The sequence below is a fragment of the Musa acuminata genome, chromosome BXJ2-10 (assembly GCF_036884655.1).
Source record: "Musa acuminata AAA Group cultivar baxijiao chromosome BXJ2-10, Cavendish_Baxijiao_AAA, whole genome shotgun sequence".
NCBI lineage: Eukaryota > Viridiplantae > Streptophyta > Magnoliopsida > Zingiberales > Musaceae > Musa > Musa acuminata.
The window spans coordinates 20,338,706-20,405,447 of record NC_088347.1 but is presented as its reverse complement, the minus strand read 5'-3'; the positions used below and the strand labels follow the sequence as shown (position 1 = coordinate 20,405,447).

General features: G+C 40.5%; 4 protein-coding genes across 9 annotated transcripts; 3 read left to right on the top strand and 1 right to left on the bottom strand.

Moving 5' to 3' along the window:
* Nucleotides 1-36,549: 36,549 nt before the first annotated feature.
* LOC135625867 (uncharacterized) lies at nucleotides 36,550-47,015 on the top strand. The gene is made up of 3 exons (XM_065130981.1): nucleotides 36,550-36,716; nucleotides 45,686-45,790; nucleotides 46,771-47,015. Exons 1-3 carry the CDS (start codon nucleotides 36,648-36,650, stop codon nucleotides 46,810-46,812), a joined length of 216 nt encoding a protein of 71 aa, XP_064987053.1. The 5' UTR covers nucleotides 36,550-36,647; the 3' UTR covers nucleotides 46,813-47,015.
* Nucleotides 47,016-47,945: 930 nt separating this feature from the next.
* On the top strand, nucleotides 47,946-50,823 carry LOC103999963 (uncharacterized). Of its 2 annotated transcripts, XM_009421871.3 has the most exons (3): nucleotides 47,946-48,102; nucleotides 48,702-49,654; nucleotides 50,612-50,823. In XM_009421871.3, the coding sequence occupies exons 2-3, from the start codon at nucleotides 48,704-48,706 to the stop codon at nucleotides 50,615-50,617; spliced, it is 957 nt and encodes a 318-aa protein (XP_009420146.2). In that variant the 5' UTR covers nucleotides 47,946-48,102; nucleotides 48,702-48,703; the 3' UTR covers nucleotides 50,618-50,823. The 2 variants fall into 2 exon arrangements, with proteins under 2 accessions (XP_009420146.2, XP_064984085.1); XM_065128013.1 differs by lacking the exon at nucleotides 47,946-48,102 and having other exon boundaries at nucleotides 48,681-49,654.
* A 1,885-nt stretch (nucleotides 50,824-52,708) lies between these two features.
* On the top strand, nucleotides 52,709-60,883 carry LOC135625648 (guanosine nucleotide diphosphate dissociation inhibitor 2-like). 3 transcript variants are annotated; one of them, XM_065130721.1, is made up of 13 exons: nucleotides 52,709-52,873; nucleotides 54,666-54,728; nucleotides 55,115-55,198; nucleotides 55,740-55,847; nucleotides 55,956-56,128; nucleotides 57,211-57,322; nucleotides 58,593-58,673; nucleotides 58,743-58,805; nucleotides 58,935-59,036; nucleotides 59,625-59,749; nucleotides 59,858-60,068; nucleotides 60,136-60,210; nucleotides 60,655-60,883. In XM_065130721.1, the coding sequence occupies exons 1-13, from the start codon at nucleotides 52,787-52,789 to the stop codon at nucleotides 60,703-60,705; spliced, it is 1,335 nt and encodes a 444-aa protein (XP_064986793.1). In that variant the 5' UTR covers nucleotides 52,709-52,786; the 3' UTR covers nucleotides 60,706-60,883. The 3 variants fall into 3 exon arrangements, with proteins under 3 accessions (XP_064986793.1, XP_064986794.1, XP_064986792.1); XM_065130722.1 differs by lacking the exon at nucleotides 60,136-60,210; XM_065130720.1 differs by having other exon boundaries at nucleotides 60,136-60,883.
* Nucleotides 60,884-62,467: 1,584 nt separating this feature from the next.
* LOC103999965 (NAC domain-containing protein 35-like) lies at nucleotides 62,468-65,331 on the bottom strand. 3 transcript variants are annotated; one of them, XM_009421874.3, is made up of 4 exons: nucleotides 65,043-65,331; nucleotides 64,759-64,947; nucleotides 64,409-64,677; nucleotides 62,468-63,916 (listed from the first exon to the last, which is right to left on the bottom strand). In XM_009421874.3, exons 2-4 carry the CDS (start codon nucleotides 64,940-64,942, stop codon nucleotides 63,368-63,370), a joined length of 1,002 nt encoding a protein of 333 aa, XP_009420149.1. In that variant the 5' UTR covers nucleotides 64,943-64,947; nucleotides 65,043-65,331; the 3' UTR covers nucleotides 62,468-63,367. The 3 variants fall into 3 exon arrangements, with proteins under 3 accessions (XP_009420149.1, XP_009420150.1, XP_009420148.1); XM_009421875.3 differs by having other exon boundaries at nucleotides 64,759-64,944; nucleotides 65,043-65,318; XM_009421873.3 differs by lacking the exon at nucleotides 65,043-65,331 and having other exon boundaries at nucleotides 64,759-65,004.
* Between the last annotated feature and the right edge of the window lie 1,411 nt (nucleotides 65,332-66,742).

Below are 66,742 nucleotides of genomic sequence, written 5' to 3'. Positions count from 1 at the left end.
GCCCCTCCCCATCCTCAGAGACGGGAGAATCCCAGCCTCGACACCAGATCGCTACTAGCACCTGTTCAATGACTCGGGGTTGTCACTCTCTGGGCTTACCATGGGACCCTCGGTCGTTTCGCCAAAAGCGTTCCTCGGCCTGACCAAGCAAGTACAGGCGATGGCGGGAATGATGCCCGAGTAGACAATGGACCCAAGAGGCATGCCCGAGCAGAGCATACATGCACCCTACCGGATCACTCCACCCTACTTCGAGCCTGATACCATATCGTCCAACTCGGCGGATGACTCATTCAGGATCTAGTTGTCCCGGGTCAACCAATGCCTGGACGAGTTCCAACATGAGTTCTAGAAGTCGCGGGGCGAGATGGGCGAAGGCAGCTCGGGCGGATCCCCTTTTACTCAGGAAATATAGGACAAGCCTGTACCCCTCAACTTCAGGCTACTGGCATTGGAGACATATGACAGTGGCTCCGATCCCGCATAGCACATCGCTGCGTTTCGAGCTCAGATGGCCCTATATGGCACCTCCGATACATTGATGTGTCGGGTATTCCCGACCACCTTTAGGGGACCGGCACGAGCGTGGTTCAACCAGCTACGCTCGTCCTCAATCTCGTCTTTCGACCAGCTCGCCAGGGAGTTCGAGTAGAATTTCCTTGCCAGCATGTGACCCAGACCTTCCGTGGCCACCTTGCTCGCGTTATCCCAACGCGAAGATGAGTCGCTCTCTAAGTTCGTGGCATGTTTCGCCACTGAAATCCGAGGATTCCCGGATGCTCATCCTTCTTTAATCATGTAGGCGTTTTTGATAGGTTTGAAGCCTTCAAGGTTCTTCTAGTCGTTGATCGAGAAGCCACCATCAACCATCCCTGAGATGCTCCAGGACCCCAATCAGTACATCGCTGCCGAAGCTTTGGTGGCGGGAAAGCGCACGAACGGGAAGAGGCCGAGGGCAGAACAATCCCGAGGAACGACCTCAGCAGCCCCGGTGCAACCCCACCGGAGGCCCGACCAACAAGAGCTGCTACTCTTGAGGCCCCCATCTCTCCCTCTGAACACATCTCGTATCGAGATCTTCCTCCTAATCAGGGAGAAGGGTCTTTTGCAATAGCCCAACCCCATGAAAGCTACTCACAAAGACTGGTCCAAATATTGCAGGTTCCACCGAGACTATGGCCATGACACGGAAGATTGCCGCGACCTCTAGAATCAAATTGAGGACCCGATCTGAAGAGGTCACCTCGGGTGCTATCTCAAGGAACCCCGGGAAGTAACCCTACACCCTTAGGGGACCCATCGAAAGACAGATCGACGTCATCTCCGGAGGACCAGCAACCGACGGTTGCAGCACCACGGCGAGGAAGGCCTACGCCCGGAGCACGGTCGAGAAATGTCCCCGACCTGAGCTCGAGCTTGAAATCACTTTCGGGGCCGAAGAGGTCAAGCGCTCCCATCACGACGATGCTTTGGTGATCTCCATTCGGATTGCCAACGCTCGGGTCAAAAGGGTAATGGTTGATACCGGGAGCTCTGCCGACGTGCTATACCTCGACGCCTTCAAGAAGCTCGGGACCACCATCCTCCCTACCACCATCGAGGAAGAGCCGATGACCAAGACAATAATGACCACCTTCATGGTAGTTGATCTGCCCTCGGTTGACCAATGCTCAACAAGTTGAAAGCAGTAGTGTCCACCTACCACCGAGCCATTAAGTTTCCAACTTCGGTAGGGATCGGGGAATCCCGAAGCGATCAGGGAGAATCGAGGCTGTGCTATCTTACAGCGGTCACTCTCCCGGAGAAGGAGCGCCCCCGTCAAGTCCTAGATCCCTAAGAAGGAGCTGTACCATCGAGGCGTCTGGAGCCTCTCGAGCAACTCATCGAGGTACCATTGAAAAGGAACCAGCCCGATTTGATCGTAAAAATTGGGATGGCACTCCCCGAAGCAAATCAGCTCCAGCTCATAGACTTCCTAAAAGAAAATGCCGATGTATTTGCATGGTCCTCTAAGGAGATGCCTAGGATCGACCTAGACATGACCCAGCACTAGCTCAACATCAACCCCGAGGCTAGGCCAGTGAAGCAAAGGCCGAGGAAGTTCACCCCCGACCGACAGATGGTGATCGGCGACGAGGTCGATCGCCTTAAAGAGGCAGGGTTTATTACCGAGGTGAAATACCCTCGATGGCTGTCGAATGTAGTCCTCGTTAAAAAACCAAATGGAAGCTAGAGGATGTGCATTGATTACACCGATCTCAACCGGGCATGCCCCAAAGACTGCTATCCACTCCCGAGAATCGAGCAGTTGGTCGATGCCACCGTAGGCTATAAACTCCTTACATTTATGAACGCATTCTCAGGCTACAACCAAATCCGAATGGCATCGCAAGACCAACAGAACACGGCCTTCATCACCGACAAAGGAGTATATTGCTATAAAGTGATGCCTTTCGGCCTGAAAAACGTCGAGGCAACTTACCAAAGAATGGTCGACCAGATGTTCAAGCAATAGCTTGGGAGAAACATGGAAGTGTATGTGGACGACATGATCATGAAGAGCAAGATTGCAAGCACACACTTGGCCGACCTGGCAGAGACATTCCAAACGCTAAGGCGGTTCAACATGCGCCTAAACCCCGCGAAGTGTGTCTTCAGAGTCAGCTCGGGAAAATTCCTCAGTTTCGTCATCCACCAGAGAGGAATAGATGCCAACCCAGAAAAGGTTCGGGCCATAACCGAGATGCATCCCCCGCGCACGATCAAGGAGGTGCAGCGCCTCGCCAGAAAGTTGATAGTGCTCAGCAGGTTCATATCGCGATCAGGCGATAAGTGCCTCCCCTTCTTCCGGGCTATGTGGTAGGCCGACAACTTCACATGGATCCCGGAATGTGAGGAAGCCTTTGAAAAGTTAAAGGTGTGCCTCGCTTGCTTGCCCCGACTCGCCTCACCCGAGCTAGGCAAAACCCTCGGTCTCTATCTTGCAGCCTCGGCGTGGGCGGTCAGCTCGGTGTTGGTTCGGGAAACACCACCGATGCAACAGCCTATCTATTATGTCAGCCACATCCTTGTCGGGCCTAAGGTGCGGTATTCCCCGATCGAGAAGCTGACCCTTGCACTGATGAAGATGACCCGAAAGCTGTGACCATATTTCCAAGCTCACATAATCAAAGTGATTACCGACCAACCTGTTGGGAAATCATGGGGGCAACATCACATGCGCAGCGGAAGAATAAGAAAAACAAAATCCCCGATTCCCAAAAAGATGTTCATTGTCGTGCGAAGATTGGTGCGCAAAAATCCGTGAAACTTAAAACTGCGTATATAGTAGGTTGTGTTACCTAGGGAGATCGTATATCCCTATTTCCTTGCAGATCCTTAGGAGAGGGTGAAGGAGGTCAAGCGTCCTCCTCTCTAGCGGTGATCCACACAGCAGGGTTGCGACGACGCTCCTCAAGACTCCAGGCCTGCTCTGAGGTGGAGAGGAAGAGGAGAATAGGAAAGGCAAGCAAAGACTCTAGCCTATGAGGCTCTGAATCCCTCCTATTTATAGAGGTCCCCTGTCAAACCCTAATGGATCCTCCCCTAGTGGATATTGGATCTGCATCCAATAAGACAAGGGCTCCGTCGGATATCTCATATCTGAACCTCTACTCATCGCAATGCCTACCATATGTGTGTGACCCTCTAGGCCCAATATCGAGCTGGCCGTGAGTCATACCTGTCAGAACTCCTTCTAACTCAGTGAATTATTATCTTTGTAATAATTCACTTGACTCATCGACTACGGACGTACTAGGCCATTACGCCATAGTCCCCAAACGATACAGGGGAATCCAATCCATTGGACCTGTCTGTCCTCAGTTACCGTGTACATATAATCTCTCATCCATCTAATATCCCAGATACCGTATATCGAGCATGGTGTTGTCAGACCCATATGGTTTCTACTCGAGTCTCGCTCTAATCGGGTTCTCCCGGAGAACTCTTTCTCTCTCAACCCGAATGACCCTGGCCAGGGATTTGTTTGAGCAAGAACACATGGGATATTCCTCTCATGACGCCGAGAGTGGATGATCCTCTATCGACACTCAATAGCCCTCGTAAGGTCGACTACCACTCCCAATGACCAGCTGTACTAGATCTGGGACAGCCAAACCTATAAGTCTGTATCAAAGAGTGGAGCACTCATACAGGACATCCTTGGTGTCTCAAGTCTAAGGACCAGATACACCACTAGGATTACGGAATCGCTGTCTGACAATAAGGCATCATCAACCATCCAGCATTCCGTAAACGGATCAATCAGTGAACTTATTCTCCAATGAGCACCTGTACTGTACCCCTAGTGTCCCTACACGAGCAACTATGAGACCAGCTGCATCCATCATATGGACGGGTATACAGCACACCAGTCTATCCGGTTATCACGATGTCCCTCTCGAGTAACGTATGACCGGGATTATTTAGGATATGTGTTTAAAAGTGAATCGATCTCATTATCGTGATCTCATCACGATCCGATTCCTATTGCACAAATCCAAGGACATCACAATATATGTATGCATTTATGCAATAGTTATAAAGTGATATACGCCAAAATATAATAAGCAAAAAGATTCTGTATCAAGTCACACGTGTCATCACTCACGTGATTGGCTTGCCAGGCACCTATGACTAGCAATCTCCCACTTGACCTAAAGCCAATCGCCTATGTGTCTGATCCCCATCAGACCCCTGTGACGCTCATAGACAATCTAAGACAACGGCTTTGTCAGTGGATCTGCAATGTTATATTCGAATGGAACTCTTTCCACTACTACATCTCCTCGAGCTACGATCTCTCTGATAAGGTGGAACCTCCTCAGAACATTTCTGATGAGACCCGGGTTCCCTTATTTGAGTAATCGCCCCGTTGTTGTCGCAATATAAGGAGATCGGCTCCTCGCTACCCGGCACGACTCCCAAATATGTGATGAACTTCTTCACCCAGACTCCCTCCTTTGCTGCATCTGATGCAGCAATGTACTCCGCCTCTGTGGTCGAGTCAGCAATAGTATCTTGCTTGGAACTCATCCAACATACTGCTCCTCCATTCAAGGTGTACACATACCTTGAATTTGACTTTCTATCATCGACATCAAACTGAAAACTTGAGTCTATGTAGCCTTCAACCTTAAGGCTATTACCTCCATATACTAGTAAAAGATCCTTAGTCCTTCTCAAGTACTTAAGGATACACTTTACTGCTTTCCAGGGCTCCAAGCCTGGATCCGCCTGATACCTGCTCGTGACACTCAGAGCATACGCTATATCAGGCCTAGTACATAGCATGACATACATGATAGACCCTATTGTTGAGGCATAAGGTATCATATCCATGTTCGCCCTTTCTTGGAATATTCCATGCCAAAACTTTTGACAATGGTTTCTATGTACCTGGACTGGGACAAGCCAAGCATCCTCTTGGATCTATCTCTATAGATTCTAATCCCAAGATATAGGATGCTTCCCCTAAGTCTTTAATGGAGAAGTGCCTAGATAACCATGCCTTCATTGTGGATATCATTCCTACGTCATTCCCAATGATCAGGATGTCATCCACATATAACACCAAAAAGGTGATAGCGCTCCCACTTACCTTTCTGTATACACAAGGCTCATCTTCGTTCTTAACGAAGTCATAAGATCTGATTGCCTCATCAAATCTTATGTTCCAGCTTCGGGAAGCTTGCTTTAGTCCATAAATGGATCTAAGCAACCTACACACCTTATCTGGGCAATTCTTGGACACGAATCCCTCAGGTTGCATCATATACACCTCCTCCTCGAGGTTCCCATTGAGGAATGCGGTTTTCACATCCATCTGCCAGATCTCATAATCATAGTGTGCTGCAATAGCCAATAGAATTCTGATGGATTTTAGCATTGCTACGGGTGAGAAGGTTTCGTCGTAATCAACACCTTGCCTTTAACGATACCCCTTAGCCACTAGCCTTGCTTTATAAGTCTCTACCTTTCCATCTACTCCGATCTTTTTCTTAAAGATCCACTTGCAACCGATGGGTACAATACCTTCGGGCGCATCAACTAGGTTCCAAACCTTATTGGAGTACATAGAATCCATCTCAAAATTCATGGCTTCTTGCCACTTCCCGGAGTCTATACTCATAATAGCCTCCTCGTAGGTTTGAGGATCAATATCCTCAACATCCTCTCCTCTAATATGTCCCACATATCTCTCAGGAGGATGGGATACTCTATCAGACCTGCTTAAAGTTGAAACTTGTGTATTAGGTACCTGAACAGACTCGGGTTATAGAGTGGTGCTTGAGCTTGGTTCTCCAACCTCGCTCAACTCTATCATTCTCCCACTGTCTCCGCCAAGAATGTGTTCCTTCTCAAGGAACACTGCTCTCTTAGCTACAAAGACCTTTTGGTCCTCGAGATTATAGAAATAATACCCATAAGTTTCCTTGGGGTATCCCACAAATTTGCATCGCTCTGTCCTTGATTCTAACTTATCGAGGTTGTGTCTTTTAACGTGGGCAGGGTAGCCCCAAATCTTAACAACCTTAAGATCAGGCTTCTTCTCTTTCCATATCTCATATGGTGTAGATACTACCGACTTAGTTGGAACTCTGTTCAGAAGGTAAGTTGTGGTCTCTAGGGCATATCCCTAGAATAAGATGGGTAGGTCAGCGAAACTCATCATGGACCGTACCATATCTAATGGCGTACGATTCCTCCTTCCAAAGATACTATTGAGCTGAGGTGTATAAGGAGGTGTCCATTGGAATAATATCCCATGGTCCTTGAGGAACTGAGTAAACTTTGTACTTAAGTACTCACCTCCTCGATCTGATCGAAGAGTTTTGATACTCTTTCCAGTCTGGTTCTCCACCTCATTCTTATACTCTCTGAATTTCTCAAAGGCCTCGGACTTGTACTTCATTAAGTACATATATCCATACCTTGAGAAATCATCAGTAAATGTAATGAAGTAGGAGTAACCTCCAATGGCATGAGTTGACATGGGTCCACATACATCACTATGTATGAGTTCCAACAACTCAGTGGCTCTCTCTCCAGTTCTACTAAATGGAGAGTTGGTTAGTTTTCCACGAAGGCAAGACTCGCAAGTTGCATATGACACATAGTCGAATGGATCTAGATATCCATCATTTAGCAACTTTTGAATCATTCCCTCATGGATATGACCTAGCCTACAATGCCATAGGTATGCATTGTTCACCTCATCTCGTTTCCTCTTAGACACTTACATTCATGATATGTGGAGTAGTGTCTTGCATAAACAAACCTTTATGCAATATTTCTCTCGTCAATCTCCCCTCGACTTTGCTAGAATTCACAATAAATTGTAGATGTGATAAGAAATATTGGTATCGAATACCAATGCACTATCACAAAAATCTAACAATTGGAGATTGATCATGAATGTACCTGAAGCTTCACCAAGCTTCTTGTTTCGCCCTTTCTGCAAGGTACTCTTTGCAGTTCCTCTTCCAGTGCCCATCTTTACCATAGTGGAAGCATTGGCCTTTGTCCTTTCCTGGGTCTTTCTTAGCAACTTTTGCTTTACCTGGTCTGCCCTTGCCCTTTCCCTTCCTAAGAGACCTTTCTGCTTTCCTTTTCTTTCTGGTCTCACCAGTGTAGAGAACTGGCTTCTCTTTCTTAATAGTACTCTCTACCTCCCTCAACATATTGAGGAGCTCTGGGAGAGTCACCTCAAGCTTGTTCATATTAAAATTTATTATGAACTGTGAAAAGGAATCTGGTAGGGACTGAAGCACAATGTCCACACACAAGTTATCCTCTAGGACCATGTTAGAACCCTTGCAGATTCTAAACTTGGGGTTGATCTCTTTAGGGGATCGGCCTCCTTGGAACTCTATAGGGGTTCCTCCCTCCAAGTTGCTGCTCAAAGGCTGCAGAAAAGATTCATCTATTGCTTATGAAAAGAGGAGGAATACATGACTATTTATAGGGCTTCTAAACCCTAACTCCTAATAGGACTCCTACTTAAGACTCTTACTTCTAACTAACTCCTAATAGGACTCCTACTCAAGACTCCTATTCCCTTACAACTCCTAATTCTTCTGTAAGAAAAAACCTCCTACATGAATGTCCCTCTTAATTAGGACTCTCCTAACTAGAGTCCTAACAGAATGTTCCTCTCAATTAGGACTCTCCTAGTTAAAGTCCTAACAGTTTTACATGAATGTCCCTCTCAATTAGGACTCTCCTAGCTAGAGTCCTAACAAACCCGCCCTCTTCAAATCAGCCTTGTCCTCGAGGCTGACGATTCATGAATTTTGGGAATTTGATCTTCAAGTCATCATAGTTCTCCAAAGTGGCATCTTCTATTAGTAGGTTTGCCCACTATATTAGCAATTCAGTAGTGGATCGTCGTCGTCGAGTCATAATCCGTCGATCAATAATGGCACTTGGCTGAGTCTGAAGTCCTCCTTGGGTAGTCATATTTGGTGGGTGGCTTTGGGCTATCTCCAAGCACCTATTTATAACTTCTGTCTGACCGTCGGTTTGTGAGTGATATGCCATACTCCTTTTCAATTTAGTACTCTTATAGTGTAATTCTTTTGAGTCCCAATTGTAATGAGCTACGGAGCTTGGTGCTTCCTTCAATTTTTTTATAATCTTACTAGTCTCTAAATCTTCCTGCCATTCCATCTTAATATCCTCAAAGAAGTCGCTGGTCGGAAGTGAAATGGCCAAAACTTCAGCTTGCTCGGGTAGCTGCGAAAGCGCATATGCAAGAACATTCTCTTTCCTCTTTTTGTAAGTTATTTCATAATCAAATCCAAGATGTTTTGTTACCCAGTTTTGCTGCTCAGGGGATGATATCTTTCGCTCCAAAAAGTACTTGAGGCTTTTATGGTCGGTTTTAATTTGAAATCGTCGACCAATCAAGTAGGGTCTCCACCTCGTTGCTGCGCGCACAATGGCGAGCATCTCCTTATCATATGTTGACATATATTGATGGGAGGGAGATAATGCCTTGCTAGTATATGCGAGTGGTCAACCATCTTGCATGAGAATTGCTCCAATTCCGATTCTAGATGCGTCGGCCTCAATAATGAAGGGTCGGTTGAAATCTGGTAGTGTTAGCACCGGCGTCGTCGTCATGGCTGCCTTAAGTTTGTCGAAAGCAACGGAGGCTCTGTCCGACCATTGGAAGACATCTTTTTTCAGAAAGGAAGTAAGTGGTGCACTGATCTCTCCATAGTTTTTAACGAACTTGCAGTAGTAGTCTGTTAATCCCAGAAAGCCATGTAACAATTTTATGTTCCTCGGGGTCAGCCAATTTTGCATTGCTCCAATTTTGAAGGGGTCTACTGCCACACCTTCCTCTGATATGATATGCCCAAGATATTCCACATTCTTTTGAAGAAAGTAAAAATTCATAGTGGTTATTGTGTGTTCAAAAGGTGGTTTTCGGTATGTCTTCTTCGCATACTCGTATTTGATGATACCCGGATCGAAGGTCCAGCTTTGTGAAGATTTGTACTCCCTTTCATCTTGCAACTCATCTACTACTGGAATAGGGTATTTATCCTTGATGGTTATGCCATTGAGAGTTCGGTAATCAACACATAATCGCCATATTCCATTCTTCTTTCGTATGAGGAGCACCGGTGAAGAGTAGGGGCTACAACATGGCCGAATAACTCTTGTTTTGAGCATCTCTTTTACAATCCTTTCTATTTCATCCTTCTGGAGATGTGGATACTGATATGGCTGAGCATTTGCTGGAGATTGGCCTGGAAGAATCGTTATACAATGATCATGCCGACGAGTAAGAGGTAGGTTGCGTAGTTCGTCAAATATATCTGAAAATTCAGCAAGCAAAGGAAGTAGATTTGGATCTTCCAATTTTGTTGGCTCTCCCTTAGTTTGCTGCTCAAGTTGTACCAAAAAGCCACTGCATGCTTTATGCAAAACCTTCTTCATTTGTTGTGTGCAAATCATCGTTACGTCGCCCCCACGTTTCCCGTGCAGTATCACCTGTTTCTCCTTACTGTAAAATTTCATAATTAGTTTCATAAAATTCCAAGAAAAATCACCTAATGTTGTCAACCATTTAATTTTGAGCATGGCCTCATGATCATCAAGAGGGAGAAGGAAGAAATATGCAATTATCTCTTGGTCCTGCAGCAATAGTTTCTCCTGCGGGCGCCTACGATCACACTTCAAAATCCGTTTGTCGGTGACCTTAACATCAAACCTGCAATGATTCTCGATAGGTAATGCCATTCGGATAGCAACCTTACTGTTTAAGATATTATTAGTGCTGCCCGTGTCGATGAAAACAATGATCAGTTGTTGTTTGAGAAGGCCTCCAACTTTCATCATTTGCGGGTTTGAGTAGCCGGCTAGTGCATGTACCGTAACTTCGGTTGGTTGTGGCTCTTCTTCTGAATCTTCTTCTTTATATTCAATGATCTCTTCTGGATGTTTAATGACCTCTTCTTCTACTGGTTCAATGATAAAAAGTCTCCCTTTACTACAGCGATGCTCATGGCTCCACGGCTCATCGCAATGCCAACATAACCCCTTCGTAGATCGCTCCTGAAGCTCTTCTCTTGTCAACCTTTTTGGTGCAGGGACTCGGTCAACAGTAGGGGGGCTAAGGGCTTCAATATTACTAGTTGAGGAGTAAACCTAGTCCTTCGAGCTTCATGGTTCAATTGCTCCTCTTGATGTCGTGCGAAAGAGATGGCTGCCATAAGCGTGTACGGTTGTCGCGCTTTAACTTCTCCTCGGATCTCCGGCTTCAAGCCCTCAATAAAGGTCCTCAATAGCTATTTTTGAGACCAATCAAGAGTTTGATTAGATAACCTTTCAAACCTGGTTTGGTATTCTTGAATGGTGGAGGTTTGTCGGATCTTTGCTAGTTGTCCGTCAATATTCTCGTAATCGGTTGGTCTGAAGCGGATCATCAGTCATTCTTTAAATTGTTGCCATGAAAGGACTCCATAAGTATGTTCAAACCAGTCAAACCACTGTATAGCATCCCCTTCAAGATGTATAGCTGCAATTTTCACCATAGATGCATCCGCGGTTTTGTGGTACCGAAAATATCGCTCCGCGTGCAAGATCCAACCAATCGGGTCTCCTTCTTCCCATCTAGGGAAGTCCACTCTTATGTGTGGATAGTTGGGATCGATCATAGAGCCTCCCCTCCCTTGGAACTCATCTCTTCGGGCCTGGTGCGATTGGGCAAAGCTCTCTCCGTGATATGATTTTTTCGGGCTTAGTAGTCGGCCCAATCTGAGTTCGGTAAAGAGCGTCCGAATCTTATCCTCCATTCGCGCCTCCAAGGCTTCGAATTTAGCATCGATTGCCTCCTTAGATGCCATAGTATATGCCTCCGAATCTATGATGTTAAGATCTCTCTTTTGTTGTCAGGTTAAAGGCATGTATAGGTTGAGAGAAGTGATGGTCGAAAGGGTTGGTGGATCGGTTGATGTAGGCTACGATTTAGGCTTGTTTTGTGGCTATTTTGGGTGCAGTTTGAGGGTGTGGTTTGGTGGAGTTTTAGGGCTGTGGATGAAAGTTTTGGATCTGTGGTAGATGGCAGCAAAGGTTTGAGAGAAATTAGTGGAAGTTGCAGCAAGTATGTGCTGTCTTGTAAGAGCAGAATTGTCGTCGAAGAAACAGCGGTTTCTCGACGTAATTTCCACCAAAAACTTGAGAGAATTGAGGAGGGAATTGATAGAAAAATCACAGTTTATATGACAGCAAGGATGATTAATTTAATCAAGAAAATTTCGGCAGTATAACAGCAAGGAAATTGGTGCAAGTTGCCATAGCAGAATTCTCGTCGAAAAATTTCAGCAGTTTACGATGAAAATTTATAGCAACACAAAAATCGGTTTTAGAGATGAATACCTCAATAGATCAATCTTAGATGGAAGCCAAGATGATCTATAAAGTATATAAGAAATTTCATTCAAAAAAGATTGCAAATAGATGGGTTAAGGCAACAATATGCGGCTGAAATTTTCTGCAGCATAGATTTTTAAGTATAGCAGATTGGACATAAAAGATCATAAGTTTATATTGAGAATTTTTTGATGAAACCAAAGGGAAATCCACTATTAGGAAGTGTCAAAGCTATCATAAAAATTTCGTAGAGATTTGGATAGAAACAACGTAGTATCAAGATCAAACAATCAATGCTATGTGGCTGAAATTTTACGGTGCAGATTTTCAAGTATAGCAGATTAGATGTAAAATATCAATGGTTTATATTGAGAATTTTTTGACAAAACCAAAGGGAAATCTGCTGTTAGGAAGTGTCAACGATGTCATAAAATTTCGTGGAGATTTGGATAGAAAAAACATAATAGCAAGATCAAACAGATAGTGTTATACAGTTGGAATTCTGCAATGTATCTTTCGTCGTAGAGATGAAAACTTTATGACGAAAAGTTTATGCAGCAATATAGGAATAATTTTTTTGGGATTTTCAAATAAAGATAACTAAATTGCAGCAGCAGTAAGGTAGAAAACCAGAACCTGTTGCAATTCACGGGGAGATCAAAGGATGATCCGTGGTGGTGGAGATGATGGCGGAATTCGACGATGATCTTTTAAGCAATTGTGGGAATTGCTTTGGACGATTGTGGAGGGTTGATGGATGGCTGTAGAAGGGCAGCGAGATGCCAAGAACGCTGCTCTGATACCAGGTGTTAGAACCCTTGCAGATTCTAAACTTGGGGTTGATCTCTTTAGGGGATCGGCCTCCTTAGAACTCTATAGGGGTTCCTCCCTCCAAGTTGCTGCTCAAAGGCTGCAGAAAAGATTCATCTATTGCTTATGAAAAGAGGAGGAATACATGACTATTTATAGGGCTTCTAAACCCTAACTCCTAATAGGACTCCTACTTAAGACTCTTACTTCTAACCAACTCCTAATAGGACTCCTACTCAAGACTCCTATTCCCTTACAACTCCTAATTCTTCTCTAAGAAAAAACCTCATACATGAATGTCCCTCTTAATTAGGACTCTCCTAACTAGAGTCCTAACAGAATGTCCCTCTCAATTAGGACTCTCCTAGCTAGAATCCTAACAGAATGTCCCTCTCAATTAGGATTCTCCTAGTTAAAGTCCTAACAGTTTTACATGAATGTCCCTCTCAATTAGGACTCTCCTAGCTAGAGTCCTAACAGACCATTCCTAGACCTGTGAGTTTCTCTATCTACTCAATCATCTTTAGGACATGGTTCTGAACCGGTGTCCCCTCAGTCATCCTAGCGCGGAAAAGGCTCTTGGATATCTCATATTGTTGAGTTTCCCTGTTCCTCAAACAATTTGCGGACATGTAGGAGAATGGATCTGGCATCCATCTTTTCATGTTGTCTCTGTAACTCAGGAGTTATAGAGCCCAACATATAGCACTGAGCAAGAGTGGAGTCATCAATGTACTTCACGTAGCGAGCGATCTCATCCTCGTTTGCCCCTTCTTCGGGCGTAGGTATCACTGTATCAAGGACGTACACGATTTTCTCCGCTGTGAGAACAATTCTCAAGTTACCGAGCCAATCCGTATAATTTGGACCAGTGAGGCGGTTGACATCAAGTTTGCCACGTAAGGGATTTGAAAGCGACATTTTCTGAAAATAAAGATGCAGCAGAAATGAATAACATGCAGATTTTGCAAGAAATAAACTATCAAGATATGGACTTCTATCTTAATATGCTCCCACTATTTTACTAACGAGTCACGCGACACCCTCAGCACGTGAAACGGAAGTCTCCGGCAGACTTCTAGTGGGGATCAGGATCCAATCAGCGTCTCAGTGTAACCTCGAGAGACTCGACCAATCACACTAAGCCTAAAAGGTAGGCAACTCTTGCCGATCACAACTCCTTGTGATTCCCGTCTTGTTCGGCCTCCGAATCACCATGGCCTCGAGGGACTCGACCAACCATGATGCTCGGTTAAGTCAACACATTCGTTACAAGATGAGTCTGATTTGATGATATACCCTCGAGGGACTCGACCAAGTATACCATGCCCTCAGGTCACCGGTGACATCTCTATGTCGTAAGCAAGATAGCGAATCGCGATATAGGTGAGTCTCGAGGGACTCAACCAACTCAACCTACACCGGGAATCGGTTCCTACTCATAACGATGGAAGGCCACGTGGGTCAATCTAATTGCCTCACGTTTACCGACTTAATATTATCGAGAGATGTTTCTATGATTTGGTCTCCTAATATGACATATCACACATATACATATTTAATATATATCTTCGCATGCAAATATATATACATATCTAGTATGTGTATAAGCAATCACACCAGATAATCATGGACCACAACCTAATATGATTAGGCCCGAGCCAGTAGGCCTAATCACTCACATCAAGATCTATGTGTGCAACGGTGCATCTCCATGCCCTGTGATCGTCTATCTCGTCCTCGTCGGTTCCGTCGACATCTTGATGCATCTCCATGCATCACGATTGTCCGTCTCGTGGGTCCCGCTATCGTATCCACGCTCCCGCTGTGCCTCCTCATGTGATTACAACTTAATCATAGGCACGTAGTCCCGACAATAAATGAGAAATATAATGATAATGGAGGCTCATAGACCTCAATAATAATAATCACAAGTACACACATCACACGATCCATGATCATCCGTCAACACATCATACATCACATGTATAAATAATCATCATCATGTAAGACTACTAGATAATAATAAAAATAATAATCAACTAAACCTTTTAATTAATTAATATTTTCTGAAATCAGGGATATGTAGGGAATTTCTGAATTTATAGGGGTATTTTCGTAATTTAGACAAAAGACAGAAACTGGAATTTCTCAAATTACGAGGGGCAAAACTATCTTTTGCCCAGAAAACCCTAATGCCCTACTCCCCTTTGCTACTGCCGCCACCGCCACCCTGCTGGCGGCGGCCTGTGCGGTGGGATGAGGGCGCTGCCCTCACCTGCAGGCGGCACGCCCGCTGGCGGCGCTGCCGCTGCGAGTGGGCGCCCCCTTCGAGCGCCGCTGCCTCCGCAGGGGGTGTTGTCCCACTGGGCGACCGCCCCTGTGGGGGGGGTTTCGCCCGCGGGAGCAACGGCGGCAGGCGCCGCTGCCCTGCGGCGGCAGGCGTTGCTTCCTTGCGGCGGCTCTGCCCGTGGGCTGCCAGCCCCGTCGGCAGCAAGCTTGCTGCAAGCAGGCCGCCGGCCGACTGCTGCAGACGCAGCCCCTGTGCTGCCCGCCTTCGGCTGCGCTTCACACACGCAGATCGAGGGCAGCAACTATTGCTGCCCTTTCTCGCTTTTGCGTCAACGATTTTGATGTCAAAATTCTTCCTAAACATAACACACGCACGAACAACCTGGCTCTGATACCACTGTTGGAAAATCATGGGGGCAACATCACATGCGTAGTGGAAGAACAAGAAAAACAAAATCCCCGATTCCCAAAAAGATGTTCGTCGTCGTGCGAAGATTGGTGCGCAAAAATCAGCGAAACTTAAAACTGCGTATAGAGTAGGTTGTGTTACCTAGGGAGATCGTATATCCCTGTTTCCTTGCAGATCCTTAGGAGAGGATGAAGGAGGTCAAGCGTCCTCCTCTCTAGCGGTGATCCACACAGTAGGGTTGCGACGATGCTCCTCAAGACTCCAGGCCTGCTCTGAGGTGGAGAGGAAGAGAAGAATAGGAAAGGCAAGCAAAGGCTCTAGCCTATGAGGCTCTGAATTCCTCCTATTTATAGAGGTCCCCTGTCAAACCCTAATGGGTCCTCCCCTAGTGGGTATTGGATCTGCATCCAATAAGACAAGGGCTCCGTCGGATATCTCATATCTGAACCTCTACTCATCGCAATGCCTACCATATGTGTGACCCTCTAGGCCCAATATCGAGTTGGCCGTGAGTCATACCTGTCAGAACTCCTTCTAACTCAGTGAATTATTATCTCTGTAATAATTCACTCGACTCATCGACTACGGACGTACTATGCCACTACGCCGTAGTCCCCAGACGATACAGGGGAATCCAATCCATTGGACCTGTCTGTCCTCAGTTATCGTGTACCTATAATCCCTCATCCATCTAATATCCCAGATACCGTATATCGAGCATGGTGTTGTCAGACCCATACGGTTTCTACTCGAGTCTCGCTCTAATCGGATTCTCCCGGAGAACTCTTTCTCTCTCAACCCGAATGACCTTGGCCAAAGATTTGTCTGAGCAAGAACACATGGGATATTCCTCTCATGACGCCGAGAGTGGATGGTTCTCTATCGACACTCAATAGCCCTCGTAAGGTCGACTACCACTCCCAATGACCAGCTATACTAGATCTGGGACAGCCAAACCTATAAGTCTAGTATCAAAGAGTGGAGCACTCATACAGGACATCCTTGGTGTCTCATGTCTAAGGACCAGATACACCACTAGGACTACGGAATCGCTGTCTGACAATAAGGCATCATCAACCATCCAACATTCCGTAAGCGGATCAATCAGTGAACTCATTCTCCATTGAGCACATGTACTGTATCCCTAGTGTCCCTACACGAGCAGCTATGAGACCAACTGCATCCATCATATGGACGGGTATATAGCACACCAGTTTATCCGGTTATCACGATGTCCCTCTCGAGTAACGTATGACCGGGATTATTTAGGATATGTGTTTAAAGGTGAATCGATCTCATTATCGTGATCTCATCACGATCCGATTCCCTTTGCACAAATCCAAGGACATCACAATATATGTATGCATTTATGCAATAGTTATAAAGTGATATACGCCAAAATATAATAAGCAAAAAGATTCTGTATCAAGTCACACGTGCCATCACTCACGTGATTGGCTTGTCGGGCACCTATGACTAGCACAACCATTGCGGCAAATCCTTTCTAAATTTGACGCATTGAGTCGAATGATGCGATGGTCGGTCAAACTCGACAAATTTGACATCCAGTATTCCCCCAGAGCCGCCATCAAAGCTCAGGTACTGGCTGACTTTATCTCCGAGTTAACTCCTGAAGATCATGCTATTAGATAGGAGAACAGCAAGAGCTCATGGACCCTGCATGTGGACGGCTCGACCATTGCCAAAGCAGTCATGGTCGGACTTATCCTCGAGGGCCCGTCCGGAGAAACCTATGAGAGATCACTCCGATTACAATTCTGGGCCACCAACAATAGGGCTGACTACAAGGCACTACTTCACGACCTATGCCTCACCCTAGAGATGCACGCGAGCAACCTCGAAGTCTTTAGTGACTCCCAGCTGGTGATGGGACACGTCAACAGGAGCTACAAAACTCAGAATCCAAAAATGACGTTATATCTGACAGAAGTGAAAAGGCTTGCCCATCACTTCAACCGCCTCTCGGTCACTAGAGTACCTCAGGCACAGAACATGTGGGCCGATGCATTGGCCAGATCGACCTCTGCTCGTAGCCTGGCAGCAACCCCGACAACTGAATCCGTAACAGTACTGATGATACCAACTCACGAGGTCGCTAAGATAGAGGCCTCACCAAACTGGGTGGAAGAGATCCTCCACTTCAAGAAGGACAGGACGAAGCCCGATGACCCGACGACGACAAAATGACTGAGGTGAACCTAAGCTTGGTACTGCATGGTCGGTAGAAAGCTATACCGCAGGGCTTTCTCTCAACCTCTCTTGCGCTGTCTTGCGCTACTCGAAGCTGAAACGGTCCTCGCCGAACTCCACGAGGGGATTTGTGGGGAGCACATCGGGGGACGAACCTTGACCTTCAAGACCCTCAAACAGGGGTACTACTAGCCAACTATGCGCTAAGATGCCATATCATATGTGTAGCAGGGCCAAAAGTGTCAAGTGTATGCCTGACTGCAACACCAGCCAGTAGTGCCTCTTACCCCGATGGACGCGGCCTGGCCCTTCACCCAATGGGGACTCGACCTCCTCGGGCCTTTTCCTCCAGCTTCGGGACAACGACATTTCCTTATAGTTGGAGTCGACTACTTCACAAAGTGGGTTGAAGCCGAGCCCTTTGCCTCCATCACCGAGAAACAAGTTCAAAGATTCACGTGGAAGAACATTATTACCCGATTCGGAATCCCGAGGGCTATCGTCACCGACAACGGGGCTCAATTCAATAATGCCAAGTTCAAGGCCTATTGCCAGTCATACATGATACAATTGAAGTTCAGCTCGGTTGCGCACCCCCAAACTAACGGCCAGACCGAAGTGATGAATCGGGTGATTTTGGAGGGCCTCAAGAAGAGGGTCTCGGGCATGCACAGAGCTTGGGTGGATGAACTCCCTAGCATCCTATGGGCGATGCGGACAACTCCCAAAATTGCCTCGGGGGAGTCTCCATTTAGCTTGGCATTCGAGACAGAAGCAGTCCTCCCCCCTGAGATGGTGTTTCCGACCCTGCGCACCTACAACTATAAACAAGAAGACTTCGAGGAGAGCCTACGAGCAATCCTAGGTCTCCTCAAAGAAAGAAGAGCCAAGGCACACCTATGTATCTTGGCATACAATAAGGCTACGACTCGGATATATAATCGCAAGGTTTGTCCATGCGCGATCAAGGTCAGGGACCTAGTCCTTCAAAAGGCAGAGGTGAGCAATCCGACACGAGCAAGAGGAAAACTCGGGCCTAACTGGGAAGGCCCCTATCGGGTCTATGATGTGGTTCGAGAGGGGACCTACCGACTCGAGACTATAGAGGGAAACCCTTTGCTGAGGATGTGGAATACAGCGAACTTAAAGAAGTTCTACCCGTGAAGGAAGTAAGTCGAGGTGCGGGAAGACATGTGTTATTAAGAAACATACACATCCACAACCGAAAAAGACAAGTCAGAATTCCAAAACAAAAGTTTCTTTATTGATGAAAAAGAAGTACATGTTGTGGTCGGGCAATACAGTTTCAAAATTCGACCCGACCAAAGCAAAAGAAAAAAGAAATGCTTATGTATATCCGTGTCCGTGTCGACATTATGTATGTCTGTGTCGACCAAAGCAAAATTCGACCCGACCAAAGCAAAATTCGACGCTCGCCGGCATGTCGACATTCTGATCCTCCGACTTGTTATGGACAAACTTCTAAACAAGATGTTTGATGTAATGCTTATATATGTCCATGTCTTTTGGTATGTTTATGCTTTGCACAGCATGTAGAGAGACAGCCGAAGGATTAATAGTCCCATTTCAGTTGGGTTTGGTGGTCGCTTTAGGCTTATAAATAAAGGTTATGTCATGTGGACACTTGCGAGAGATTTTCGATCTGTAGTGGACTATTTTGACCCTTTGTTGTGCAACTATTCAGAGCTTGTAAAGTCTGTTTGTAAATTACATTGTCTGTAAAGTGTTTCCTGGAATGTTTGCTTGTGGATTCTAAGTGAGGCGCTTTCTCTAACCCGTTTTCTCTTTTGTAGGTCCTAAGGGACCATGGGAGGTTTTGGGGAGGTTGACCTTTGCGGACGGACACGCAAGGGTACCGCACGACTTAGGCAAAACCAACTAAGTCCATGACAGATGGTATCAGAGTGGGACAAGCACTCATAGAAACACTTGACATGCAAACGTGGGGGACCTAGCGGGATTGCATTGAGGTCAGTCAGCACACACGCAACCGTTTGGGGAAAAACGAGCATGGAGATGTAAGGAAAAGGAGTCACTCGGAGGAGCGGACACATGAGATTGACATTCAAAGGAATGGCCAACCCTTCGTGCAAGAGGCACCACGAGAACAAGCAAGCTTGAAAGAATGTGGAGCGCATAAAGGTTGGGATGGCTGAGTTTGAGCTACGGCTCAACGTTGACAACTATACTTGATGGTGCTCAAGGCAAGCGAGGCGCTTGGTAAAGGATGAGACCATGCAAGGTGGAATGAGTTGCTCAGCGACCGAAAGAGTTATGCAAAGCTCACAAAGGTGAGGGGAATTGCTAACTCAAAGAATTCGGTACTCATGCATGGGCTTGTATGCGAACGATGGAATGTTCGCGGCCATCCCAAGGCGACCGAAACTCAGCCCATAGAGCATTGAAACTTTCTCTTCGACATGTGAAGGATATGTTCGTAGGAGGCTAAAATATGCAGCGAGTTCAGCATGTTGCTAGGTCTTGAGTGGTGTAGTGGGGGCTGTATTGACGTGGAGTCACAATCTGGCAAGTGCGTTTGTAGGAGGCAGAATAATGCATAGTTTGTTCAGCAAATCGGAGTAGTCCGAAGGGGATGGTGGTCTCCAAAACTTTCAGAGAGAAAGAAGCGAAGAGAGATGTTGCTCCAATGGGACAGTTATCCAGAAGGGATAGATCCTGATTTCTCTAGAGGGAAAATCATGTGCAACAGATCGCACATGTTGAGAAGGAGTACCTCAATAAACAACAACTCCACGAAGCTCAATGGACCGAGCAAGCGGCAAGGAGTCGTCGCATGATCTCGCTTGAGAGAATGCATTGGTGGATGCATTGCGAGATCAAGTGGAGGAGCGACCCAAAGCAACACAAATGAAGGCACACTTGGAGTCGATATGAAGATTAAACTCAAGGGAGGGCTGACCCATGGAATGGTGGACGCGAGGGCCACCATCAACTCAATGCAAAAATGAGGAGCAGAGCAACTTGGGTGTAACTTGGCGAAGTACCCAAGCCGCATGAAGGGAGCCAGCATAGAAGATAGAGCGAAGGCATAGTGCTTTTCTTGGACAGAGGTCAAGGACATGAACTCTTACAGAGGCAAGAGCAGGATCATGTTGTTCCATGGGTCCTTTATTCTGACGGAGCGGACTTATCTTACATGGTGCCAAAGACAAAGGGAGCTTTTGGGCACATGCACCTTATCTTAGAGAAGCATTTGATGGAGGAACTAAGGCGACTCAACTTGCAGAGGCGAAGTTGAGTTCAGAAGGCCTTGGCACAGGGCAAGAGGACGCGGAGGCGGTACTCTTGAAGAATATGCCACAGTGTTGCCAATCAAGTTGCCAGGCAGGAAGCAGTGCGCAGTAGAGATTGTGTTGGTAGGGGCAGAGGCCCAAGATCCAAACAATGGTGCACTAATTATAGCGAAGTCGGTGGACTTCGGGAGCTACTAGGCGATGGACTGTCCTAAAGCGGTGCTTCAACTAGGTGTGACCAAAGAGCGGGTGTATGAAGGTCGATTGCCAAAGGAGCGAACAAAATCGAAGGTGAAAGAGACCCTGTGATGTATTGGTAGAGGCCACACATGAAGGGATCACAATTCGAGTTCATCCTATAAGGATCAAAATGCAATGGAGATGTCACCAAGAGGCGACATGGTGCAGTGGATCATAGTGGAATAGTTCATGACAATGCGACACACACGACATAGTCCCGTGAGAGACTATATCATATGGAGGTATGATCGGGAGCTACTAGAAGCTCCACTTCGACGAACAACACGACACCAAGAAGGGCTATGGATTCAAGGAGTGAAGGCTATTGTACCGTAGAGGCAGGTCTTCCGTGCGTGCATCAAATTTTACATCGGATGAAAGCCTTGGTCATCAGCATATGAGGGCTGTGTTCCATCAAGGGAAAAGTTCGAATGCAAGTACCAGTGAGTCCCATGGGAGGGACTTGATCATGCAGAGGTATAATCGAAGCAGCTAGAGGAGTTGGACTACTCCAGAGCCCATATTCGCTTAAGGGAACCCGATAAGTCAGAGGACAAGGTCGAGTAGGCGAACGTTGTTACCAAGGAAGCTAAGGAGAACAGAATTGGTGCAAACCCTACAATGTGATGGCAGAGGCTATGCATGGGAGTTGCAGTCTGTCTTTCCATCGACTAAAGGGAGCTACTTTGAGAATATAGAGGTGTTGAAGCAGGGGATCGAAAGGGGCGAGGAAACGACGATGAGTCCAAAGGGACTTAGCTACCTAAAATCAAGCATCAGTTAGAATGGAGGTGGACTTGGAGGAGTGCCACAGAGGCATATCTACTAATCGTAAAGAAAAGGGATGCAGATGCGAGGCGACGGATAGTAGGGCCATGGGCATGACAGGGCCATGGTACCGTATAGGCGGGACTTCCTTGAAGGTCATTGATCCCTTGCTCTCATGGAGGGAGAGCACTTGGTCATAAAAGGGGCCGAGGAGGTGGAGCATGCAGAGGCAAACTCCAAGTACTAAGACAAGGCTGAAGGGCAAAGGCCAAGGAACTTCGTATGACTAGTGTCAATGAGATTCTCATCAAGATAGCCGAATGTGAAGGACTTCAGGTCATGCAAAAGTGCACGACCGAGGAACAAAGTAGGCAGTACGTAGTGCTGTACCTTAGCTACTCAGTTGAGTAAGCGGTAAAGTTAATAGAGAAGACAGTACTATCCTAGAGGCAACCAAATCTACTAAAGACTTACTCCAAGTTAGGGTGAAAACTTCCTGCATTTTAGAAGTTCGATGGCATTGAGAAGGTGAACCATAGTAACTAACTCAACGCAAGGAGTGCAAACACTTCAAGTGCTTCAGAAGTATGAGCAAAGAGCAGGCGAAGGCTAGTAACCAACTCGATGCATAGAGTACAACCTCGAGGAGGCGGGCGAAGTTAAGTAACCTTTGCCTTCTCAACTCTTAAGAGAATGGGCGAAACCGAGTATCCCAATTCTCTTATCTATCCAGCAGAGGAGCTCTATACAGGTTCAAAGACTCTTTGAAGATAATGGAAGACAATAGTTGTCAAATCCTCACCAACGATGATCAGTGCTACTGAGAGTAGATTGCCCGCTTCATTTCCCAATGAAATGCCAATCGAAAACATAAGTGATGCGAACCTACTTTGAAGGGACAACTAAGTGAAAGAAGAGTTGATGGACAAATTTTATGGAGGAAGGACCCAAAAACTTCAAAAGTTTGTGAGACGATACTCGTCAAAGCTCCGACAAGCATCCATCCAGTTCAAGCAGCATGAGTCATTTGAGAGACTGGCGTAAAGTAAGGATGATCTTTTCCTTTATCTGAAGGATTCGCAGGAACCAACAAGGATCAGCACAACTCAGCCAACCCCACACTAGATCAAAAGTTCAACTACTCAACAACAGTAGCGGAGAGCAGCTGGGAGCCAAAAGGTGCATTGCAGTTGGAGAAGAAGATTGAAGACTTAGCAAAGATGAGGAGTTGCAGTGTCGGCAAAGGCTTCGACGAAGACGTCAAAGGAATGAGTGGGGGAGAATGTCATGGACAAACTTCTAAATAGGATATTTGATGTAATACTTATGTATGTCCGTGTTTTTTGGTATGTTCATGCTTTGCACAGCATATAAAGAGATGGCCGAAGGCTTAATAGTCTCATTTTAGTTAGGTTTGGTGGCCTCTTTAGGCTTGTAAATAAAGGTTATGTCATGTGGACACTTGTGAGAGATTTTCGATCTATAGTGGACCATTTTGACCCTTTGTTGTGCAACTATTTAGAGCTTGTAAAGTCTGTTTATAATTTGCATTGTCTATGAAGTGTTTCCTGGAATGTTTGCTTGTGGATCCCGAGTGAGGTGCTTTCTCTAACCCATTTTCTCTTTTGTAGGTCCTAAGGGACCATGGGAGGTTTCGGGGAGGCTGACCTTTCCGGACGGACACGCAAGGGTGCCGCACGACTTAGGCAAAACTAACTAAGTCCGTGACAAGCTGGTCGACAAATGGGTCCGATTCAAATTCCAGTTCTGGGTACCTCGCTCAAAAACGAGCATAAGCTACTCAATACTCGAACTCATATGTCACCCGCCCCGACCTCACCAGGTCGTATTCGAACCCGACGGATGCCTTGTACTCAGTGATCACCCCCTTGATCTTCTTGGATAGCACCAGCCGCTCCTCCTTCAGGACCTCTTCGGCGGCCCAAGCCAAAGACTCGGCAGACTCGACATCATGGGAGAGGGTCAGCAACTCGTCATCCAGCGTCCGGATGTGGGACTGGCTTTCCTCCAGCTTGGCCTTCAGACAGTTCACTTCCTCGTCCAAAGCCGAGGCGCACTATTCAACTGCAGCCACGACCTACGGGCCAGATACGCTCCTCAACTCCAGATTCTCCAAACGAAGAGCAGCATAGACATCTGACTGATGTCCGATCACCCGCCCTGCGTCGAGGACCCGATCAATCAGCGCCATAGTGTAGTGCTGACCCTACACAAAGATCGACATTAGGACCCATGTAAAGAAGGAAGAATCGAATGAGGAAGGAACACCACCGCTTACCTAGACAAACGACTTGGTCACCCGATCCGCCAGCGCCTCCAAGGAGGAGCAATAAAGCTCCTTCGCCATCGCCGAGTGGAGCGCCCCCCGGATAAACTCCTGGGCGATCGGCTCGTCGCTCCAGGTTTGACTATCGGCCTTGAGGTTCACCCACCGAGAGGCGTATGGGGTTCTCGGCTCCCCAGAAGGAAGGTCGGCCATGCTCAGGGCCTCGTACTGCTCGCCTTCGGCCCACGACCAGATGCGGCACAGGTCCCGCATCGATTTTGGGCACACCAAAGGCCTTCTCGAGGGGTTGCTACCAAATGGTCCGGCCACCCCCTTTCCTCTCATGCCCCCCAAGCCGTCACCTAGGGGAGCAGCCCCGGATGACTCTGGAACAACACCCTCGCGAGCAGCCGAGCTCGCGTATGTCTTTCGCACCGCAGTCTTCACCTTCTTTTGAGGGCGACCCACCTCCGGAGACCTCGGTGTCCTCTTTGGTGTGCCCTTTTGTGGGGCACTCCCAACTCCAGAACCCTCGCCACCCCGAGATGGTGGCGCAGTGGCCTTGGTATGAGGCATCCTCTTCACCAACTGGAGGTCCACCATTTTTGCAAGCAAAAGCCCGATCAGTTAAGCCAGCTCAGGACGAGTGGACGATCCATAATATTCGAATAACCATACCCCTAGTGGCTGGGCTCAGTCTTGCCTCAACCAGCCACTCCTCGATCATCTCCTTGATTGCTCGAGAAGAGGACAAGATGCCCCTTAGTCGGTTCACGTCCGCTATCTCTCCAACAGAAAGCAACAGGGGGACGTTGTCGATGGTTCGAGAAGTTCATCCAATACTAAAACCCCACCCCCGACTACAATTGACATAGAAGAAGTAGCTCTTCCAACCTTTGTTGTTGGAAGGATTGTCGCTAATCTTAAAGCCACTACGGGAGGTCAGGTAATACCCTCACCTTCTACACAAACAGAAGCAGGCTAGGAAAAGGGTCCTGGATGGCTCTATCTCTGTCCCTCGACATTCCCTGAGGAAAGCCACCAGATAGCACCAAGAGTTCGACGCCATCTAGGACGATGATATCCCCCACTTGAGGAGGCATGCGTCGATGACAGGATGCAGCAGGAACTGTAGTCCACCTCAAGGGCACCCACGGTCAGCCCGAACCCATCGAGAAACTGATCGTGCGGCAACTAACCAGGCCGAGGGGCAAAAATGCTATAGCACTCCGGGATACAATAGCGATCCCGAAGCTCCCCCAAAAGTTCCTCGGTCACCACCGAATCTACATCGTGCAACAACTTGAGATTTGCAAGCATAGTGGGACTCCCTGTGGCCTCTGAAGGTGCACCTCCCGAAGACAAACTGACAACCTCAACCCCTGGACCCCCAGAAGAAGAAGACGAGGAAGAAGAAGGCAAAGAAGAAGAAGACAAGGAAGAAGAAGATGAAGAAGAAGGCGGAGACATCCCGACCTCAAAGTTGGAAGAAAGAAGCCCGGTTGCAGGACGAAGGACCAAGTAGGACAATGGCAGCCGGGCAAGGTAATGGCAGATGAGTAAAGTAAAGGGCAACTACTCTAAAAGAAGCTTATAAAGGGCAGGTTGATCCGTCACGAGACGACGATTGAGCTTCCCAAGGAGAGAGATGGTTGCAGCATTTAAAACCCATCATAACTCCTCGGATTTGCTAGATTCGCCGGTCTCGGAGCTCCCACCAGAGGTGCCTCGTCACACAAAATTTCCCGCCAGAAGCCATTTGGAACAAGAAATTTCCCGCCAGGCCCCGCGCCGCTCCACACGGCCCACCACATGGCGCGGTGGCACTCGAACAAAATCTGACATGCCACCCAACGATGCCCCCTGGCCTTCATCCGAGTCGCTCCATATCGGTTCCCGATTTACGACTCGCCGGCACCAAACCTGAGCCCGAGATTAGTCACTCGATCCACAGGTCCAGACCTTGCCCGAGTCGCTCCAGATTGGTTCCCGACTTGCGACTCGCCGGCACCAAACCTGAGCTTGAGATCAGTCACTCGGCCCACAGATCCAGTCCTTGCCTGATTCGCTCTAGATCGGTTCCCGACTTGTGACTCACCGGCACCAAACCTGAGCCCGAGATCGGTCACTCGACCCACGGGTCTAGTCTTCGCCCGAGTCACTCCATATCATTTCCCGACTTGCGACTCGCTGGCACCAAACTTGAGTCCGAGATCAGTCACTTAGCCCACAGGTTCAGTCCTTGCCCGAGTCTCTCTAGATCGTTTCCCGACTTGCAACTCGCCAGCACCAAACCTGAGCCTGAGATCAGTCACTCGACCCACAGGTCCAATCTTTGCCCAAGTTACTCTAGATCGGTTCCCGACTTGATACTCGCCATCACCAAACCTGAGCCTGAGATTAGTCACTCGACCCACAGGTCCAGTCCTTGCCCGAGTCGCTCCAGATCGTTTCCTGACTTAAACTCGCCGGCACCAAACCTGAGCCTGAGATCAGTCACTCGGCCCATAGGTCCAATCCTTGCCCGAGTCACTCCAGATTGGTTCCGACATACGACTCGCCCACCATAATCCTAAATTCGAGATTAGTTACTCGGCCAACAGGACATCTCCTCTCAGCTCACACAGCTCGGTCTCCTGACTAGTGACTCACCAGCATCACCCTGCATGGGCCCAGCCACCCAACCAACAACACAAAATCATTCCCAAAGCACAAGGCGCCACCCTCGAATTGCCTCACGACAATCCAATCCAGCTTCCCCGCGAGCAATCAGCACAACCGTGGCATTCCAATCCAGGCGCGCCTCAAGGACCCCACGGCATGCCTCGATGGGGGGGTGGGGGGTGGGGGGGAGGGGTGGGGTGGGGGGAGAAGTGATAAGGTATACTTCGGGCCTAGGCCACATCACAATCGATGCCATGCTATGCCACAGTCAAGTCAGCAAGAGAAATACCCCATGCGCTGGGCCAACAACCGTATCAAGACGCCACTTGGTATGTCCTGTCCCGATAAGCCTGGGACGACATCGCATGGCGTCGTTCCGCATGTCTCGGGACGACGGCCGCACAAAGGTACAATCTCATCCCTCGAGGATTGACCGCCATGCCAAACCTGCATACGACTGACCCTCGTATAGTAGTATAAAAGCCCCTGTCCAACATCCGATCAGGGAGGAGAAAAAAGGGAGGCAGATAGCAGAATCCCACATTGACTTACTTGTCGAGGGGGCCACAGTCGGTAACGACCCGACGGGGCCTTCTATGCAGGAAAACAGCAATGTCCGAGGCGAGGCCATCCCGATCGATAGAGGCATCCTTCATTCCGACGCGCCAATCAACATCTCGACGATGAGACGTCAATATTACGGTGCCAACACACTGACAGAAGGGCTCGACTGACTCCTATTAGTTTGGCAAGTCCTATAGTCCCACATCGAGAAAATCAGGCTTGTTATCTCCTATTGGAACTATAAATAAGGGTTTGGGTTTTGAAGTCAGAAACACCACAAGAGGCACCACAAGAAAAACCTAAGTGTTTGCTTTGCATTTAAGTCCACACTCAGTTAAATAGTTTGGGCTTATAGTTTGAGTTTTTTCTTGTTTAGTATTTTCGGGTGTTTTATGGCCTAAGAACATCTTCCTAAGGCATTTGTAATAGTCTCTTTTATAGTAGTGATTTGCTCCTCTTTCGTCCGTGGATGTAGGTCAAGGTTAATTGACCGAACCACGTAAATATGGTGTTCTTGTCGCTTTTATCTTTTCGCTTTATTGTCTTTATTGGGTTGCCAAAATTACCCTTTGGTAAATTTCCTGGGGCTAGCTCTAACAAATTGGTATCAGAGCTTGGTTTCGGGATCTTTTAGCAATGATGACAATAACAAAGATTGTTATCGAGAAATTCGATAGAAATGTCAACTTCGGCATGTGGCAACTCAAGATGGAGGTCATTCTGGTTCAAGACGGAGTTGATTTTGCACTATAGGGAGCTGAGAACATTCCAAATGGTACGTCAAAGGAAGATCTTGCGGGTATGGATAAGAAGGCTCGATCTAGCATTATTCTAAATCTCTCTGATGAGGTTTTACGGGAGGTAGCTACGGAGACTACAGCTAAGAGCATGTGGGACAAGCTTAAAGCTTTGTATATGAAGAGGATAGTAGAGAATTGTCTCTACTTAAATCAGAGTTTTTATATGCTTCGGATGACTGAAGGTACATCTATACTCTCACATCTTGATAAATTTGATTCCTTGGTTATGGATTTAGAGAATATAGATGCAAAAATTGATGATGAGGATAAGACCCTATTACTTTTATGTTCTCTTCTCTAATCTTTTAAGCATTTCCATGATACTATGATTTATAGAAAAAAAAAATTTCATATCAGGAAATTAAATCTGCACTAAAATCTAAAGAGCAAATAAACAGGGATATTACTAGGGAAAGTAGAGAGAATTAGACTGAAGGTCTGATTGTTAAGGGGAGAACAGATAAAAGGAAATTTGACAGTAGTAGATCTAAATCTAGATCTAAATCAAGACATAGAAATTTGGAGTGCAGATATTGTCATAAAATGAGGCGCATTAAGGCTGATTGCTTTAAATTAAAAAATAAATTAAAGCAAAATGAAAAAATTGTTGAGAAAACTATTGAGTCTGCTGAAGCTAGTGTAGCAGCTGATGAGAATGATGAAAATATTTTCTTTGCTACTGATGACAGGACGAGGTCTAAAAATGAATGGATTTTAGATTCAAGTTGTTCTTATCACATGTGTCCATATAGAGATTTGTTTTCCGCATATGAATCTTGTAATTGTGGAATTACTTTGATGGGCAATAATACAACATGTGATGTTGTTGATAGAGGAACAATTCGAATTAAAATGTATGATGGTATTGTGAGGACGCTCACTAATGTTAGACATGTTCCTGATTTAAAAAAGAATCTCATCTCTTTAGGTACCCTAGAGACCCTTGGGTGTAAATACACGGCTGAAGGTGGAGTTATGAAAGTTTCTAGAAGTGCTCTTGTTGTTATGAAAGCTTGTAGGTCTGGTAGCTTGTATATTTTGCAGGGAACTACTGTCACAGGCTCAGTTGCAGTCTCGTCATTATCATTGTCTGATTCTGACATCACCAAATTATGGCATATGCGTTTGGGTCATATGAGTGAAAAATGTTTGAGCATATTGAGCAAAAAGGATCTACTTTGCGGACAGAGTACTGGGCCACTGGATTTTTATGAACATTGTATTTTTGGAAAGCAGAAAAGAGTCGGTTTTAATTCTCCAACAGTTCACAAAATAAAAGGTACTCTTGACTATATTCATTTAGACCTTTGGGATCCAGCTCATGTTCAGTCTAAGGGTGGTGCTAGGTATATATTGACTTTCATTGACGAATATTCCAAGAAAGTTTGGGTTTATCTTTTGAAGCATAAAAATAATATTTTTCTAACCTTTGAACAATTGAAGGCTTTGATTGAGAAACAAACAGGTAAACAGATTAAGCGGCTTCGAACAAATAATGGCATGGAATTTTGTAAATGTGACTTTAATGAATTCCACAAAAATGAAGGAATTGTTCGGCATCGCACTGTTAGGATGACGCCTCAGCAAAATGGTGTGGCCGAACATATAAATAGAACACTCTTGGAGAGAACAAGGTGTATGATCTCAAATGCAGGGTTGACAAAGGACTTTTGAGTAGAGGCATTTAATATGGCCTGTTACGTTATCAACCGCGCTCCGTCTGTAGCACTTAACTTTAAAACTCCGGAGAAAGTTTGGTCAGGTACTCCTGCTGATTACTTTTATTTAAAAAATTTTGGGTGTCCAACATACATGCATGTAAATGAAGAAAAATTAGAGCCTCGAGCGAAAAAATACATTTTCCTTGGGTATGCTTCTAGGGTGAAAGGATACAAATTATAGTGTTTTGATCTCAAATCCTCAAAATTTGTAATCAGTAGAGATGTTACTTTTGATAAATTATCTATGTTATCTTCTAAAGAAGAATCTACTAGTTGTACAAATGATAGTACGCAGAAGCAGGTGGAGCTTGAGATTGGTAGTTCTAATTCTTTTCAGTCAAACTCTTCTACTCAAAGAATACCAGTAGATGGTCCTGAGTCTACTGACAAAGTTGATCCAGAGGAAGAGAAATATTTCATAGCCAAGGATAAACCGCGGAGAAATATTCGACCACCACAAAGATATGCAAATTTGGTTGCATATGCTTTGTCTGTTGTAGAAGAAACATGTGAAGTTGGTGAGCCTACTTCCTACTCAGATGCAGTTTCTTGTGATAATTCTGCTAAGTGGTTGATTGCGATGAATGAAGAAATAGAATCTCTCCATCAGAATAGAACTTGGGATCTTGTGAAGCCGCCTTCGGGTAAGAAAATTGTTGGATGCAAATGGGATACCATTGCTAAGGGGAAAGTTCTCGTTCAAAAAATTCATACGAAGGACAATCCAACTGATATGCTTACGAAGCCTCTTCCGGTTTATAACTTCAAGCAGTGGTTGGACTTGGTTGGTGTTTATTATTGGTAATTGCCCATTGGGGTTTTTATGAAGAAGGTGGAGCAAGTTTTGTTGGGACATGCTAAGGTGGAGATTTGTTAGTTTGGCAAGTCCCATAGTCCCACATCGGAAAAATCAGGCTTGTTATCTCCTATTGGAACTATAAATAAGGGTCTGGGCTTTGAAGTCAGAAACACCACAATAAGCACCACAAGGAAAACCTAAGTGTTTGTTTTGGGTTTAAGTCCATACTCAATTAAATAGTTTGGGCTTATAGTTTGCCTAAAAATATCTTCCTAAGACATTTAATATATCCATGGATGTAGGTCAATGTTAATTGACCTACATCCATGGATATCAGTCACACCGCATAAGTTCATCAACATGTCCCTCTTGAAGAGAAGTTTAGATTTGTTCTGAACCTAACATTAGCAGTGACCTTTATAAGCTTTTGGCGTGGAGTTCAGCGGTTCCCCTTGCTGATAATGAAAAGCAGGAACACAAAGTTCATAGTCACTTCTACTAGGAAATAGTCATCAAGGATAATTTTTTAGTGAAGGAGCAAAACCATGAGATTGAATCAAACCTAAATATACAGAACTACAGCTAAAAGATCACGAGATACCAAAGTCGAAATCTTGAAGAGAATCGGCAAAGAGATCAATGAAACAGCTCGGCGTAGGAACAAGCCCCAGTGATCTTCTTCGCCGATCCCTGCTCGTTGATCGTGATTCCTCCGATACTTGCACTCCTCAATTAGTCATAACTTTGAGATCCAAGCAAGACGGGGTAAAGGGAGGGGTCAAATTTTGGCTCTACCCATCGCCGATGACCTGCGAGGATATACGAACACCATTCCGTCAGCTTATCGTTTATCCATCCCTTTTTATTTTCTTTCTTTTTAGAATTTAATATATAATATAAAATTTATTGGATTCTTTTTTATCATTTATTTTCCTCTTAAAATTTCTTTTTCGACAAGTTGACTTTTTCTTTTCCACACTTCTCTTATATAATCCACACAAGGTCTTCTAAGTGAGGAAAAAAAATAAAAAATAAAAAATATTTTTTAAAAAAATAATGTAAATTTTTTGATAAAACAAAATTTGATTGTAAGGGTATAAATATAATTGGGTGATTTTTCTAGAAAATATCTACATTTTGGATATTTCTCGATCGACACCTCCTTTACTTTTTTTTTTTTTTTTTGTAAATAGTACCTCTAATTTAAAGAATATTCAGAATACCCCTAAAACTTTTTTCATCAAATTTTTGGTATTTTTTAATTCTATATGGCTCATTGATAATGTTCTCAGGTAGGTCTTATATAATTTTTTTTTATTGTGGTGACCGAAACAGTAAAACAAGTAAAAATTTTGGCAGGATTTTTGGATATTTTTTAAGTTAGGAGCATTGTTTGAAAAAAAAACCCAAAAAGGAGTGGCAACAATTGAGAAATATTTAAAATATGAGTATTTTATATAAAAAAAAAGGACTTATATCTTTTCTCAAGTCCAACTTTATCATGATCTTACCAATAGGTTTTAATACTAATAGATACTTAATTGACCAATTCAGAGAATATTAACCATGTCTTAGTTTATTATAGATTGTACTAATGAATTATTTATTTTCTTTTTACGATGTCTTTTATTTTATTAAATTATCGGTGATCATAAGAACTAATCAATCCAAAGAATTTCTTACTTAGAACATTAGAATGATCTAATTTCATTATAGGTTATACTCATGAATTATCTTTTTTTTCTCCGCATTAAGTATCACTTATTTCATTAAATCATTAGTGACAATAGGGACCGACTAATCTATATTTTTTTTACCCGAAACATTAGGTAGACCTTATTTCATTATAGGTTGTATTCATTAATTACTTATCTTTTTTCTCTTCATTATGTATTCCTTATTTCATTAATAATTAGTGACCATAGGGAGCATTATCTACTTAATAACACTTCATTATCTAATATTTTTTGAATTAATTTATTTGTCCTAGTGATTTCATAATTTTTTTTTGTTGGTTTATTGACTTCTTTTCATGTATCTCTTTGTTATATGCCAGTTTGATCTATTTTTATTATGACAATATGGTGATTATAGTTATCAATCTATTTTTCTGTAAAATCAAGAAGGACTTCGTATCCAATGAGATGGAGGCTAGCATTTTCTTCTTTCTTCCTAAACCTAACTTATCTTTGATATGAGACAATACAAATTCAAGGAGATGTTTTGTAGATATCAGAAATCCAATACAAATTTGATTTTGTTTGAGGTTGAATTCAATAGGATCAGTGTTACATATATTATCAAGTTTATCTTGATCACTTGTAGTACTTCACAATCATATATGATGGACATAAAAAAAGATTCAAGATGTAATTCTATACATCCTAGATACAAATATGACGTCATTACAGATATATCTGGATCTTATGTGAAATACAAATTTTATTTTCTTATAATAATTTTTTAAAATACATAATGATGTGTTCTTGTAAAGAATGTTGACAATTTATGAAGAATAAGGATGTTGGCCATAAAGAATTGAACTTGTGGATCATATTGCATTTGTCTTTTGTAAGAGAAATATATATTTGACACTAAAAAAACTTTACTTATTTTTTTTATCAATTTTAAACTATTACAGTGTTTTCATTGGACTCATGTATAATATTTTTAAGAATATTTATAATATTTTTTATTGAGATACTGAAAATACTATAAATGCTATTGAAAAATATGATAGGTGATATCATCCTATTTCTTTTTAGTTGTTCATTATGATACTCTATTTTTAAGTTTGTAGTAAGTTTGATTGAAGTTAGGAGTCCACTTGAATCATTTACAACACTTTCGAATAGGTTTTATCAATTTCAATTTTGAATAATACTGTTCGATACTAACGGTACGTGGACTACCATTTATCGGACGATATATATATATATATATATATATATATATATATATATATATATATATATATATATATATATATATATATATATATATATATATATATATATATATATATATATATATATATATATATATATATATATATATATGAGACGTTGTCGAGGTGACAGCATCTCATTTTTTTTACGATGTCGCCTCACTTAGAGAGAAGAGAGACGACGTCGTCAAATTTTTATTTTATTATATATATATATATATATATATATATATATATATATATATATATATATATATATCGAATGATATATCGTTCAGTATATAGTAGTACTGTACTGTATCGAGCGAATGTCGAAACTCTGATACGAAACGATATTTCAATTCTTGGGTTTTATAGTGTTTTTATTATGTTGGTCATAATAAACTAATTTTTATTTCTATTTAAGATGTTGTTTCTTTACTATTATAAATATATATTTGAATTATAGTATGATATATCAAATAGTTTCTAGCATGTTTTGATTCCATTTGGTCAGTTTATAATGTTTGCAAGTAGGGTTTGTTTTTATTATGGTGACCAAAATATTATAATATGTCAAAATATTATAACAGGTGAAAAATTTTTGAAGGGCTATTTTGTATTTTTTTAATTAGAGACATAATTTAGAAAAAAAACAAAAGCAGGGGTGCCGATTGGAAAATACCCAAAATGTGGGTATTTTTTTTTTAAGGAATTCGCTCCTATATATATTTTCAAGTGTTAGTGTATATTTCAATACAATGAATCCCATCCTTACTCAAGACTTGATAAACCAGTCAAGATTCACTAAGGGGAGATGCAATCGCTTCCCTCAATAAGTAATTTTTCATTATTCTTGTGTGGTCAAATACTATGTGAAATTTCCCTGGCTGTTTTTTTTTTTTTTTTTTTTATCATTTTCAAGATCGACCATCCATTATGATCGAGTGTTACTAGAGTAATATTGAAAATTCCATAGTTACCTCTTTAGTACATGTCCGTTTGATATGTTCTCACTATTTCACTATTGCAATATGGTGATTAATCTATTGTTATGTATATTCAATAAGAACTTAAGATTCATCCAATTAATATTGTTATGTAGGTGGTTTCACTGAAATTGGACAATACACATCCAATGATATGTTTTGCAGGTATAGGAGGTCCATTACAAACTTAACTTTGTTTGAGATCAAATTTAATTGGATCTGTGTTATGTATATTATCAGGTTTCTCTCAGAGATTAATCACTTATACTACTTCAAAATCAGATATGATGGATCACAAAGAAGATTCAAGATCACTTTTTCTAGAAGTAATTATGCAAAGTAGTATGTGCAAAACAGTAATGTGAGGTCACTATAGATATATATGAATCATTTCTGAATTACAGATTTTATTATCTCAAAAAATATATTCTTTTTTGAATACATAGTGATGTGTTCTTGTAAAGGATGAATTTATAGACTATATTTACATTTGTCTTTTGTAAGTGTATTGGAAATTTGACACTCAACAACAAATTTAAATCAACTAACTTAAATATATCAATAAGAAAAATATATAAAAGAAACAATAATGAAAAATACATGCAGAAAGAGAAAGAAAAGTAATGAAATGATAATGTGATTTTAGTCAATTTAGGTGATGATAAGTGTGATCTCACATATGACCTTTCAACACATCAATTAAGTGTCTCACCTTATCGACACAACATATAATGACATTAACTACAATATCTGATGATTCAATTAACCTTTTATATCCAAGTAATATCTAATGATTTTGCATAAATGTTTTCATGAATTATCGCTCATTTATTCATGGAGATTACTAAATCCTATTATAAAATATCCTCAAATCATTATAATTCTTTATCATCGTTTCTAATTTTTCTACACTTAAGTTAAATAAGGCTTCCGAGATAGCTTCGTAGGACCTATTAATTTTATTTACTCTTTAATATCAAACTTATAATCGATTTACGAATTAAGATTGATTTTGAATTCGTTGTCTAATATGCAATAACCGATAAATCTTATAGTATTAGATGTATTCAAATGTTCCAATACTATATTAATCTCATTAGAGTTTGATGATTAGAGATTTACGTTCATCCGAAGCGCCAACATGTCCACCCTCAAAGTAATTTTTGGAACGTAGCTGATTTTTCTATAAAATACCTAAAATTTGGGTATTTTCTAATCGATACCCCTTTTTGCTTTTTCTCAAACAGTGTTTTTAATTTTAAAAATACCCAAAATATCTTTTAAAAAAATTTTAGTTAAGTTTTCTCACCTACTTTTTTTTTTTCTAGTTTTAAATTGTTATAGTACTTTTCATTTGACCCGTTTATATTATTTTTATTGAGATAATAAAAATATTATAAATATTATTAAAAAACACTATAAGTAATATTACTCATAGATCATTACGATATTATATTTTTTATGTTTGTAGTTGGTTTAGTTAAGGTTACGAGTCCATTTAGATCATTTACAATATTTTCGAATAAGTTTTATAATATTTTTATTATTATGATAAAAATATTATAATAAATTAAATTTTCATTTCTATCTAGGTAATGTTATTCTTGGACTATTATAAATACATATTTGAATCATAACATGATATATCAAATAGTTTATAATATATTTTGATTTTATTTGATTCATTTATATTATTTTTAAATAGGTTTTACAATAATTTTATTGTGGTAAGCAAGATATTATAACAGGCCAAAAATAATTTTTTTTAGCAATCTAAACATTTTTCAAATTAGAGATACTGTTTGAAAATAGTATATATATATATATATATACTGTTTTGAAAAGTGGTTCTAAAAGATGAAATATACTGACCGACGGTGATTGCACCCGCAAGGGCTGGGCAGCTGATACGTACGACGATCGTGGAAGATGCCCTCTACCTGCCCATAACAAGCGAAGCGGCGATGGCCAAGTCCTGCAAAGGCCTCGCGATGGAGCTCGTCAAATGCCTCAGCGAATCCGATTGCGTTAAGGTGTGTCCATCTGGATCAAAACCCTACCTCGGTTTTTCCTTGGATTTGCTTTTATTTTTGGCATAAAAGGGCGCCTTGCTAAGAAGATGCAACACCCGAGGTCACATCAACAGGGAAGAAAAAGGAAAAGGGTAAAGCGCTTGAATCCGCCCTTTGTTATTCGTGGTCGATATTTTTTTACCGTCTATTACTGTTCTGGACATTGTTCGAGTTCTTTCAAAGTTCGATCTTGAAGAGGGGGAAGAAAAAGGTAGCCTCGTGTTATGTGCTTGAACCCTGAAGGAGGGGGTTTAATCTTTAAATTGGGTTCCTATGAAGTTTGCTAAGTCATCTATCTGTATTGTGTTCACAGCAAGTGATTTCATAGGATTATACACAAAGGGTCGTGAATTTCATTTTGACCCCGTTGAACCAAGAGGCTAAGATTGAAGATTCCGGTGGAAAGTTGGTTTTGGTTGATTAAAGTTGCAAATTTGCAAGGTGTTAAGACTTCATCTAAATAGCAGAGTCTTCTATCTGATTTATTGTTCGACATTGGTTCTAAAATTTTCTAGGCAGAATACTAGAAAGGTAATGCTTTGTGAACTAGGGTAAGATTTAGTCTTGATGAAACTGTCCCTTCTAATCTCATTGTTGGGGATTTTGTGGATGCACTCAAAATCCAATTATAGGTTGTTGATTTTGGAAACATATGGTGATTCTTGTAGTACTAAGGGGAAGTTGCAGTTTGAGGTAGATATTTAGAATCCGACAAATAAAATCAGCGTTCCTATTTGAGCTACTGTGGTTAGAACAAAATGATTTACACTATAGATCTCTGACATTGATGTTTCCCAACTTGTTTTTTATGATTATGCTGGAATTTGTTGCATGCCAAGGTCTAGGAATTCAAAGCAATATTATGTGTTATAAGATGTCAGACACATATCCTGCTTCCCAGAGACCATTAATGGGCAAAGCATGCATATAAATAATATGACTATTTAGAAAGTGCAGTTGGTGAGTTTAATTACATGACATAACCATAAGAAAAATAGATAAATAAAAGTTTAATGAAGCAGTAGCTTATAAGATTATATTTGAATGTATCAGTTTTTAAACTTGTGAGCTCATAAATGACCTATTAGCAATTTTAATAAGTATGCATGTCTGTCTACTTAACAAAGCTGTACAATCAAATAATTAAGATCAAAGAATGAGTGACTGGAAAGTTTTGTTGCAAAATTTGTTTCTACACCACTGTAATGTTCAACAGATATTCTTATTTGTAAAAAAACCTATCTAGCTTTCTAGATTTAAAGGTGAGGCTGCGTACATGGAAACAGCCTTTTAAATATTTAAAGGTAACTGCATACACGGATGTTCACCCTTTGTGACTTGGGAGATTAGGATTCGAGTCACGAAAACAACCTCCTTAAATATTTAAAGGTAAAGCTGCGTACATTGACACTCCCTAGACCCCCCGCAATGGCGGGAGCCTCGTGTACTGGGTATGCCTTTTTTAGTTTTCTAGATTGCAAAAGTCAATCACAGTTGAATACTTGAATTGAAATAACTTTGTCCGTATTGAGTAACATGTCAAGTTGTATACTACACTGGAATAAATCTCTTTGTGCTTCTAGAAAACACTTGGGTAATATCTCTAAGCTAAGATTATTATGTCACATTTTTATTGTTTTATATTTTAATAATAAAGATTAATTCATACAGAAACTAGGAACCTGGACATGACATGGTAATATCATTAATAGATCAGTGCTGGAGGTTTTACTTGGGATTGCATGGTAAAGTTTTGATCAGGCATAGTTCTAAACTATTTTTGAAATGAGTCAATTTCTTAATGTTCAAGCATCCCACCTACCAACATCTGTCATCAAATCGGGAAGCGATATTTGATTGTTATTTTGTTGATCGCTCGACTATCCACATATATCCTTTATGATCTATCTTTCTTAGGGGTTAAAAAGGTAGGGATGGTGTAAGGACTGAGGCTCTGTCATATAAAGCCTTTAGCCAAAAGTTTTTCAACTTGTTTGTTTAACTCGACTCTCTCCTTAGGATTCATTCTATAATGTGGGAGATTAGGAGCTGTGATCGTTGGAGAATGTTAATGGCATGTTGGATTTCTCGTAAGGGTGGCGCTCACTAGGTAATTCCGGGGGTATGACATTAGAAAATTCATCTAATAATGACTTAACTTTAGGAGTTAGGTCAGGAATAGTGCAAGGGAATTTCTCTAGCAATGATAGCTACACAAAATTTGTTGTTTAGGCTCTTTATTTCAAAATATTTAGGATCCAGTAAGTGGAGTCCCTTGGTGGTTAGGGCTTATGGAAGAGACTTAGGAGTTCTTGATTTAACCTGTTTTGATAGTTTTGGTCTCAGGATGATGTTTTTGCCTTTGTACGAAAAGGCATAGGTATTTTCTCTTTCATGATTGGTAACATCAAGGTCATATAGCCAAGACCGACCTAAAAGAATATGGGCAACGTCCATTAATAGGACGTCATAGTAAATCTCATCCTGGTAATCGCTCATTTTGATTGGTACTAGTCAAGTAGGTATTTCTCGGTCATGGGTAAAGTGGTTTTATCAACCTAGGCTACTTCGCATGGGGTCGGATATGATTTTACCGTGAGGTTTAGTCTCTTGATAGTAGATTTTGAGACTACGTTCATAGTGCTACCCTCATCAATGACCAATTTACAATTTCTTTTCTCGTTTTGGATAAAAGTATAGAAGATACTTGTCCTCTTCCATTCATTGGAATCACTAGCAGTAGAGAGAATAATGCAGACAACATTAACATGGGCATCTTCAATTTCTAGTTTGTTTTTGTTACCTGCGTAGGCTTCGTGTTCAACTACTTGGTCTACTTCCTCGATTTGATTCTTTGGTTTTTGTTTTAAGGTAAAGGTACGTTGAGGACAACAAGAGGTAATGTGACTTCTATTATGGCAATAATGATGCTGGATTGAAGACGAATTAGTTTGAGAACCAGTAGTTGAACAAGTTGGACGATTTATGGTTGAGCCAGGATTGTTGTTAGTAGTGGAGATTTTTGACTTGACAAAGCCACTACTTAGGGTAGATTGGGTAATAGTTCTATTGTTGGGAGTCTAAGAAGATGCTTGACGAATTGGATAAAGTTTAATGTACTTCTCAATCTCAAGGGCTCTTTGGGAAGCTTCCTCCATGGTGTTAGGAAAACTAAGGGAGACTTCTCGTTGGATGTCAAACCTCAACCCATCAACAAATCTTCGGACAATGATGATTTGGCCATCTTCTATTTCACACCTAAGTAAAAGTTTATCAAATCAGGCCAAATACTATGCCACACTAGAATTCAAGTGTTTAAGGTTTAATTGTTGTTTAATAGTTGGCTTCAGAAGTAGGTTGGTAAATATTTTTTCTTAAGATTTTATTTCATGACTTTCTATTAAGTGATGGGTAGCTCTCAATGGTGTTCAAGACTACGTTGGATATGTTGCCAATATTTCCTGACGGACTACTAGTTTTATTTTTGCAAATCATACATGTTTAATATTAATCATTCCATACCACTCAAAGTAGTCTTCCATGCTATCATACTAGTTAACAAATACATTTGGTTTCAACCTACCATTAAAGTCCGACATATCCACTTTGACTCTTCTAGCCATTTCCCTATATTGTCAGCAAACTGAACTTGTTGGCCCAATTACTCAGGTTTATGAATTTCTAATAGGTTATGGGAATTCATCAGCTTTTTTTTTCTCACTTTTTGTTTTGGTTAATTTTTTTTGGGACAACTTTTAAGGGTTCAAATTTTAGTGGTATTGTAGTTGTAGCTAAAGGGGAGAGAGAGGATAATAAATAGAAAAAGAAAGAGGAAAAACTAAAGGGGAGAAGCAATGAAAACCACAATTTAATGAAATATGCGATTTTTTTCTTTTGGACAAAAATATTAGTAAAGTTTTCAAAAATTTACCCATCACTGAGAGCTATGTGGTCCACCGTTTCTGTAGAGATAGTTATCCCAAAGTCTAATTCCACACGTAAGGGATTGATGTTAGAGGTGCAAGGATTTTTTAGTGTTAATTGAAACTTTTGCTACTAGTTGGAACCTAATGGGGTATAGGACAGGTTTCTGGATGGGCTCTGATACCAAACTAATATACAATAGAGTAGGGAAGGAGAGAGAAAGAGAGGGGAAGAGGAAGAAAGTGAAGTGTGAGATAAGAGAGGAGAGTAAGAGACCAGTGATTTAAAAAGCGATAGACGCTCATTCGGGCGAAGCAAGGCGCTCTGAAATATAAAAAAATATAAAAATATATAATATAATTGATAAATATGATTATTTAAATAAAAATATGACATTAAATTAAAAATATCTGAAGTACCAAATCATATTATCCATCTTCTAATAACAAAAATATCAAAAGACTCAAAATAATAAAGTTTTACATAAAATTCATTTATCATTATATTCAACATCGTCATTTTCAAGTGTATCATTATCCTTCTCTTTCTCTTGTTTTTCTTTATCAAAATATGTTTTATCCTTTTTAATAATAGTAGGAGATGAGCCTGATGCTTTTGCACTCGTTTTTCCTTTCGTCGTCTGTCTTGTATATGTTTATAATTATCTAACACCTGAAGCTCTTACCACATCTCTCCATGTCATGCTGTCATCTTCAAATATAAGCTCGTCTTTGGCATCTTGTAAATTTGCACTTATTTCTCCCACCAACCACTTATTTGAATCAATGTCTTGTAATGAGATTGGATCAATTCTATTTCGTAAATCATGACAAGCCTTTAATGCTTGATTATACTTTATATAAATAAGATCATGTAATCGTTGATGCTCCAACCAATTTCTTCTTTTTGAGTGAATTTGTCATGTCATATAATTTGAAAACATATTAATACATCTATCTAAAAAATAATACATTAATTGAAACAAAATTATTCTATAACCCTTACATGCTCAAAGACACTTCAGTTTCGCTCACAACCCATTAGTACTATATGTCAAACTAAAAATTTTGATAGCAAATTGTTACAAGTTTAGGATGAAATTTTCAAATAGACTCTACCATTCAGCTACAAAATTTATTTTATTATTAGCAATAACATAATAACATACTATTGATAAAATTAATTATATTAATTTATTAATACTTAGGGATGTAGTTGTCCTAGTTGGAACTGCCATTGAAATTCTAAAAAAACCATCGGTATTCTTATATGAAGATAATTTATGTATGATCGTATCTTGTATATCAAGACTTGGAACTAATCTTGCAATGCACTAATATAACTCATTTAGAACTTTTGCATCAAACCCAACGGAGGTGATCTTATAGGTTCACATAATGTCCCGCTGCATATAATTGACGATGAAGTTGACAATTCCATCTATCGTCAATGATTACAAATATTTTCTTATACTTTTCTTCATTTTCATTAAAAGACCTTTGAATCGTCTTCTTTGTTCTATCCAGTCTCATAAATATATTCTATTGCAGGCTTGTTTTCATTATTCATTAATTGAAGGACACGAACAAAAGGGCCCATTACTTTTAATATATAAACTATAAGATTTCAAAAGGATGACATTAAGATGAAATCATTAGCCCTCTTGCCTTTCGCTTCTTTTGCCCATTTGCTTGTCATTTATTTCTCCGAGGTAAATATATTTCTCAGGTTATGTTTTTTACGATGCATACTCTGTGATGTCAAAAAGGAAGTAACAAATCGGGTGACACCATATCTCACTAATTTCTTGTTGCTTGTGAATTCTCTCATCATATTCAAAGCCCCAATATGATTATAGAGAAATCCAACAATAAATATTACCCTTTCTAAAATTTTCTTAATTTCAGAAATTTTTTAAAAATTCTCCAACATTAAATAAATGTAATATGCCGCACATGGAGTTCAATATAAGTGTTATTTTTTTGTTTCAAGTAATTTACCTAAGACAAAGAATAACAAAATTGATAAAATTTAGGAGTTTAATACATCTTTCATTGAACTGGAGACAAAGTAATTAATAAATTAATAAATTTAAAAGATAAATCTTACTAGCTAATACATAGTTGCATCCATTGTCAGTTATAACTTGGTATGATATTTTGTTCACTAATTTCTTTCACAAACTTGTCAAGCAAATCATATACCTTTTCTTTATATTTCACAAAAGATTATGTATCTATTAACTTCATAAACATGGTTCCTAAAGAATAATTAATCATAAAATTAATTATACTCCTATGTTGCCTATTGGTCCAAACATTTGACGTAATAGAGTAACCATGTTTTACCTATGATTCTTTATAACCCTTTAATAAGTTATTCATATAATCCAATTTTTTTTTCAATAATGGAATTCGCATCTCATAATAACTTGGAGGTCTTAATCCCGCAACATATCTTCCAACAGTTTCAATCATCTCCTTAAAACTATCTAAACTAGTTGTACTAAGGGGAAGGCCAACCTGATAGAAGAAGCGAGCAATGTGCTGAATTGTTCTTCCTTTTGTTTCCTTACACAAGCATCACTTATATTTGTTTGTCTTAATTTTGCTCCTACTTACCCTTGTTGCTTCTGTGATCCTTGAGACATATATAAGTCCATCGATCCTTTTTTACTCTTCTTAACAACCAATGCTTCTTTTCGTTTTCTATCACATATTTTTTTCCCACTTAGATTGACACTTTCAGAATCATCATCATCATCATCATCATCATCATCTCTGATATGTTTAACACTATTCTCTGGTAAAATCTCATAAGATTTATTCTTTTGCATCTTTTTTTCATTCATATAAGCTAACAGCTTTTCTTTTATATCAAGTGGACACTTCTTGCAGGCTGATGCATTCTTGAAATTTCCTACTAGATGTTTTTTTGCACGAAAAATACCACATCTAGTAGTTTTATTATAGAAGATGCAAGTAACTGTATTAGGATCATTAGGATCCTTTAGATAATTGTATTTCCATGCAGGATCCTTTCTTGAATTTTTTGAAGAATCTACTGAATTGCTTTGTACACTTGTCATTTATCCTGAAACCCTAATAATAATTTTAAATAAACAAAGATTAGTAGTGTTAAAATCTATATTATCAATCTAGTAAATAAAGATTACTTTGTACAGTAATTAATAATCTACTGTTAACAATATATTATTTACTGTTAACAGTAGTTAGAGGGCGAGAAAAGAACTATTTATTAACAGTAAAGGAATAAAGTTGTCATCGATAGTGGAAAGTGGGAAGGAGAGGCAGCGTTGAGAAGTTGGTAGCAACAGCGGAGGATTAGTTTAAGACAATTGTGGCAGCACTGCGAACGACAACAGTGGCAGAAGCTGCAGATAGCAGCAACGACGGAAGCTGCAGATAGCAGCAGCGACAGCGATGAAAGTTCCAAAGGGCGTCCGTCGATGGCGAAGGAACCTACGGTCCTCTCCCTCAACAAGTTGAAGAACTACATATAGAGTGGCGGCGGAAGGAAGTTACAGGCTCTTGCGAGGCTGTCGGACCCACCCGTTGGCGACAGAGGAAGGCTTGGTCCGCTGCGTCTACGGTGGAGGCAACGACAGAAAACATCGGCGGCAGAGGCAGAAGCAACGCTAGGGTTGGCTCGGGGTCATGCGAGCGTGAAGTGTCGCTTTTGAGGGTAAGTAACTGTGTTAGCTACTGTTGAATCGAACCAGAATTTAAGTCCGGTTCGGTTGCCTTATTTGAACTGGGCACTCGCCAAGAGCGCTCGACGCCTGGATTCGAGCGAGCGAGGCAGCGCTTCATTGAAGCGCGCTACCTGGTCCACGCACATGGTGCTTGGGCCTCTCCTCGTTTGGTCCGAATGCTTAGGTGAGCGCCCAAGTGCTTATTTAAATCACTATTTTCATTCAGATCTGAAGTAGTTGATCCATTGACAATCTCCACTATTTATAGGAGTTTAGGAGCCATGGTACAATTAATGAAGACAATGATTTCTAAAAGTAATCTCCTAGAAAATTAGTATATTTTTTAGAAATCCAAAATGACTTCTAGGATACTTAAATAGTAAATGAGTGCACTTAATACAAAAGGAGTCCCTAGAAAAACCTAAAGACTTTTTTCTAATTTTCAGCAAAACTCTTAGAATTTTTAGGCCAACTAATAGTTGACTTTTTGTTGATTTCTTTGCCTAGAATAAAATTTGTTGAAATCCTTTGTAAAACTAGATGGTTCTCCATCACTTGTATTCCCTTTCAAATGTGAGTGGTGTTGATAACAAACTCTTATACTTGTATTCCCAATTTTAGTAAATTATACAGCGGTACTTAGGAAAGAAGCAAATTGTCCATCAGTCTTTAGATGTTCTGATTCCATCAAAGATATCCTGCTCATTAAGCTAACACATTGTATCCTGGAAATCTTATACTTGTATTCCCCTTCAAATGTGAGTGGTATTGATAATGAATTTTCTTACCATTGTAGTAAACTATACAGCGATACTTAGGAAAGAAGCAAGTTGTCTTTAGATGTTCTGATTCCATCAAAGTTATCCTGCTCAATAAGCTAACATGTGTTGTGTTCACATGAATGTTATCAGGTGGGTATGCATTCTTTTAACTCAGAGATGAGACTTTATATAAGCTTTAAGGAACCATGTCCATGACTTGCTTTAGTGGCATTCTAATTTAGAACCAAAAGTTTAGTGAAAAATTGCATGGCTAAAAATGGTCTTGTAGTGGAGAAATGGTAACTGATTTCCAGATTTCAAAGAAGCTTGCAGTATTTGAGGTTAAAGAGAACATTTTGCTATGTTCATATGATGTTTTAATAGACAGAAGAATTCTTGTTTATTTTCATGATCTCAATAGGCTATCATTTTTAGTATTCAAGAACTTGATGCCTATATGCTGTTGGTTTGTTAACTCGACCATCTTTCTGATATCAAATAATTATTCTCGTGTGGGTTGAATTATTCAGGTTGATAAGCGATCATACAGGGAATGTGCTGGAGAAAAGGTGCCTTCCATATCGAGTGAATGTGTAGGCCTTAGGGAGACATACTTTAACTGCAAGAGAGGCCAGGCATGTTATACTGGAAACCTGATACTTGTTCAATAGTTCAAATTCTAAAATGAAATTGTATCATTATGTCTGATAGTTCAAATTTGATATACCGATAAAGTTGTCCAATTTTTTGCATTACTTGCACGACCACCAAGTAAATTCATTCGCTGACCTTAAATTAAATTCTTCTATAATGAATAGAAGTTCACACCTCATCTTCTCCTCGTCTATGTAATTTTTCTAGTTTAAAGTTGTTGAAGTTTAGCTCTATGGTTATTTTGCTAAAATTGTGACACCTGCCTGTCTGTTCATTAATCTTAGTTGTTGACTCTAAGTTGTTCTATGGCTTAAAGTTTCCTTGTGCATGACTATCACTTTAGAGCATCAATTTCAGGTTTGACTAATAGTCATAAAATCAACAGCACCATTCATCTCAACTGACAAGTTGGACTCCATATCTAGAAGGCTTTTTAGATAAATGATTTTGATTTTCATTCTTTTGTTTTACATCTGGCAATCAAGGAAATTGGTTATTAATAATTGATCATGGAAGTTGTTTATTTGTAGGCTGCAAGGTCCTCATATTCTTTCTTATTTGAACTATATGACTTGTTCTGCTGTATCAATCATATTGATGCAGAACACATTTCTCCTAAGCAAAATCAGTTACTAGGACAGTTTTTGCTATAATGTGAAGAAAAACAACCCCACCATATCCAATGACATAGTTCAATGGTGATTTAGGAAACATCATATCTACATATACTGAGTCCCTTAATCTTGCTAAACACCAAGTCACCACCTGTTAGTAAAACCTAGGGTTTATAGAGTTGCCCTAAGATGTGATTTTGGTGGATTAGTCAGTGATATATCTCGTACCCTTACTATAGCTGTTTGACAGGAGCTGTATAATTGAGTTATCATAATCATTATTTTGGATGATAGATGTCTCCTTCCTGCTTATGAATTTTAAATGACTTGTTTTATGGAAATTTCAGGTTGACATGAGAGCACGGATACGCGGCAACAAAGGTTACTAGATCCTAAAATTTTCCTTTGTTATGATTCAAAATGGTGGGTTGTGCAAAGTAACCAATCTATAAATTGTATTTAGTCGAAGATTTTGCATTTGATCTAGTTACTACTATATATATTACTTTAACTAAAATCCTGTACGATTACACCCCATACATATCCGTGAGGTGTATTGCAATGTAGAATCTTACTTTGTTATGTTGTTTAAGTGGAGTTCTTTCGCTTGCTAGTTTCAGTCACTTCATGCTCGGCACAAATATCAACCAATGGCTTCACAATGTGTTGGTGTGAGGATCTCAAATTGCATTCCCATCACAAGACATAAAGAATGCTTCTTATGGGCAGTAAAAATCACAATGAAATGAAGCCGCTGAGGTGAGATGAAATGAGAATGTGAGAGATGTGAAGGTTCCCTTCTAGCTCACAATGACTTATTATTGTTTATATATATGTTTTTCTTAAAAGTCTAACTTTGTTTATATCTACACGTAGAATGTGACTTAGATAATTCAAATATCTCAATCTTGTCATACTTTTTTCTCAATTAGATTCTAAATAAATTAGAATTTTTATATGTTTTTAGTTTATATGTTTATGTATGTATATTAACAACCATCGTTATTGTCGTTAATTCATAGGAAATACTTATCACTAACCGGTAGCTACCCAATCGCTCACCTGCTGTGTGATTGATCATATCGATGGCTTCAGTGGTCGAACGTACCACTGGCTAGATACTAATTCGTCGGTATTTGTGGCGAAAACTACGCGGCCTGTGCGTTGCCGAGCCTCGACGCGTATCACTTGCAATGCCTGGATCCCACGACATCTACGGTGTTTAAATGCACCTTCTTTGATATACCCGACGTTCAACCTTCATCTTCACACGTTGGGACCCAGTGGGCTCCACTATTCTAGTCCAATAACAGAAGGGGTACAGAATAAGCTCTTTCAGTAAAAATATTGCCTCTGCAACGTCGTTCTTTCTCCAAGGACGGCGAGGAAAGAAAATTCCTTTTGGACACGCCAAAGAATCCCGACCTGATACCCAGATGATCCAAACCGTCAATATCATACTGATCACCGATCCTGGGCCTCTTTCTGCGGTCACTTTTACGTGTGGGCGTTGTGAGTATCTAAAAGCATTGCTCAAGAAACCAAAGAGAGTTCTGCATAATTGCCAAAACACGGTCGTCTCCTTTAATTTCCGGACCGACGCCGCTCCTTTCGGTGTCTTGTCGTGCTCGCTGTACTCCCATCGCCTCGCCTGCATCGCTTCTTCGTCCTCCGCCAAGGTATGATCTCAGATCTGCGCTTCATCTCCTTTCGTTTGTCTAAAGATCCGATCGTTTTTCCGTCCTTGTTCATGGCGTCAATTTAGGAATGGTAGATCGGTCCTCCCTTGTCCGTCACTCTCTCCGTCTGATCTCAGTTTTTGAATCCCTTGAATCGGACCATCTTTATACGTGCATTTTCTTAGTACGGGGTGATGATCTCTTGAAGCGAAGATTTAGCTTTGACTTCCAAGGATCTTTCTTTAGTGCCCTTCGGCGATGCAGTACGTTGAGCTCTCTCTAGCTGTTAGATGCCAGATTCTTGCTAGAATCTGGCGTTTAGTGATAGGTCGACTAGCTGACTTGAGATCATTCAAGATTCCGATCGAAGTTGAACATTCTCCGCGATCTACACTTTATATTTCTTGTGTGTGCGAAAAGTTGATTTCTTGTGGCATGTCACTGTTATTTATGTTGATCTGTGTTGCTAACACTTTTCTCGGCTAGGTCAGGCATTTTATTGCTAAATCTGAAATCACTAATTTGGATTGGAGAACTTTTCACATAATTATTGTATTGATGTTCGATGATTGGGTAACATCCAAGGCTGGTTTTATTAGGGATGGCATCCTCTGATGAACCAGAAGCCGTTGAAAGGAAATATAAGAAGGAAGATAAGAAGGAAGATGAGCACGAAGAGAAGGAAGGTTTCATCGAGAAAGTCAAGGACTTTATTCATGATATAGGTGAGAAGATCGAAGAGGCAATAGGTTTTGGAAAGCCGACTGCAGATGTCAGTGGAGTCCATCTTCCATGTATCAATCTACATAAGGCAGAAATTGTCATCGATGTGCTGATTAAGAACCCTAATCCCATTCCGATACCTCTTGTAGACATAGATTACTTAATAGAAAGTGATGGAAGGAAGCTTGTCTCTGGACTAATCCCTGATGCTGGAACGGTCCATGCGCATGGATCAGAGACTGTCAAGATACCGGTAACTTTGATTTATGATGATATTAAGAACACTTACCATGACATCAAGCCTGGAAGTATCATTCCTTACAGAATCAGGGTTGCTCTCATCGTGGATGTGCCAATTTTCGGAAGGCTTACCCTGCCTCTAGAGAAGACTGGCGAGATCCCCATACCGTACAAGCCAGACGTTGATATTGAGAAGATACGCTTTGAAAAGTTCTCATTCGAAGAAACAATAGCAAACCTCCACCTGAAATTAGAGAACAAGAATGACTTTGACCTTGGACTAAATGCACTGGACTATGAAATATGGCTCTCTGATGTTAGTATTGGAACTGCAGAGCTCACCAAATCTACAAATATAGAAAAAAATGGAATCACTAAGATGGAGATTCCTATTTCTTTCCGGCCCAAGGACTTTGGTTCTGCACTCTGGGATATGATCAGGGGAAGGGGAATTGGTTATACCATGAAAGGGAATATTGACGTGGACACTCCATTTGGAAACATGAAGTTACCCATCAGCAAAGAAGGTGGAACAACCCGCCTTAAGAAAGGTAAAAATGGAGAAGATGATGACGATGACGACGATGAGGTATGATAATTCTGTTTTCTTTAGTATCACCTACTGCGATGTTTATTAGACTTTCTGCAGACACATATTCTTTTCTCCGAATGCCTTTAAATGTATCTTGGTGGAGCACATTAGTTTGCTAAGTAAAGCTAGATATTCTCTATAGAAACCACCTGCATTTGTAACCTCATCTACTTTGAAATTTCCAAACTGCCATGGTTTAGTGTTGATCAACTGAGCGTGTGTGTTATTCAGCTATGGTTAAAAACATTCCAGGGCACTGTCACATGTAAATATTAAAAAGATTTGGGTTTTGTCATGCGTGAAGCTTAACCTCTTCTTGAAGATAGATATTGATGTTTGGTAATCATTAAATCAGTATCGAGTTAGAATGTTGCAAAAAAAAATATCAGTGGATTTATTGCTAAGTTATAGACATTAAAAGTAGACATATTGGCACATGTAATGCAAATCACTATAGGCAGACTGATGATATAGTGCCATCTGAATCAGCATAAACCAAATGAAGGGGTAAAGTAGGTTTGTGGCAGCTAGTTATGCAAATTGCAAAATTTGAGCACAACAGTCATGGATTTGGGCTGAAGCGAACCTGTTCGAATATCAAGTACTAGACCCAGAACATCCCTCCGGTATAAGAAAAAAGAGGAGAGAAACGGAGCTTGCATTTATTCCTGGTGAAAGAAACAAATAATACACTAAAATTCTTTAGGAAAATTGTGTTAACAAAATTTTGGATTCTTTCCAACAAATGCTTAAGAGACAAAGAAAAAAAAAAGACAATGGATAAAAGTGATCCCAATCTTCTATATTCACTGAAAATAGAGTTAAATTTCTCATGCAAGAAATGGTGGATGAATGCAAGTATATTTCACAGTTTTGTGGTTTCTTTAACAAGCCATTTGAAATAATACTTGTTTCTAATCAGATTTTTAATTCTTTGCAAATGTGTTTATGCAGGATTAAGCAGCTGGAACTTGAGTTAATAAAGTCAAAAGGGAATTCAGACAGCTTGCTAAGACATGGAATCTTTTTGTGCCTGTCAATCTTTTTAATGGATTGTTTATGTAAGACCATAATACTATCTTTGCCATTGATGGCATCTTGAGTAAGCATGGGGACAATATTCTGGACCTGAACTATATTTTGTCTGTTCTAATAGTTTTCCCATATGTCTTGTGCTGCCTTTGAGATAGTATGATCCATATTATCTTATAATTTGTAGACTGCTGTTTGAAAAGTGTGTGTACTATATTTAATGGTTCCAAGGTCTCAAGTTTTGATCTGAGATCCATATCATAGGGATAAAAATACAGGTACTCAAGAGGCATGATTTATGGAGATGATGACAGCTTTGGCCTGGCACTGTATCTGTACAAGCATACTTCAGATCATGACAGAAGCATCTCACAAGGTAAAAGTCAAGGCCAGAAAGGAGTCAACTCTACAAAGTGAAACCAATCTTATCTCTTTGCAAAAGAAACTGATACTTCATCACCAGAATCAAAGCAAGTCTGAGCTTGTGGACTAACATGCAGTGGATCATCGTGGAATGTATCGACTGCTCCTTTTTAACTGCAGATGGATTCTCATCACCATATCCATCAGAGCTACAAAAAAATAAAGTGAAGGATGCGTCCTCACCCCCACAAGAAAGAATCCGACACAGTCCAACAAAGAGACATCCTATCCATTTCAGCGTCAGTCGATTCCTCTCATCTCTTCATCCAGATATGTGGATACAAGCAGTAGTGATGACATTATTGTGAAGGGTTTGACATTAGATGGTAACTATCCTTGGATGTTTCTTACACAGGTTTGGGTAACACCCAAAAACATGAAAAGACACAGGTTTGCTTTAGTAGTTCTTAACATTAATACACAATTCATGCATGTAATTTGCTCAAAGGATTTGGCTTCATAAACAATGACAAATCATATTAGGATATAGAATAATTAGTAGGTTTCAACCTCTATTGATTCCCTCTCCTCTCTCTTTCAATTCAAGTAGCAATAGGAATGATTCACACTTTGTTTATTCTCCTTGGGTGCCACATCACCCTCGAAAATTTACGGGCGTTTGATAGCTGACTCAACAAGTCATACATAATTTTGGTGCAAACCTATTTTGAATTTTTATAATCATATTAGGATTTTAATGATTTAGTGATGATTAACAACAGATTTTTCTTATTCAGATGCTTTATAACCATTGTGTCAAACTCAAAATTTGCAACAAACACATCACTCTAGAAAATATCACGGAACTCATTATGCAACACATTAATGTTTACTCAGATCTATATGAATTCTACAAAATTATATTGGAATTTTAGTTATTTAATAGGTCAGAAAAATCTTATGAAGACCAAAAGCCACTCCCACTCTTTCACAAGAAAAAAAGGAAAAACAAAATCGCACACACATATATCATGTAAAAAAAACTAAACATTTTAGTTAATATCTTTTACTTTATTGTTAACACAAAAAGCATTAATTGACATCAATCTTTTTTCAATAATGTAGTTCTATATGGGCTTTTCATTTTCATTCTTTTCATCGAAAACTCTTTTCAGCTTCAACTTTTGAACTCTTTTTCAACAATTTCTTAAATATTTATCTATATTTTTAATATTAAAATATAAAATAAAACACAACCCAACTCTAATAGTCAAAAGATTACAACTTTATTATTGTTATTGAATGAATGATATAAGTGACCATAAAAGATAAATAAAATGATTGATGAGAATAATAAGGATATATTAGTTATTTATAATTTTTATTTTATAAAATCAAATTATTTATTGGTGGTTAAATAAGGTTTATTGGAAGGATGTTGTGACACATACACATACACATACATACATACATACATACATATATATATATATATATATATATTAAAAGTTGTATAAAAGGGCAGATATTGTATTTATAGAGTTGTGAAAGGATAAATATGTGAAAACACTAAAAAGAAACTTCCCCACTGTGCTATAAATACACAGCTTCTTCCGTGGCGCCATGTATCGTCTTTCCTCTCCCATTTCTGTTCTCCGGCAGGCACATCTCCAAGCCTCTCTCTCTCTCTCTCTCTCTCTCTATCTGTCCCTCCCCCGGCCCCTATTCCTCGCCATGGATGAAGAATACGACGTGATCGTCCTCGGAACCGGTCTCAAGGAGTGCATCCTCAGCGGCCTGCTCTCCGTGGATGGCTTCAAGGTCTACTCTCAGCCCTCCCATCTCCTGTGTTCTTTATGGGTTAAATCGATCGTCCGAGCAAAACTCTTTCGTAGGTTCCCAATATTCTTGGTTTGATTTGGTCGGTGGCTCATTGCTTTTTGCTCTGTTGTCGTTAGGAAGACGGATTTACCTCGAAAGATTGGATCTTTATGTGTCATACTGAGTGGGCTGCTTCTTTGTTTGATCTCAACTTCGTTTACTTCTTTGCCTTTATTTGTTTAAATGGAATTCCGGATCAGTACGCCCTTCAGGGTGCCATGACTCGAACTTTAATCTTGAGGAATGAGGAAAGAGGTGTTGTTGGAGTAATCTGCTGGGAAGCTTGAGAGCAAAAGGTTGTGTGTTAAAAGCTTATAAATATATCAAACAATTTCCTAATAGTTTAACCTTTTGGATGACCTCTGGTTACCGAACTCTAATATTCTTCTCTAAAGCCTTTTGATGCTATTGGATATATCATCAACAATCATTTTTTCATCATCAAGCTTTAGAAAAAGGAAGAAAATTGTATTCTATATTGTTTCAATCTATACCCTCCTCTAGCATGGAGATCTTTTAAAGATGTGCAGTGTTTTGAAAACTTCTATTTTGTCATAACTTGCTACCATCTGAGATTATGGTCGAATTAATTTATGTTCTGTCCGAAAATTTCCATACCTTCACCAACAATCTGGCACATGCAGGTTTTACTTAGTTTCCGAATTTATTTCTTTTTAAAGCATTCACAGCTGATATGCCCTTTGACATTCCATTCATAGTTTTTAATCTTGATTGGAATTAGTTATTAACTATGTTATCTTCTGGCTTTCTTAATATATTTAATAATAACTATGTTCTATTGTTGATAAAAATTTAATTTGCTAGACCTTTTAATTAATCAAAGAGATAAAGGGTGTGGATCCTTTCTTTGACTTTTTTTTTTGGAAAATCGTTCATACTCCATAATTTGTTCTTTTGTGGTCCATCTGGCATCATGTCTTGGAAATGAAATATTTTATCTGGGCAATGTGAGATGCCTCACAAACAATTACTGAAATTAAGTTTATAATATTCATCATTTTCAATCAGATGCAAACAAAGGAATGAGGCAAAAGTCCCATTTTCTCTTACACTTTTCTCTTGTAGGGATAGTTATTTTCAGTTGTGAATGGCGTAAACTTGATAGTAATGTTTATTGATTTGCATTTTTGCCTCAAAATAAGTCTACTTTTTTTTTAAGCTTCAGGACTTACCATTGGTTAGATATTTGTTGACTTCTAACTTTCTTTTGCTGATTGCATTTCGTATCATGGCCATCTCTCAACTATGAAAGGGACAGTGTATGCTTGCTTTCAGTTGGCACATCCAGAGATCTTTTTCTATTGTGAAGTTGTAGCACCATCTCATTCTTTACCTTCTAATCAAGCTTTAATACAGTAATTGTCTTGTTCTTGATGTGCTGCAGTTCTTTTGGCTTTTGGAGGACTAAGATGTATTTGATGCTCCCAATGCATTCATTATGTGCTTGTTTACTGAACATTACTGGAAAGTGTCTTTGCTACCTGGGGAACATGTTGACTTCTGATGGCTTCTGACAATCTTATAAACCACTTTCTTAATGTAGTTTTTATTTTACGGCCTAGCTTTCGTTAATCGGCTACACATGTAATTTATGGAAAAGAAGATGTAGATACTCTGTTGAGATCATGAGATTGTCCTCAAGTTCATTGCTTGCTTGTTAGCAGAAATTAACATTATTTGCTTATTCAATTTTACTTACATCTGTTGACAGGTACTGCATATGGATAGGAATGATTACTATGGGGGAGAGTCAACCTCACTCAATCTCATCCAGGCAAGAAACATTTGGATGTTTTTAGTTCATAAACCAGAGCACTGCTTAGACTTGCTTGAATATGTCAATGGCGTTGTTTCTCAAACAATCTCATCTTATGGAACTATGCTATGTTGAACATTTTAACTGATAAAAAGATTGACTTAATTCTTCCCAAAGATGAAAATGGATGGTGTGGTTATTTGCTGTTCTAAAAGAGAAAAAAAGGACAGCTATAAGTTTCATAGTTGAATACTACTTAAAAAATGATGGATAGGAGACCATTGGCTCAAATCTTATTTTTGTGTAAATTTACAAATTGAAATAAAAATTAACATCTTAAAATAATAAAGTAGTCGCTTTTTTCCATCTCCCTGTATTAACTAAGTTGTCTTTTCCTTTGACAGCTCTGGAAAAGGTTCAGGGGTAGCGATAAGCCTCCAGCATATCTGGGGCCTAGCAGAGATTACAATGTTGACATGATTCCAAAGGTTTGTTCCTGGGTACCATTCATATAAGCTTTCATCTCATAGATTACCATGTAGATAGGTTATTTTCATAAATTTTATATTGACAGTGATCTATGATCATAAATCATTATGTAGGTTGGTTCTGAAGGGTAATGACAACCTATTAATTGCTTTAATCCTACTAATATGTTCCACAATCTGTCAGCCTTCTGTTTTGATGTCTTTCTTGAGTCTCTTTTATGGTAAAAACTTTATTACCTGGAATCAACTTCTGCTATAAGGTTGTATATTGAATTATGCTGAAGTTAAAAATCTATGGTGTTTAGAACATTGATTTTTTGAAAGTTCTTTCTGTTGGTGATCTGTAATGATTATCTGCTGCAAATTTATTCAAAATTAAATAATGTAATCAATATCTGAACTTTCCAGAGTTCTTTTTCAGTTGATGGAAACATTTGGTAGAAGCAATGGAATTGTTTTTGGTGCTTAAACCAACTCATAGATATATGCATGGTTGATTTTGTCGATCTTGAAAGTAACTTGTTAATCCTTATGTGGCTAGTTTATGATGGCTAATGGTACTTTGATGTGCACGCTTGTACACACCAATGTCACTAAATATCTTTCTTTCAAAACTGTGGATGGTAGCTACGTCTTTAACAAAGGAAAGGTATTACTCATCTTTGTTATTTTCTGCCATCATTAAGTTGTAATTTGTTGTATTTGATGGATTTTGACATTCAATATCTTCTGGTTTTTGGAAAAAAAAATGGAATAGATCCACAAGGTTCCTGCCACTGACATGGAGGCACTGAAGTCTTCATTAATGGGGCTGTTTGAGAAGCGTCGAGCTCGAAAATTCTTCATTTATGTCCAAAATTATGATGAAAGTGACCCAAAAACACATGAAGGATTGAACCTTTCGAGAGTGACTACAAGACAACTTATCTCGTGGGTATCCTTTATAGTTGATTTCGTTTATTATTTCCATGCTAGGAAGTTCATATGTGGTATTACATGTTGCTTTGTTCTTACAACAAAAGGGGTTTCAGGTGAGTTTTTCAAGTCATCTGTATTTGAGAATATATATCAAACAGCCCATGTCCATGACATTATTATAGTAGGAAATATAACATAGAACTTATTACGGTTGATTGAAATAATTCTAACAAAGGAATGAAATCCACTATTCACTATATTCAGGGAGAAAGTTTTCTATTAAATCATAGGTTGTATGGCAGTCAGACATTAAATCTAAAAGTACTTTGGAGAGGTAAGAAGCTTGCTACTAGTGGATAAAATGTTATCTGTTGATGTCTTACAACCATGATCATCTCAGACTTCGCAAATAAAACTTAGTTAATGACACCACTAAAGCCTTTTTGAAAAAGGAAGGTCTTCTTTTTCTTGAATCAGACATCTAAGAGTTTGTTTAGTTAGAGGGGGCTGGTTACTTTCATAGGCTTTGGGAGATCAATAACTATTAAATTGGTAGAATAATTTTGAATTAATTGGATTCTTAATATTTCTTTTTCCTTTTTCACTGCTCAAGATTATCCTGTTTGAAATGGATCTTCATAGGAAAGGGAATACAGGAAAAAATGTGTACGTGCCTATTTGGTCCTGAGCATAACTTGCAAGTTTATGTCACTATTTGGCACATGAAGTATGAAGCTGTAGCCAATACCTGAAACAAAGTCATAATTCAATTTGTATGTTAAAATATGTGTTGTTTAAGAGAGTTAAATCTGAACAACTAGACTCAAAGCCTTAATGTGTGCTCTTATCAAATTCTCTAAATCTGAAACATGATATTCTTGTCTTTCAATAATCTAGATTTGCTATCTGGATTATCCTTTTATTTATTTGTTCATAGAGATTCATGCTTCATTACTAGGTAAAAGAGATCTATCTTTTCTTATACCTGATCTGATTGTTTGGAAAACCTTGTTGCGGTTATTTTGCTATTATTGTAACAATGCAACTAATTACTTGGACTAGCTACTAATTTTTTCTTCACTTTTATTGGTCAGAAAATATGGTTTGAATGACAACACAACTGAGTTCATCGGCCATGCGTTAGCCCTTCATAGGGATGATCAATATCTAAATGAACTTGCTCTTGATACTATGAAAAGAATGAAGGTAAATGCTTCTTGCGGTTTTCATGTTTCAAAGCAAGGTATGCAATACCGTACCGTACCAGCGTTTCGAGGTTGGCTCGGTACAGTACGGTACCCGTATATCGGGATATATGCTAGGGCGTACCGAGCGGTACACCTAATTTAGGTCTAAAACCCTTCGAAAATACCTGAAAAAAAAAAAAAAAAGTTGGGTAGGGTTTTGAAGTTAAAAATAAATATAGTAATAACATAAGTTTAGCAAAATCAATGTAAATTAGGTAAGAATAGTATCACATATCTTTTTCGGACTTTGAAGAATATCTTGTGCAAGGTTCGTATTTCAGTCCATTATGAATTGTTCTTATGTAAACATACCTCTTGATTAGAAAGTTCTTCCTCTTAATCTTTCCAAATTAGCTTTGATTCAATTCACAAATCGTTGTTTTGTAGAGTTTAGGAGAGCACAAATATAAGAAAAAAAGAGTTTGAGATGGTTTAAGAGAGTATGAAAATGTAATGGAGTGAAATAGGGGAGAAGAAGGGGTTTAAATACTATGAGAAAGGGCTCCAACGGTCAATTTGACCGTTGGAGCACCGTATCACTGTTACCGAGCAGTTTTAAACATTTCTTCCTCTTACTGTAGCATGTTTTGTCTGGTAGCAGACGGTCCGCGTGCCGGTATGCCGTCGGACCGGTACGTACCACCCATACCGGGCGGTACTATTCGAAATTGTATACCATGTTTCAAAGTCCTTTGGAATTTAAATGCTATCCTCTTATGTACCTATTTTGTTAACAGTAAAAGAAGCTATACTGAATGAATTAGTAAAAAGAATACGGAATGATCCATATTCAATCTTCCTCGACAAAATTATGCTGCTCTTCTTGAATTTCTTCATCATTCAGATTAAACATAGGTCAATCACCAGGTAGTGGAAAGTTTGCTTAAATTAACTCACAGATGTCACTGCACAATTTGTGGGTTTTCAAGGATACATGTATTACCAACAATGTAAGTCCTACTTCCAAATCTCAGTTTATTTAAACAAAATAGACATTTTTATCAAAATACAGATAGATGCATCAAGAAGTTGCCCTGTAGCTGCTACTTTATGCTAACTGCTCTCTGCTTTTCATGGTGGATTTCCTTTCCATTTGATTCCTTCTCCATTTTTGTCTGGTGTGCACAAGTGCATATTTGGTTGTTGCCAAATGGAGTGGTTTGTCTTACTGGTCATTTGTATCGTTGTGATGTATTGCTGGTACTGATGTCAGTTTGTACATGTAATAGATGTATGCAGCATCCTTATCACGATTCCAAGGAGGCTCACCATACATATATCCTTTGTACGGATTAGGAGAGCTACCCCAGGTTAGTCATTCAATTTCTCAGTCTACAGTATTGGAAATTGTTCTTCTGATCCTCTTACTGGAATTACAGGCTTTTGCACGCCTTAGTGCTGCTTATGGTGGCACATACATGTTGAATAAACCAGAATGCAAGGTATCCTTTGGTGTTACTTTATTCTCATCATGGCTTCAAATTTTGGAGGCAAAAAATACTAGATTTTTGTTTTCATGATTCCTATAAGTTATTGCTTTGTCACAGTTGACATTGGTTGGCTTCATCCAGGTTGAATTTGATATGAGAGGAAAAGCTTATGGTGTGACATCCGAAGGAATAACTGCTCGATGCAAGAAAGTTGTCTGTGATCCTTCTTACTTACCAAACAAGGTAATTTGTTGCCTTGAAATGGAAACTATAATAACATACTTGATGGTAGATCACAAGAACTTCCTTCTGTTCAAATCGACTCGAATTAATTTTAATTTAAAAAATATCAGCGCCGATCGAGTTCGCTGTCTTAAGCCTCGAACCGGTTAATTAAATCAGCCCGAAAATCTAATTTGACCCAATTTCAATACCGTAATTTCACAAATTATGTGGATTCAATTTCATAAATCTTATCGTGTCGGTCCAACTGGATCATGATTTTGGTTCGGTTTAATTTGAAATATATATATATATTTTTTTTAAAATTATTTAAAATTACAAAGTGGTTAACCTATCGGATCAACTAGTTTTGAACTGGATCAATTAGATAGGTCCGAACCGATTCCAGCATGGACCTACCTTAGATTAATCAAACCAAACCGAAAATCGTTTTGGTTCGATTCAATCCTTAGCAGTTCTGTTCAAACCGGTATGACCTGCTTCTTTGATGAATATTTGCTGAAAAACTGCTGTCAGTTTGATGATAAATTTGCTGGTAAGAGTTTCATAGTTCAATAACATCTTTCTCAGAGGATTTCAATTGAATAGGTAAGGAAGGTGGGGAAGGTTGCAAGGGCTATTGCTATTATGAGCCATCCGATACCGGATACCAACCGGTCTCACTCGGTTCAGATTATATTGCCGCAGAAGCAACTTGGACGCAAGTCTGACATGTGAGTCCTCAGAGAGCATATTAGTCTCTATGTTTTATTTTGAGATAAATTTTCCTTTTTATTTAATTCTATTATATTTCACGATGCTCATTTGTTGTGGCTCGACAGGTATCTCTTTTGTTGTTCTTACTTGCACAAAGTTGCCCCCAAAGGGAAGTTTATTGCCTTTGTCTCGACGGAGGCTGAGACTGATATACCAGAGGTGGAACTGAAGCCTGGAATCGATCTTCTTGGACCAGTAGATGAGTTATTCTTTGAAACTTATGATAGATACAAGCCTATCAACACACCCTCATCCGATCATTGCTTCATCTCAACCGTAAGTATCCGTGATGCATTTTCTTAGCTCATATTGCTTTACCTTTTACAAGTCCAAGCAATTGCAGAGTCATGATGCTACAACTCACTTTGAGTCAACTGTCATGGATGTGCTGTCCATGTACACCATGATCACTGGAAAGGTAATGATCTTGAAATGTTTTCTTAATTTAATATTTCCCAACACAGTCTTTGTGTTATGCAAGATTAATGTCTTCGGACCCAGCTGGGTCCTGCCTGGGGCATGGTCAAAGTCTCATCAAAGGAAAACCTCCTTAGAAATCGAATATTGACGACTCTAAATTGTTTTGATCAGGTTGAAAAATATCAATCAATCCAAAAGCTTAAGCCTCTAGACTAGGAAACAATCTTTGTTCAATCGAAAGAATGACATGAATGCTGATACTTATGATAGTAAAGAAGAACTAGAAGAACCTTCATTCTTGTTTCCTTTTGCTGTTGCACACTTGATGTATGTATTCTTGTTTTGCATTTATGAGTTCCCAAATCCAATCCAAGTCCTGGGAGATATATTTTGTGATAATGATGATGCTGACCAAGTTCTGGCACCCTTCTTTTCTCCGCAGACAATTGATCTCAACATGGATCCAAGTGCTGCTGGTATTGCCATAGAATGACAACCACATGATGATTTTTTCTTGATCAAGCTCTGTAATTGCAGTAGATGATTGCCATAGTACGTATGGCATTCAAAACAATCTCGATTGTATTATTAGTCTTTAAAATGCTTGGACTTTTCCTACTTGAATCTAGTCATCCTTAAATAATAATATGTCGTCGTATATTCTGTCTGTATTCTTCTGGTATTTTAATGTCATCATGCTCCTATTGGAGAGAGCGAAAGAAGACATCGAAACCAAAAAAATCTGAAAATTACCAACAAAAACATACTATTAGCCGACGCAAGATTAAGTTTGACGCTCCTTACTATATTTATATTCATAGAGAAACTTAAGTTCTTCTCCATCCATTACAAGCACTTTATGTTAACCCTAAATCCCGTCGTATTTTCTCTCACATAGACTTTAAAGAATTTTTTAAGACATTTTTTCTAGATCCACTAGAGAGAAACCAACCTAGTAGCCATATTTTTTTTATTTTTTTTCCTATTTTATAGCAATAAATTCTAATTCATCGAATCTCTAATCATAATCCGTGTCCTACTTCATCAAGTAATTTGAATTCTTTTATGATCTCGAAAATACTTGCCAAGCTCAAATTGCATGCAATGCTAGATGTGCCAGAATTCAGGAGTGGACCAACATCAATAAGTTGGCAAGTTATTGTTGTATGTATGTGAGCCATGCTTTTTTTGTGTTTGAAAATGAGAAAGGAGTATGGCAATGTTAAAGCTGAGATTGATCAGCAGTTTCATGTACATGATGACCCACCCTAATCTATACGCATTGCGAAGAACACATTTGTATTTCCATGAGCCTTGAGATGTTACCTCTCATAAATGGCATATGCCCTGCCTTACCGGCCAACATCAAGCAGCAACAAAGAAGAATATGCCGGTTAAGTAGATCCAGGGGATGACTTTGGAGGACAGTACCGGACCATTGCAGGAATTGTTGGATCACTTGTGCTAAGCTAAATGCCATTGGAGACCATGCAGCAACAACTGGTCCTAACCAGAATTTAGGTTCAGGAGTCAGATGTGGTCTTCGTGCACATGAGGGGAGGGGAAGGACATCATCATGACCTGGCTAAGGTCCTTTGACCCAGATGATTCAAGGATCTGAGATTCGAGTCACAGAAATAATCTCATCGTAAATTCATATATCGAGTCCTTCCCTAATAATTTAAGTTTTTTTTAAAATTTATTAATTATTTATGATGGTATTATATATCGAATGAGCGACTCAAAGAATTTAGATTTGAGTCGTAGAAATAACCTTTTGTTAAATCATATACCGAGCCCTTATACCCTTAAGTTTTTAAAATTTGTTTGTTATTTAAGACGGTATCATAAGAGTCAAGTTTGAATCATTCATCTGCTCCACTTTTTCGGTATTAAACTAAGAATATTCATGCCATACCAGTAGTTGTTCACATGGATTTACACCATACAGTTGGACTTAGATCCTTTCCTAATAGTTTGTATTTTTAACATTTATATTTACTGAATTCAAAATATATAAGATAAATCTATGCATCATTCCAAAACACCATCATAAATTTTCCTTTTCTTTCTCCTAAAAGTATTAGGTGGATGAAGTGTCTTCCTACAACATTTTCATCCTTCCCTTTGATAGCAAGAGGTATTTATCATTCAAACTAAGCTTTTGTTCTTCATTTTGTGAAAGAAATCATCAACACTGATTGATAATGAAAAATAAATAGCTTCTATCGGCAATCATCACAAACATAAAAGTATAAAATAGGAAGCTCATAATAACGAGTTGATGAGCATCTACTAACATCAGACCCACACTCTATTACAACACAATGGTTTCCATTTCTTAATTCGTACTGATCAGCTATTAGCATTAGCTGCTCTTACCTATATCACTAAGCAAAGTCTCAACACAAGAACACACCACTTAGTCTCTACTTCATCCCCTCTAAATTTTAACTAAGCATCACCAGTTTCAGATGATATCCAGTGCGGATCTCTCTCTCTCTCTCTCTCTCTCTCTCTCTCTCTTCAACCAAAAGCATTTCCTGATAGCTTGACATCTACATACACACATAAGAAGTGGACCTCATAAGCATGGTGGAAATGAGCTTTTTTCCTTTAATTATCCTTTGGATACATGGACAGCTCCAAAGAAATGGACCATCTCACGCCCTTTGTACACTTCTGAAGCATGCGCAATGGAAGTCCAGATCTATCTACCCTGCAACTTCTTCAGTACTGCCATATGAATCCAGTAAAGCAACACTGCTGTTATTGTCTCAAACAGCTCAAAGATGACATGAACACACCCGTAACACGAGATCTCAGGACTTTGCATGTCCCAAGCTGATGCTGCTCCAGATAAAAGACAATGCTGCAGTCACATGCCTGCAGCAGTACTGAGATTCCATGTTCATCTGCGAGGACAAATTATTCTGCAAGTCTTGTAGCAATCATGCCATGGTTATTTCAAGGGGAGAAGTCGAAGGATGGTGAGCTAGATTCGATGTCATGCTTGAAATCCCTCCTCATCACACGGCATCAGTAACAACATGATAGCGCTAACAAACCTAATCTACTGTAAGTTCTCACTCGTAGTGGTGATGGTGGTACATATACTTAGCTACTGGATATAGTTCTCGATCGCCTTCCATGGATCACTCGAACGCGGCGTAGTATTCCCTACCCATCTCTTGAAGGGGATTCCACTCCCAGAGCTTGTCTGAAGCGGCGGGCAGTGGTAGAGGCAAAGCATTGAAGGGAAGAAGCTGGGCTTGGGTAGGCAGGTGGAGAAGCTGGGCTTGGGAAGGCAGGTGGAGAAGCTGGTTGGGGTTGTTCACGTAGTTCTCGTTGAAGCCTACTAACCGGTTGAGTTCGTCGATCATGTGAGTGGCCATGGAAGGGCCGGTGGAGGTCAGAATGGAGAGCGTCGGGGTGAGACCGGCGATGTTGTTGTTGGAGCGGCGGAACGACGCGCCGTCTTCTTCGGTTGATGTGGTGGTCGAGCTCAGTGAATTGGCCACCGAAGATGTTGATCCATAGACGATGGGTTTAGGTAGCGCGTATCGTCCACCTCGTGCGTGTTGCGCGGTCTCCACCGCTGCTGTGCCTCGAGAAGAAGACGACCTGGAGGCAAGCGTGGCAGGGAGTCGGTGATGATCTTCGACGCCGGCTCGTTTGTAGACACGGCAGATCGATATCTCAGCCTGCATGCAAAGGAATCTGACCTTTGATCACTTGGTTTCCACCAAAAGCAACATAGAGAAGCAGAAGAAAAGGTTGATGCAATCGAAACAATGCTTTTAGTCAACCTTTGTGCGTAGCAGGAGGTCAAACCGTAGAAGAGAAAGGATCAAAACTCACCCATAAAAGGCCAACTTCATGCAAAGCAATAAAGATGAAGTATCACATGAGATTACACCATCATGAATAGGAGAGGGTTTGCTTGACAATCCTGCTTCGATTCATTGCAGTAGCTGAAGGGTAGGAGGACTGACACAACGAAGAGGATTGGAACTACTAAATCTACAAATCTAATTGTGGTTTACTGGACACGGAAACGGTGCCATGAACAAACCCTAGTCCAAAAGAAATGAGTGACAAACATGAAACTAAGGTTCAAACATTTCTCAAACAATCTCACAAAGTAGTCAAATATTCATGCTGTAAATTACTCCTAGATCTTGTCTGAGAGTTACCTTCCTGTACTGATCGGTGTCGCTGTGTGGCAACCGGTACTCGTTCATTATCCAGCTGGATCGGATGCCTTTCGGAGCCTTGCCGGAGTAGAACACCAGCGTCTTCTTCAGTCCGATCGAACGATTGCTCTCGTTTCGGATCGTCCGGTCCGCTCCGGTGGCCTTCCAGTACCCCGATGCCGTCACCCGGTTGGGCCGATCGCCGTTCCTGTACTTGCGGTCTCTGGGAACGTAGAAGAACCACTCCTTCTCCCCAATCGCAGCGAGAGCTATCGTTTCCCCAAACAGCAGATGAGCGAGATGGGATCAGGAGGAGGAGGAGAAGACGCTTAGAGTAGGAGATCTCGAACCTGGGAGCTCCCAGGGGTCGTAGTGGTAGAGATCGAGGAGGGTTATGAGTTCCACGTTGAAGCGCTTGCCCTCCACCTTCCGGCGGAGGTAGAACTCGATCAGCTCCTCCTCGGTTGGATGGAAGCGGAATCCAGGCATGACGACGTCGTTCTCGTGCCCGTCCTTGCCTTCATCTTCCTCCATGGCTGCTGCAATTGCCATAAACCAAGGATCCTGGATTCATCACCTCCCCCTTCGCCTCTATACTCTATCCTATAAATACTTGGTTCCAATCTAATCGTACCTTTCAACGTGGTGCAAGCGGTAGGAAGAGGAAGATGACAGTCAAAACTTACAGTACAATACAGTACTGTTATCGCCAGAGCGTTACAATTACTACTGTCGTTGCCTTCTCCTCTTCATGCCATCTTTACACAGCTCTTGAGGAGAGGCAAGAGAAGACCGCTGCTGTTATCATCGCCCTACATGTCTTGCAAACTCTTCTGCCGTCACAGCTCGCAAAGAGGGCGAGGGTGGGAAGAGGGGATCAAGTGGAATCCGTGACCACCATTGGTGTAGACAAAATTGACCTATAAGTCCGTTTACTGCACCGGTTTCTCTTCCTTTATGCACTCACCTCAATCCATGTCTCAGCAACCAATTTCGCATTAAATGGTCCAACGATTCGGATGGATGACTCGTAGCGAAGGCTGGATTTCCTTCCCTTGGCACAATGGTCCCTCATCCTATCTCCACCGCTCTCATGTTTCATGGATCATGATCGTGATCATGAATAGATTTGGGCGTATTCTACATGTTTACATAGTTAAACCGACGGGTACCGGTAGCTCATGGAATAGATAGTGTCTGGATCCATCGATATGCTTGTTGATGCTGCACCACTGTCAAGTTTCATGCGTCTTAGTGAAATCTATTTTACTCTCATGTGAAATCTATGCAGGGTCGGGAAGAAGCAAAGAAGATTCCCAATGTTGTTCTCACTCTACGGTCATTGAATTGTCAGCCATTGCAGATTGGAATATCTCACGATGAAAAAGACTGGTATGAGCTAAATAACATCTATGGAGCTTTCAGATAGACTCCAGAGGAAACCATATGTCAAACTTCCTTGTGATTCACATGATCTCCGAGTTCTTTCTTGAAATGGTCCACATACTTGTGCTTTGTGATCGTACACACATAAGCGAGAAGTAGACATTAAGGAGGACTTGCACCTTTCTGTTAAGAATGATGCGAAAGAAGGCCACTCGATTAATTATCTAAAATATCTGAAATTTTTATTCGTCACGATCAGATCTAATAACGAAGGTTCCTATATCAGAGAATTTAAGATGTCCTTTGGTTTTCGGTAAGTTAGATACTAAAGAGAGCATGGAGTATTAGTTCTTCTTCCTCTTCCCTCGACATCATAAGACAAACATCAAAAGGAACAAGTCTCAAGTCCTCAAACAGTATTTTCTCCTCCATCAAGACGCAAAGAATTGCTGAAAGTGGAATCGGTAGCTAGCGATCATCGATCATCATCGCATAATGATAGACCAAGGGATTTATTTTGTATTCATTATGAACGCGCATTCAATAGATTCTATAGCGTCCGGATTGAGTCATCCAAGCTTTTGACAGGCCATAAATGGTTTATGTGATGCTGGCCAACATTGACAGGGCGGTCCTTCAACTCTCAAGAGGTTGAACAAACTTGGAACAACCACGAAGTTCCTTTACTTGTGGTTGGCACTAGTCAATTTGACGTCGAAAGAGGAACCAGATCTTTTAGGAATCGCTTTGGGTCAAAAAAGGAAGCGAATGCACAAGTTTTCTACTTTGACATCTCTAGAAGAGCATCATGAAGTCATTCAACTTGTCAATATGTATAATCTATGTCTCATATGATGAATACATGATGAGATCTACATTTTCTCCTTCTGTATCGTGTGAAAGCTAGTTATATCGGATTAATTCTACGCACACAAGCTGACATTTTTG

Coding starts and splice junctions, on each gene's coding strand:
- LOC103999965 (XM_009421873.3), bottom strand. CDS start 64,960: ATGGCAATTGCAGCAGCCATGGAGGAAGATGAAGGCAAGGACGGGCAC. Junction 64,678..64,758: donor CGACCCCTGGGAGCTCCCAG/GTTCGAGATCTC, acceptor GGGAAACGATAG/CTCTCGCTGCGATTGGGGAG. Junction 63,917..64,408: donor ACACCGATCAGTACAGGAAG/GTAACTCTCAGA, acceptor CTTTGCATGCAG/GCTGAGATATCGATCTGCCG.
- LOC103999963 (XM_009421871.3), top strand. CDS start 48,704: ATGGCATCCTCTGATGAACCAGAAGCCGTTGAAAGGAAATATAAGAAG.
- LOC135625867 (XM_065130981.1), top strand. CDS start 36,648: ATGGCCAAGTCCTGCAAAGGCCTCGCGATGGAGCTCGTCAAATGCCTC. Junction 36,717..45,685: donor GCGAATCCGATTGCGTTAAG/GTGTGTCCATCT, acceptor TGAATTATTCAG/GTTGATAAGCGATCATACAG. Junction 45,791..46,770: donor TTAACTGCAAGAGAGGCCAG/GCATGTTATACT, acceptor TGGAAATTTCAG/GTTGACATGAGAGCACGGAT.
- LOC135625648 (XM_065130720.1), top strand. CDS start 52,787: ATGGATGAAGAATACGACGTGATCGTCCTCGGAACCGGTCTCAAGGAG. Junction 58,674..58,742: donor GATTAGGAGAGCTACCCCAG/GTTAGTCATTCA, acceptor CTGGAATTACAG/GCTTTTGCACGCCTTAGTGC. Junction 60,069..60,135: donor ATCATTGCTTCATCTCAACC/GTAAGTATCCGT, acceptor AAGCAATTGCAG/AGTCATGATGCTACAACTCA.